The 72,089-nt window shown below is 46.7% G+C and overlaps 2 long non-coding RNA genes across 2 annotated transcripts; one reads left to right on the top strand and one right to left on the bottom strand.

The window, feature by feature from the left end:
• Positions 1 to 8,619: 8,619 nt before the first annotated feature.
• Positions 8,620 to 40,190, bottom strand: LOC116657244. Its single transcript, XR_004312314.1, has 4 exons — positions 36,299 to 40,190; positions 29,610 to 29,616; positions 26,926 to 26,929; positions 8,620 to 8,632 (listed from the first exon to the last, which is right to left on the bottom strand). It is a non-coding gene; the product is annotated as an uncharacterized LOC116657244 (long non-coding RNA).
• On the top strand, positions 31,979 to 42,647 carry LOC116657243. Its single transcript, XR_004312313.1, has 3 exons — positions 31,979 to 32,138; positions 40,240 to 40,245; positions 42,637 to 42,647. It is a non-coding gene; the product is annotated as an uncharacterized LOC116657243 (long non-coding RNA).
• The last annotated feature ends 29,442 nt before the right edge of the window (positions 42,648 to 72,089 follow it).

The raw sequence follows: 72,089 nt of genomic DNA on the forward strand, positions 1-72,089 counted from the left end.
AGGATATAGATGATTTGATGGATTACATATTTAAACTCAGTTCCCAACCAGAAAACATGTGTTTAAATTTCCATGGGGCACTTAAAAAATATCTAGTCACATATTTGGCCACAAATAAAATCTCAATAAAACCCTCAAAAGAGAAATACTACAGGCCTCTTGGAACTCTAACCCAAGAATTAATTTATAAAAGAAAATCGAAGGAAACTGGAGACCACTCAGCTCAGAATCTACAGGATGCATCAAAGAGGGGCTCCACCTTTAACATGTGTTGGGAACACAAGTAAGATGAAAAATGCACAGAACAATCATCTCAAAAATTGAGCTAATAAACAAAGTAGAAGAAAGGCAGTCCAACAGAGAAAAAAACAGGCACTGTTTGTTTCATCATTAAAACCAAAATAAGTTTAAACACCCATAAAAGAGACCAGTTGAGAAAAAAAAAATTAAACAAAACAGAATCAGGGCTAATAAAGGGGATATAATTATAGACTGGATTTCATTTCAAAATTATTAGAGAATATGTATGCAAATTCCAAAAGATTTGGGGAAAAATTTGAAAATGGAAATAAAATGGTTTTCAAGGAACATATACATGACTAAAATGACTCAGTGAGAGGCAGGAGACCTGAAAAGACCAGTAACTCTAGGAACAGAAAGTTGAAAAAGGAGTCAAAGGCGATCCCCGTCCCACCTCGAGCCCCCACCACCCAGGTCCCAGGACCAGATGGTTTTACCACTCACTCCTCCTCTTTTTTTTTTTTTCCTCACTTTAAACACCTTTCAAGTTTGAAGTACATATTAATTCCTGTGCTAGACTGCTGTGGGATGTAGAAAATATGTAAAGATTCTCAATTTATTCTACAAAGCAAGTAGTATAACCTAGATACCAAAAAATGGACAGGATGGCACTAACGGAGCCATGTCCAGACCAACAAATCAAAATGCCTACAAAAGCCAGGCCGGGCATTTAATAAACAGAAATTCAGTATTTAACAGGAAACTTAGTACAAATTTAATAGCATGACCCAAAGGGAGTGGTCCAAGACTGCATGGAGAACACACGTCCCCTCCGAAAGAGGTCACCTGTTTGGTGCACAGCAGGCATCAGAAGTACAGTCTTATTAATGCATATATAAGCAAAAATCTGAAATATAGTGACCAATCAAAACGAGTAGTGTCTTGAAAGAGTAACACACCATGACCTAGGAGGGTCTGTGCTATGAATGCAGGGAAGACTCAACATTAGAGAAGTCTACTGCTGTAATTCTATTATTAATAGATCAGAGGAGGAAAAAAAAAACCACACATGATCATCTTGGTATATTCAGTAATGGCATTTAATAAGACTGCACATCCATTCCTAATAAAAATTCTTAATAAGCTAAATTCGGAGAAAACATTGATAAAGGATATAAAGAGAAGCCTACAAAGCAACCTACTTAACATGGAAAGATTAGCGGCAGGAGAGGGATGCGTGCCCGCCAGAGTCGCCGCTGTCCCATGTGACCCCAGTGGTCTTGGGCAAGGCAGCGACGGAACAGGAAGTGAGGTAGAAATATTGGAAAGGAAGAGAATCAAAAACACAGTTCTTTTCCAAGTATGTGATTGTCATCCTCCAAAACCATTTTCATCTTGAAAATGGTGAGAACTACTAAACTCGTTCAGCCAGGTGCCTGGATATAGGATCTCTTTCTCTGTAGCTATAGCTCCGCGCCACGGGAATACAGCTATGCAAAGTGAAGAGAAGAAAGAAGACTGGCTAGGGACCTTGGGCACCAAAGAGTGCCATGGTGGTGCGTTTCCTGGGCTTTCCTTTTGCCTCATATATCCCAGACTTGGAGGTGAAGAAGCCAACGACCTGGAAATGCCAAAGGAACAGACAAAAAAAGACCCAACAAAAGGCTACTCTTTACAGCCAAAGGACCAGGAAAGGGGCATCCCAGCAAGAAAGGAAACTTTAGACTATAACCAATCTACTCCAGCCAAACACCGCAGAAAAAAAGGTGACCTCCACCCCCACCAGCAAAGACCAAGTGGAAAACCTAGATTTTCACCCTTGCCATACATATGCTGTCACAGGCACCCCCAATAGCCCCCACCCCACCTCTGCCAGACAGGTGTCAGAGGAGGCTGAGTAGGAAACCCGAACTTTCATCACCACCCGGTAACAAGGAAGTACATCTCCTCCTCCGTACTGGGGTGGTGTCGTAGGAGAACTCGTGGAGAGAAAGGACTTTCAGCAGTGGTCAGGAGGCAAGCCACTCTCCCCAGACTGTGAGGCCAATGCAGGCCGTATGGAGAGCAGTAACTAGGTACTCACATCCTTCCCGGCCAGCTGGTGCCAGGCTTAGTGGGGAGCTGAAACTTCCACCCCTGACCAGAGATAACAAGGAGCTCCTTCCTCCCTTGGGTATCAACCGAGGCTGAATGGGGAAGGGGACTGGTATGCTCGCCTGGCAGTCACGAGGCAATGCCATCCCTCCCTCTGCTAGAGCAGTGTTAACCGAAGCCACCTAAGAGAGAAAAAGCTTTAAATAAGATTCCGAGTCTCATTAAACCCAAAGTGTCCTGGTCTCAATCTAAACTTGCTCATCCCAAAAAGCAGGAAAATCTCAAACTTGAGTAAGCAAAGCCAACGCATAGATGTCAATGCTGAGATGACACAGATGTTAGGGTCATCTAACAAAGATTTTAAAGCAGCCACCATAAAAATACTTCAATGAGCAAGGAGGAGCTCTCTTGAAACAAACAAACAAAAAACCCAGAGTCTCAGAAAAGAAACAGACCTATAAAGAAGAACCAAATGGAAATTTCAGAGCTGCACAGTACGTCAAATGAAACAGGGAACTCAGTGGATGGGCTCAAACAGCAGAATGGAGTGGACAGAGGAAAGAATTTCTCATCAGAAATCAGGGAGGTCAAGCAGAAAGTGGCACAACATTTCTCAAGTGCTTTTCAAAGAACTGTCTACCCCAAATTCTATACCAGTGAAATTATTCTTCAGGAATGAAGGGCAGATCAGAGCATTCCCAGAGGAAGGAAAATTAAGAGAATCTGTTCTCAGAACACCAATCCCATGAGAATGGAAAAAGGAAGTTCTCTAAACACACAGGAAGTGAAAATGAAGGAACTCTGGAATATCAGGGTGAACAAAGATGGAAAGAGTAAAAATATGGGTAAACACAATATATTATGCCTCTTCTCTTGAATGTTCTGAATTATGTTTGATGGCTGAAACAAAATTAGAACACTGTCTGATGGGTTTGAAATGTAGGCAGAAGAAATACTTCAGACAATAATAAACAGGGGAAGGTAAAAGGGTATAAAGGAAAGTAAGGTTTTTATACTTCACACAAACTGGTAAAATGCTGACACCAACAGATAAATTATACGTAGATGCAAGTACACACATATACATACAGACGTGCTTGTAATACTCAAGACAATCCACTAAAAACCTGTACAGAGAGACACTCACAAACTCTAGATAAATCAAATGGAATTCTAAAATATGTTCAAGTAACCCCCAGGAAGACAAGAAAAAGAAAATAGAGAAATGAAAGAGAGAGAAAAAAGGAGAGAGAAAGAACAATCAGAAAGGAAAAAGAAAATGGCCAAATTAAGTCCTAACATATCAATAATTACATTAAATGTAAATGATCTAAATATACCAACTGAAAGTCAGATTGGCTGAGTGGGTTACAAAACAGGACCCAACTGTTTGCTGTCTACAAGAAACTCACTGCAAACATAATGTGAATGACAGATGAGAAGTAACAGGATGGAAAAAGATGTATCATGCAGTCATTAACCAAAAGCTAGCAGGACTGGCTATATTGATATCAGGTAAAGTAGCCTTCAGAGCAAAGAAAATTACCAGAGACAGAGACAAATATTACATAATGATAGAAGGACCAATCCATCAAGAAAACAGCAAATCCTAAATGTGTATGCACCAAATAACAGAGCTGCAAATATAAGAACCAAAACCTGATAGAACTGAAAGGAGCAGCAGAGAAATTGACAATCCTCGTTGGAGACTTTGACATCCCTATTTCAAAAGCTGATAGAAAAATTAGACAGAAACAAGCAAGGAGCTAGGACCTCAACAACATCGTCTACCAACAGGAGCGACAGAACACTCCACTTGACAACACCAGAAAACACATTCTTTTCAAATGTTCGTGGAATATATTCAAAGAGAAACAGTATTTAGAGCCAAATCTCCACAAACTTTAAAAGAACTGAAACCACACAGAGTATGTCTTTGGCCACAATGGAATCAAACTAGAAAAAAATCACAAAAAGATAACTGAAAATTCTCCAAACACTTAGGAACTAGAGACTTCTAAGCGATCTACAGTTGAAAGGGAAAGTCTCAAGGGAAAGAAAACACACAGAACTTGATTAAAACGGAAATACAACATATTCGAATCTGTGAGACATAGCTAAAGCAGTGCCAAAAGGGAAAATTTTAGCACTAAATGCTTATTTTAGAAAAGAGGGAAAAGTCTCAAATAATAATCTAAGCTTCTACCACAAGAACCTAGAAAAAGAGCAAAACAAACCCAAAGCAAATAGAAGAAAGGACATAATAAAGAATAGAAACCAGCGCAATGGGAAATAGAAAAAGAAATGAGAAACAAAATCTGTTTTGAAAAAGCTTAAAAAAACTGACAAATATCTAGTAAGGCTGATAAAACAAAAAATAGAGAAAACCCAAACTATCAACGTCATGAATTCATACAGAGGCTATTACTATATTCCGTGAAGATAATCAGAAGAACAAGGGATTCCTATGAGTAACTCAACACACCATACATTTGACAACTTAGATAACGTAATTTCTCAAAAAAAAAAAAAAAAATACAAACTACCCAAAACTCACCCAATATAGAATAGATAATTTGAATAGCCCCATAAATACTAAAGAAACTGAATTTGTAATTTAAAATCTCCCCCAAAAGAAATCTCTTGGCCCACACAACCAATTTTCTATGAGAAGTCTACCAAGGAAGAATTAACAATTGTATACATTCTCTTTCAGTAAATAGAAGAGGAGGAGATATTTCTCATCTTATGAAGCCAATATACTAATACTAAAACCAGGCAGGCATGGTTTGAAAAAGAAAACTGGAGATCAACAGCCTTCATAGAAATAGATGCAACACCCCTTAAAGTACCAGCAACTAGAATTCAGCAATATATACAGGAATTACACACCACGATCAAGTGGGGCTTATTCTAGGCATGCAAGCTAGCTCAATGTTCAAATATCAATCAATGCAATCCATTGTATCAACAGGAGAAAGAAGAAAATCACATGATCATATCAATTAACACATAACAAGTATTTGACAAAATTCAACAGCCATTCATGCATGACAGAAACACTTGGAAAACAGGAATAGAGGAGAACTTCCTTATCGTGATAAAAAGCATCCACAAACTGTTACATAGTTTGAAGACTGCTATTCCCATAAAATGGAACAAGGCAAGGATGTTTGCTTTTACCATTCCTGTTCAACACAGCACTCTAAGTTCTAGCCAGTGCAATTAGGCAAGAAAAAAGAAATTTATAAAGAACAAAAAATAAGAAATAAAACTCTCTTTCTAGATAACACAAGATTACATAGAAAATCCCAACAAACATAAAGACAAAAAAGAGAAAATACCTCTTAGAATTCATAAAGAAGTCCAGCAATGTCACAGAATACTAGATAAATATAATAAATATACAGCAATCAATTGCATTTTATATATTTTTATATGCTAGCAATGGATATGTGAATACCAAATTTTAAAATATAATACCACTTACAATTACTCAAAAGAAGAGAGAAATACATGTAAATCTAACGAAACTTGTACAGAACTTGGATGCTAAAAACCACAAAATGCTAATGAAAGAAATCAAAGATCTAAATAAATGGAGAGACATACTGTGTTTATGGATTTGAAAATTCAACATAGTAAAGATGTCAATTCTGCCCAAGTTGATACAGGTTTAACACAATCCTTAACAAAAGCCCTCTATTTTGTAGATACAGACAAGATTATTTTAAAATTTTCATGTAAAGGCAAAGGTACTAGAATAGCTAAAAACATTTTGAAGAAGAAAGTAAGATTTACTCTGACTGATTTCAAGACTTATTATAGAGCCATTGTGTGGTATTGGCAGAGGGAGAGACACATAGATCGATGGAAAGAACAGAGAACTCAGAAATAATTCTGCATTATTGCCCAACTGATTTTTGACAAAGATGCAAAAGCAGTTCAGTGAAGGAAGGATGGCTTTTTCAGATAATGATGCTGAACAACTGGACATCCAAAGACAAAACAACAACAACAACAAAAAAACTCAACTTCAGCCTTATGCTCTTGTATAAAAATCAACTCAAAAGGTAAGACAGACTTACACATAAAATGTAAAATTAGAAAACTTCGGAAAAAACACGGGGGAAAATCTTTGGAATCTAGGGCTAGGCAAAGAACCTTTAGAAGGGACATGATCCTATAAGAGAAAAAAAAAAAGTTGATAATTGGACTTAAACAAAATCAGAATCTTCTGCTACACAGGCTGGGAAGAGGTATTTGGAAGCCATATGTTCCACCAAGCATTATTATCTAGAATATGTATGGAACTCTAAACTTAAGATTAAAATATCAAACAATCCAATTAGAAAGTGGGTAAAAGACATGAACAGACAGACATCTCACTGAAGGAGATGCACAGATAGCAGCTGAGCACATGGAAAAGTATTCAACACAACTACCCGTTAGGGAAATGCAAATTGAGACCATGATGAGCAATCACTACACACACATTAGTACAGATGAAATGAAAAATTGTGGCAGCACAAAATGATGGGAGGAAGTGGAGACACCTCACACATTGCCTACGAGAATGTAAAATGCTACAGCCGCTCTGGAAAACAGTTTGGTGGTTGCAAAAAAAAAAAAAAAAAAAAAAAAAAAATCCCATTCTTGCTAGAGGACCTAGCAATTGTACTCCTGGGCATTTGTCCCAGAAAAATTAAATCTTATGCTCAGATAAAAACCTGTACATACAATTGTTCATAACAGTCTTATTTATAATAACCCCAAACTGGAAACAACCAAAATGTCCCTGCATAGGTAAACAGCTAGACAAACGGTGACACACCTGTACCATGGGACACTCCTCGACAATGAAAAGGAACAATCTACGACAACTTGGGTACATCTCAAGGGCATTACGCTGAGTTACAAAAAGAAAAAAAAAAGCCAATTTAAAAATGTCACATACTATACGATTCTGTTTATATAATGTCCTCAAAATGACAAAATTACAGGGGTAGAGGAGAGGATAGTGGTTGCTGGGGTTAGTGAGGGGGAGGGGGGCTGTGGGTGACAATATAGGGGTTGCATGATGATCTCTGTGACGATGAGTAATTCTGTGTCTTGACTCTAGTGGCAGTTACACAAATCTAGAAATGTGGTTCTGTATGGCTGGTGCAGTGATGACCTGGGGGAAACTGGATAAAGCGTGCCTAGGACCTTCTGAGGTACGATCTTTGCAACTTTCTGTGAATCCATAATTATTCTGGAAAAGAAAAGTTTCTAAAGTTACTTAAGTTTAAAATACAAGCTACTCGAGAGCAGGGACCTCAACAATTCTTGGGTGTTGTGTCCTTAACCTCCCCTCTAGTAGGTATTCGATTAATATTTGGGAACTGGGTGAGTGACTCACGTCTCATTTTGGGGTTTTGTTTTTAAAGGCACGTGATTATAAGTGGTGAATGGTGGTGATCTGCAGAGACGGGGAGAGATGAATTTGGGAGGAGTTGCGGAAAGGGAGATCTTAAAGCAGAAATACACACAGCAAGAGGCTAAGTTTTTCACCATTTCTACCTCCATCATTCTAAGGAGGATACTCCTCATCTTCATGGTTTTTACTAACTGTAACATATGCTCATCCTAAAAATGGCAAATACATACATCTGTAAGGAAACACCCCTGTGTCCTCCCTCTACTGTCCTGAAAGGCGGCAAGTGGAGGAGTCCTGCGGCATAAATAGGACAGTGAGTAAAGGGAGCAACCAAGCCATGGGGCACCTTCCAGCCGTCGTGTCCCCCTGCTGGCCGGGTTGTCTCTGAATACACTGCTCAACCTCTAGGTGGAAAATGTACATTACATATGAAATAGGTCCAGGTAACCGAAAAAATTCGTAAATTCTTCTAAGACAGAAAAATTACATTCTGTAAATCCTATCTACATATTTGAGAATCCCTTCTCTCTTCCCAACGCCCTGTGCCTTTCGAGTCTTGGAAGCCAACTGCCAGGCATTTTTAAAGCACTAACTTGAATGACGGTGGTCTTTCAACCAATTAATTGCCTCTGCAGGTGGTGATGTAAATTCTCCTCGCCATCGGGGAAGAAGCACTGAAAAGTTACCCGTTCTATTATTAATTCCCCTCTTAACTTCATCCTTCTGCTAGATCACAGCTTAAATGTGCCTATTTTAGGGCAGCCTTGTCCCCAAGTACAAAAAGGTCACAGCAAACAGTGAACCTTTAAGGAGCAACATTTCAATTTTACATTTTATCAGATAAGTGCGTCTGGCTTCTCAGGGTGTCTTTACCTACACCTCTTTGAAACTACCTAACAGCCCTGTGAGGGAGGCAGTATAAAACAATGCCAAGAAATGAAACATTATACCTAACGTTGCACGCTCAGACAGTGGATGAGTCAGAAACTGAACCAGAGATTTCTGCCTCCATTATCCCCTGCTTTTATGTGTTTGAGAAGGCGTACTGGTGGGGAAATAAACACGTTATTTGTTGCAGTCTTATGCAAAAGGAACGCCTAATTGCAAAGACGGCTGTTTCACTTCGTTCTTCCTGCCTCAAATAATATCGCAGCCTTACACCTGTTCTTCTCCTTAGATGCAAATTTAAAAAAACTGGTTGATGTTTATTAAAGCCCCGCTGTAATCACCTAGAGACCCAACATTCCAATTGTGGAAGGGCTTAACTCTCTAAAAAAACACTGGTGGGAGAATTCTAGAATCTTCTGGCCACCCCTGCCCCTGCCACCCCAAAGGCATCCTTAATTTAAAAAACGATAGTCTTTTAAAAAGCAATGCCAAAACATACCCTTGCTTCTAGAAAAAAAATCTAGTGAAGTACGACAAAATACCTACAATGGAACTGAAGTCTCTGACTACTGTGAAAAGCTAGCACTTTGACCAAGTTGGACAAAGAGTATAAGGTCACATACTGCTGAAAGCTTTAAACCATTTTCTTGGTGAGAAACATGACTGTTAAAGGCTGTGTCGGCTGTGGAGTGGAAACGGAGCTGCAAAATGAAATGGGTCAAAAAAAAATTAATGGGAAAAGTTTGGAAAACCTGGAGATTCTACTAAGTAAGTGGGACTAGGAGGCAGGCAGGCGTTATTCTGAATGAAACCGTCCCCAAAGCTGTCTCGGGAGGTGCCCTGAGGTCAGTGGCTCTCAAACTTGGCTGCACAGTGGATTCCAGCCGGCTATTTGAAAAAGCACAAATGCCCGTGTCCCTTCCCCAGAGATTCAGTTTAATGGATGTGGGGCCAGTCTGGGAGGAGGGTTTCTAAAAGCCCCCATCTCCCAAGTAATTCTAACGGGCAGCAAGGTTTGAGTCCCCTGAGCTCTAGATACTACAGATTGGGAGTCCTGTCCATACCCTCCACCCTGCACCTGGCCCTGAGGTCGCTGCACACCTGGGGCCCCCCAGAGGGTTGAGAACATGGGACGTGAGGGCCAGCCTTCCCAGGAAGGGTGAAAGATTATGGAGCATCTTGCAGAGCCCTGCTCGACTCTCTGGGGTTCAGAGTGCTTCTTGGGCCTCTGGGTTCTAACTCAGTGATGCTAAGGCAAAGCAGAAAACAGGAGGTGTCCACTGCATCTCCTGGGGGCCAGCTGCAGGGTGGGAGATGCGCTCAGAGTGGGCTCCTTCTGGTCTCTTTTTAATTTTCAGAACCTCCCTCCCCTTCCATTTTCTTTTTCAAGGTAAAAGAGAACATGACAGTTGACAAGGGCTAGCAATCCATCACTCCCCAATCTGGATTTGGGAAAATCAAGACTTAACAATGAATTAGCCAAGAATCACATCTTCCCATGTTGACCTGGAGAGAACATTTCCCACATCATGGCTTAGACACCTTTCTTAAACAAACAAACAAACAAACAAAAAACCCCCCCAAAACCAAGTGAATCAGGATTAAGGGAGGAAACCATCCCTTTCTCCTGCTACCACTGTGAGTGAATTCTGACACTATTGGTCAAAGAAGCAAAAAACTGCACACTCACCAACCTCCCTGCAACCTCCAAACTAAACGTGGTGCAGTTTGCTGAAGAGAAAGACCCCGGGAGAAAGGCAGTAAAACCGTCACAGCTAAATCCACAAGAGGACGCTGGAAAAGCTGCCTCAGGATGGGGAAACCTCAAACTTCCGAAGCCTGGCCCACGGGGAGCAGGAGATGATGGCTCCGGACACAGCTGAAGCCAGAGCACGGGGAGTCACCTGAGATCAGCATCATCTGGCTTAATTACAGAAGAGGGAGAAATTAAACTGCTGATTTGCACCTTCCAATACAAAGGCAGAAATCCCCAAAGCTTTCATCCCTCCCCTGCTTTTTTCCCTCCCCTCTTCTTGGACAGTCATTAAGAAATAGATAAGCAGAGAGGGGGTGGCGGCAGCCTGCGATCCTGATCAGCACTGTTCCAGGAGGGACTCAGACTCAGGAGCCACCTGTCTGATGGTTGGAGGCCCAGGGAGCCCTCTAGAACTTTCTCTGCACCTAGAAGGTGACGGAGCACTGCAGCACGGTTGATCTTACCTCTTCCAATTAAGTATTACTGTTGTTCTCTCCCCGATGCATTATTCATGGAGCATTAATCCCCTTAAAATTGGTCTTTGCAGGGGAACTTTGCTTTTTAAAAATCAGTATGCGTTTAATCAAGGGAGTGGGTCCCGGCTTTGCTGATGGGTCAGCATCTCCATAAAGACGAGCTGGGGAGCCCTGCCTCTCTCTGCTTGCACTGCCAGCAGCCCGCCACCTCCCATCTCCGCCACTCGGTGAAATACGCTTTCTGCCTCTCTCCCGGCTAATAGACTCTCTTCAGAAATGGAAGTTAATCCTCGGGCAAAGCAATGTTAAACCGCCCGAGGAAGAATTAAATATTTCAGAAGAGAACAGGGGAAAAAAATGGCAACTGCTATTTTAGATTCTTTGAAAATTTAAGAAGAGCCAAAAATAGAAAGCAGCCTGCCTGCAGTCCCATGGATCCGAGTTCAACTTTTGTGAGGTTCTTAATAGTGTGGAGGGAGCCCGTAAAAACAGCAACGTGCTGGGGCACAAGGAGGGGACCCGGCTGCGCCAGGCAGAGGGGCTGCCTCACATTCAGACTCTCACTAAAGTGAGCTGAGATCCACTGTGCCAGGCACAGGACTCTTCCAACCCTTGGGTGTGAAAAGAACATGCACTCTGAAAAATGGAAATTGACCTATTTCCCTTCCCCTCGCAGGGACGTGATGAAAAGCAAAATTACCACCCTTGGGAGGAGTGGGCTCTGCTGTTTGATGTCTTGGGCTGGGGTCCTGGGCCCACAGTTACCAGCCCCTCGACTTGGAACATTGCATGGCCTCTCAGTGCCTCAGCTGACTCGTCCTAAAAGCAGTTAATGCCGGGAGGGCCGGCTGGTGGGGTAGGTGTGAGGGTGACATGCGACACTGTGTCTTGGTGAGTGGTGAGCAATCAATTCAATACAGGCTGGATGGATTATGATGGTATAATAATGAAACAGACTTAACCTGGATACACTTTCTTTTTTTTTTTTTTAACTGCAAAAGTACAAAGAGAAAGCACTCTTGCCTCTGCAAACCGAGGAAAACCAGGTAATTGTAAAAATGCTGCAATCATTTCTCTATCCTGCACTCTTACAATCCAATTTATCGCTCTGCTCCTCACAGCTGCTTTCCGGAGCCCGCAGACTGCGGTTAAAACATATTAGCTGGAGTCACAAGAGAAGGCTCGAGTATTTATGTATTTATGGCTTGCTCAAAGAGGCACCAGCGATGTGACTGCAATTGTTTTAATTTGCGAGGCCTTGTCTCCCTCTGCCTCGGGGTGGGGGCTGTGCAGGGACAGGAGCTCCCTGGTACCCAGGGCTCTGCACACTCGTCCAAGCCGCTGGCGGGCACAGCGTGGGCCGCGGTGAGTGTGCCACTGGTCTACCCTGGAGGCTCGTGCCATCCAGGCAGGGGCCCGTGCAGGTCCTGAAACCCTCTCCACCGCTGACGCTGTGCAGGTGTGGGCTCTGTGCCTGATCTGGCCTGAAGACACCCCTGTTCACACACAGTGAGGGCAGCTCTTACTCTTCCAGGCCTCCACGGTTCTGTGACCCAGGACAGGGGTTAAGGGTGGTGCGGCAGAAAGCTCAGGGAGGGAGCAGGGCCTCTCGAGGGCACCTGCTGGTGTTTCACGCCTCTCCTGGCCTTGAGGAAGTCCCTCAGACTCGCTGGGCCTCAGTCTTTCCATCTGTGAAATGGAAACAATGAAACCTACCTCCGAGGCTGAGGAGAGAAACTGAACGGGGACACCTCCAAAGTGCTTGCTGGTTTAAGACTCTAGATGTTGGCTCTGATATTTGAGGACTGAGATGTCCAGTCTTCTCCAAGGCCATGTGGCCACACAGCTGCAGACCCTCAGATGCCCCCTGCAGGACTGACACTTTTCAGAGATCTGCAGGGGGATCTTCAATAACCCATGCTTTGGAGTCTCTGCTCGTCTGCCTCATTCCTCATCTCAAATGCCGCCTCCTCCCCGGGCCCCTCCAGCTCCCTGCTGGCCGGCTCTCCCCCCTTCTCTCCCTGGCCTCCCATCGCATGTTGTGAAGCCACACGGCGTGCGTCAGGGACTGACACATGTCATCACTGGGCCTAGACACAGGGGTTGTGTCCTATTTACCCCTCGGTCTGGCCTTCCTCCTTTACCCTACCTGTGGCTTGCACTTCACAGGTCGACCCCATGCTTTGGCTGAACTGTAAGTTTGCTCACCTGAACGCAGTACTGCAGCTTTCAGAGATCCCCGAGTCAGGGCCTGGCAGCTGATACATGAGGTGCCCAACTCAAGCAGACATAAACTGCGGCACCAGATCCAGCCCGTCCTAGAATCTGACAGAGGCCCTGCTGCCAAGGGCACCGGGAAGAGTGCCTGACCAAGAACCTGTCTCTGCAAAGGCACGCAACAGCCTGGGGCAGGAATGGGACTTTCCATCGTAGGAATGTGGCTACGGAACAGAGAAGAACAACCCTGACTCCATATTGGATCTATTCCTTTAGCTCTAACCTTTGTGCTGTTGCCAGTGCTTAGTGATGCTGGCCTGCTCTGCACCTTCTGTAAAAGAACGTTGCCTACAGCTGAAATATACATAAGAGCTCATTCTCAGGTCTCTGACCTTTAAAGGTATGATGCTTTTCCATTTGTATAGAGATAAAAAGTTGCAGAACACATAATAACACTCGTCTTGTTGGAGGTTTAGGAATGCTGTGACCAGTCCTACATGGACAGCTGCTTGAACAAAGGATTCCAGCACCAAGAAGTCTACAACAACCAGCCACACCCCCTCCCCCTTCAGTATAAAAGAGGCCTGAATTCTAACTCAGGGAAGATGGTTCTTTGGGATACCAGTTCACCATTTTGGTCTACTGGCTTTCCAAATAAAGTCGCTATTCCTTGCCCCAACACCTCATCTCTCAGTTTATTGACCTGTCGTGTGGTGAGCAGTACAACCTTGGACTTGGTAACAAAAGCCCTGGATGGAGACATCTGTGGAGCACATGGAGAGGGCGCACGGTACCTAGTTCTAACATCAGCAGGTTGCCAACACTGTCAGTGTGCAATGTCCTAATTAAGGGGCTGTTCTAATTTGGGTGCCCTGAACTTCCCAGAGCATTTCTGATGAGGGTGGAAGCCTCTCACGCAGCCTTGAACACTAGACATCAGCATTAGGGACCTGGGTTCTGGCGCTGGGCAGGCCTGATACCACTATTCCCAACTGAGTGCCCCAGATCAAAGGTATTGATCCATGTATGTCCTGATCGTCTTCTCTGTGAAGTGGACAAAGTGACCTCACAGAGGGTGTGGCACGGCAAGGAGCTACTGCATGGGCAGTCTTGATACAGTCCCGGCATACAGTAAATGCTCAGCATTGCTCACAATGCTCACTATTTTTAGAATCCTCCTGCAGTGAGGGGGTGGGTCCACTTGAAGTGGATTAAGTCTCTATCACCTAGTGTGAGCCAGAGATTATGGGTGAAGCTGTTTTGCTTGGGGAGTCTGAGCGAGTATGAAATCATGAAAGAGGAGAGAATGATGGCTGGACCCACGTGTATCTAGACCGCGATGGCCAGCAAACGCCACAACCTGCTTTTCAAACAGAACGTTTAAGAGGAGGCAGTGGAATGGGGTGGGGGTGGGGAGTGGGGTTTGAGGGAGGAATTTGAATGGGTTTTCCCATCTCATTGACCTTAATTTTCAAAATAAACAGTCTCATGACAGTAAGTACACTCTATGTCTCAGCTCATCACCCAAAGACGGCAGCTAAATAATAGCAGGTAACAAGTGAAAGGTGGTTCCCAGCTTATAACCGCTGGGAACTGAGAAGCCAGAAAGACACCTGGATGGGCTTTCCTCTTGGCCTAGGAGGGCCCTACGTGAGGGTCTGAGAAATCTCCATCCTCAAATGCCCTGTGCTTTTCACATCTAGGAGAACTGTAACAGCCCTCTTTAGTTAATGAGTGAAATGGATGCTGGGGACCTGCCTTTTCTGAAATTTACTGGTACAGTCAGAGGGGTAGGAGGCCAGCCTTGTGGACGGCAGCGTTGAGGAGGCATTTAAAGGAGCTCATGAGCTATCTGCCTCCATCCATGGACTCAAATCACTCCAAGAGGCTGGGGAAAAAAAAAACAAACAAAAAACCCACTTTGAGTGTAGGTAGGGGGCCAGGGAGAGAGAGGTGGTGATGAACAGCCATCCAGAGTATGAACTGGAGAACCATTTCAAGAAGGAAATCAGCAAACCACTCCAGACCATCTATTTAAGGTGCTGCTGCAATTAACAGGTAATTTACAATGTGCATGAGAGGCTGTGCCTCCAGAAGTATCCGCTTTTAAGCATCACACGGTGTGTACCAGTGGAGAACATCTCCTGGGGATGCAGGGCTTCATGATTGCAGAGAGGTGGCAGAGGGCGACGTGCTGGGGTGCAAGCGAGTGCATTGCTTTGAAGTACTTTTTTTTTTTTTTTGGTATAGATGTTTGCCATCTGGTTCTTATACCTGTGATGAGCTCACTGATGCTAATTTCCCCCTTCCCCCACTGTCTCATCAGTAGCAAAGTCCTCCCAGGACCTCGGTACTCACAGTGGCTCCGGGGGACCATCAGCACCTCACTGAGTTGCTGGGAGACACGCAGATCCTCAGGTCCACCCCTGACCTGCTGGATTGGAACCTGCACTTAGTAAGTTCCCTGGGTGAGCACAGGAAAGCGTGAGGAGCCCTTCTTGAGGGCAGAGTCTGATGGAGTGGAGAGGAGTGGGAAACGGGCTGCTTCCCACCAGTCTGTTAGTTCAAGAAGATTATTCTTAAGCGTCAGTTGCGTCAGATTTTTCAGGGCAAAGAAATTAAGGGCAGGTAGAGTTTGGAAATTCTTGTTTCTGCTCATTTCGTAAATGCAACTCGGAGGACAGAAAGGCTCATCAACTGCTGGGAGCTCACTTTGCATCCTTCATCACTGTTACTAGACTTTGTGGGTTACACACCTATTTCTTCTCTTCCCTTAAATGAGGCTTTTTTTCTGGAGGCAGGACTGACCGGGAATGTATCCCTGTGCCTGGTTATTGGCCTCCAACCATCCCTTTCCCAATCTGGTTGCTCTCCAGTCATTGTCCACTCCGCCCCTGCTCACGGGTGTGCACAGATCAGCTCCTAGCCAGCAACAATCACCTGCTCAGGCTGTCCTGGTCCCATCCTCTTTGGCTCCCACCCCGTCCACTCACCGGCCACTGTGTCTGCACTGTCCCCCAGCTCCCTCACCCTGCAGCTTGGCTGTGGGCCTGCCATGTCTTTTACTTGCTCCTCTCAATCCTCTCCCATCCCCTTGTCACTCAGCTCTGGGACCTGGGAGGCTGACACACGGTGGGGACTCCATTTATGGCTCCCTTCCCTCCTGGTGGGGAGGCGAGGGAGTGCAAGATACGGATGCTCTGAGCTCACCCCTCTGCTGCATCCCTCCCCACACCGCTCTCTGTCTCAGGTTATGGTGGCAGCTCCGTCACTGCTCCTTGTCCTGGGTCTGTGTCACCTCTGTGGCTCCCCTAACCCCTGCCCACACCTCTGTACACTCCCTTGATTAAACTCTTCTTAAATTATCCAACTTAAGTGGGCTATCTGTTTTCTGCTGGGCCCCTGAACACTGACACACTGCTCTGCTACCCTCCACATCCCTGCATTCTCAAAGGTCCCCATGGCTTTCTAAAGATAAAGCCAATGGTGGTTTCTTTCCCCTTCACCTCTTTAAGCTGCAACTGATCGACAGTTTCCCTTGGAGCCACCCCCCCTACACCCAAACATCACATTCAGAATGTCTGAAATAACTCATGCTACTCTCCAAATGTGCTTCCCAGGGGCATCACCACCCATCCCACCCAGGCTTCCACCCACCCCTCCCAACCTTTGTCAGAGAGTTTCAGAATCATCAAGCTGGAGGAGGCTGGAGGCTTCCTGGTCCAACTCAATGGGGCACAGAAGCTTGGTGAGCCATCTGTCCAAGGGTGCCTGGCTGTTTTAGCACGTGGGTCATCGTATGAAAAGTTCAGGCTCTTTCCATCTCCCTGCCTCCCCTCCCCGGACATGGGAGCTTCAGAGTGCTGGGCACACCTGCCCTGCCCATAACCTCTGCCACGCCCATCTCAAATTCTTATTCTCCAGAGACATCCTCTCCTAAGCTCCTTGACAGCGTCTCCATCCCAGTCTCTCCCACTCTAAGTCCTTTCACCTCAGGGAGGACCACTAACTCATCTGAAAAATACCATTTTGAAGGTATCAGCCACCAGCTCCAAACTGCTCCTGGCTTCCCGGCTTGCGCAAGCCCCTTATCCGTGCACACAATCTGGTGGCCCACCACCTGGGACAGCTCGCAGCCCCCTCTCACCTGTGGAAACAGGTTCCCCACCGCGGCTCCAGGGTGTGCCCTCAGCCCAGCCCACCACACCCATCCTACCCCGCCGTTGCCACATTGAGGATCCAGCCCAAGCCTGGCATCCTTCTATAGCTCAGAGCTGGCTCGGGAAGCCCTAGGGACTCCCCCTTTCTCTCATTTCCTACAGTCCCCCATTTTCTGTCCCATTTATCATTAAACAATTAGTCATGTCCTACTTCTGGCTGCCTTGATCGGCAACGAAAGACACACATTTAACGCTTTCCGCTGCCCTTGCCTAACCGTTCCCACCAGATCCGAGCTCTGCTCGGGAGACACGACCACTTCTCTGTCGCATCCAGCAGAGCAGGATACGAACGGAAGGTGCCAGAAGGACAGCACACCACCCTCCATTTCACACCAGGAGCACCTATGAATAAAAGATGGTAAAGGGGGACTCTGAGTGCCCTGGGAATCAGAGAAGGTGCAGCGACCGTCATTCAACCTCTGCTGTCCTCCAAACCGCCTAAAATGAGGTCTCCAAGGTCTGGTTTCGGTGTTTTATATAAACCTGGCCTCATTACAGCTGATTAAATATATGGCAGGTTCTATTTAAATAGAGATTATGGCATCCAGATGTTTTTCTCTCAAGATGCTGAAGTGCTTCTATATTCTGACCCTCACGAGAGACCCTCATGGGAGACGAGTACCCCCACCTCTGCTCAGGTGCACCCTCCCCCGCCCGCCCCCATCACATGCTGCTACTGGCTGCCTCTCCTTACTGTCCCCACTGCAGCAAGATTTTATAAAAGCAAAGTGGATCGTGTCATTCTCTATTACCTTGCCCTTTCAGGTCCTCCACCTCGCAGTCCCCCATCAGGATGGCTCACCCCTCCCCCAACTCCTGCTCAGACCCCTCCCCCTAACCTAGCAGCCTCATCGACCCAACGTCCAGGTTGTTGTCCAAGTGTCACTTAACACCTGTGTACAGGCTGTCCTGCCCACAAGCCATAAACTAAGGGCCAGAGATTTGGGTGTGATTCCCTCAGCATCTGGAAGTTCCTGCACGTTCGTTGTCAGTCCTCCACGTGGTGTCCCCTTTCACCTTCCTCAAGATAAAACTGTACCACAGTGGAATTCAGAGAGAGGCACGTCCTTTCCACCTGCCAGAAAGTTCTGTCTTGTCTCAAACTAATCTGAGCTATCATACCAGGAAAGCCTGCTCTGTCCCTGCGCTGGAATCCTGACGGGGAGGTGACAGGCTGAGTGAGGGCTCCTGGCACCTGCAGTGGCAGAAGACTCCTCTCCCTGGGCTCTTTATTGGCCTCACAGGAGACAGCTAACCCCTGAGTAGTCTTGGAGAAGATACCCAGATGTTGGGTCTTGGTCTTCCTTTTTTTTTTAGATTGCAGTGAAATATACATAAAGTTGACTATTTTAACCATTGGTTAAATCGCACTGTTGGGCAGCCAGCACCGTTGTCCACCTAAAGAACTTTTTCATCTTCCCAAACTGAAACTCTGAACCCATTAAACCCCGATTCCCTCTTCTCCCCACCCAGCTCCTGTCGAGCGAGCGCCACTCTACGTTCTGTGTCTATGATGTTGACTACTCTAGGGACCCCATATGAGAGGAATTGTACGGTATTGGTCCTTTTGTGATAGGCTTATTTCACTTAGCCTAACGATCTCAAGGCTCATCCATGTAGAAGCATGTTCCTTCCTTTTTAAGGCTGAATAATATTCCATTGTCTGGACAAACCCCATTTTGTTGAGCCATTCATCTGTCCAAGGATACTTGGGTTGTTTCAACCCTTCCCCCCGTAAAATGTAGCCAGCACTGTTGACATTCTGCCCATATACACTTGGCACCTGCTGAAGCCACCTGAGGCTTCTTGCCCTGGATTCTCTGCCTGAGGCTGCAGAGGGCAGGCTGGACATGCCAGGGCATTAACAGCCCCAGGAGTGGCCCTCAGCGACCTTGAGAGTTGGTGGTTGAAAGCTCCACCCAGCTCCCTACCCCTCATGGCTATAGTTACCAGCTCTCAAATGAAAGCCCACTGTCCTGGCCCCCTTTCCCTCTCGGTCTCCTTTCTCCTCTTCCCTGAGGAGCGCCATTTGGGCTCAGCTCCCAGATAAACCATTTGCTCTGGAATCCTCTCTCAGCATCAGCCTCTGGGGGAAATCACAAGAGCTGTCGGCTCCTGCTGAGACCAGCCAAGCTGCTCTCTGGTTCGCTGCCTCTCCACCCAACGAGCTGAGTAGTGTCTCTCCCGCACGGGGAGAGACCACGGGGCAGTCAGTCAGGTCCTAAGTGCATCTCACCCCTGTAGCCAGGAGCCTGTCTGCCCTTCGGGGCTTACCACGCCCTCTGTGCCGACACCAGGATGTCTCACCATGTCTGGGCAGCCGGCTGTGGGTCCAGACCAAACACCATGCCTCCCCCATCGCGGGGGTAGAGGACTGAGCTTTCCTTTGGGTCATCAAAGCCTCCCAGCTGCCTTCCTTTCTCTTTTCGGCAGCAAGGCTCCTTCCGCCGTGCTCACCCTTTCCTACAAACTGCAGAAGAGTCAGTGACACAGCCACCCGGATCTGATGATATCAGAAAAGCAAGAGCCGGAGCGCAAGGCTTTTAAAGCAGCCGCTGTCCCTGACACCCAGCTGCAGTCACTGTCATGACTGTAAGTGGACATCCAGTCGTTAATGAGGTCACAGACCATGTTACCCTCCGTCCTGATTCAGGGTCCGGTGTCATTAGCACAGTGACTTTTCATGGATCCAGCTGAGATGGACCCATGGGGTGGCAGGGCTCATTCCTGTTTCATTTAAGAAAACACCACTGAGATTTGCAAATATTAACTACCGTAACTAAAAATCGATAAAAAACCAAATTTCTTCTACAAAGCACAGAGAACTATATTCAACATCTACAAGCAACCTATAATGAAAAAGAATATGACAATGAATAGATGCATGTACACGTATGACTGAAACATTGTGCTGCACACTAGAAATCGACACTGTGTAACTGACTGTACTTCAATTAAAAGAAAAAACAAAACAAGAAAGAAATGACCACTGATTATAAAAATGGAGCTTACTAAATTCCGCAAAGTCAATGTGTTCCTCTACTGCTTCACTCCCGGACAACTTACTCCAACCTGCCCACCAAGGCCAGGAGTAAACCCCATTCATCAAACAGACGTTTGTGGAATACCCTCTCTGACGTCCGGAGCTGGGTCTGTGAGCGCACAGCGAAGCCTGAGATTGGGGGGAGGGGGCTGCCCTCCAAAGCCTCTCGTCTAGTGAGCGACAGACCAGCCACGGCCCACGGCCACGAGCACAGACAGTGCGTCGCAGCTATTCCAGATGCTCCCTTTGAGGAAGGACTTGTTCTCCACACATTGCGGAGAGAAGAAGTGACGGGACCCCGCTGCCTCAGTCACCAAGGTCACCTGGCTGTTAAGGTCAAGCCAGGGTCTCACCCAGATCGCAGGTCCCAGCACCACAGCCTTAACCCCTGTGCCATACGGCTCCCCAGAAGCCCGAGGGATGATCTCTGCATTTTCACGGTTCCTGTCTCTGTGTCTGTAGTCTCCTTTTCTGAGCCTTGGAACAGAGCTGTCTCACCGTCACGGGGAAATCCACACGGAAAAACAGATGTCTGCTCACCTTTCTGATTGTGCCAGACTCTTCTGACCCCTGTTCAGAGCAGCTTTGCATGAATGAAGGCTAAAGTCGGCGTTCTGATGGAGTGAAACAAACCACAGACATCCTAGGAGATGTTTGTTTATCAGGATGTCAGGGCTGGGAGATTTGACAGAGGCCCCCCCTGGCCACTGAGGGTAACCATTTGACAAGGCCCTGCCACCTTGCTTTCCTGAGTTACCGAAATAGCCTTAGCTTTATCTCCTTTGCCAAGTTACAAATGTTTTAAAGTGCAGTGATCACAATAGCATATGGCACAATACAATACGTGTAGTGAGATACCCATGCATTTGTGGCTGCCCACACACACACACACCTTCCACTGAACTGTTCCAACACAGAGAATCCACACATCCCTCATCAATGGCGGAAAAGACCATTCATGCCAGGCACTGTTCCGGGTACTCGGAAGGATGCAGTGGTCTCTGCCTTGAGGTTCTCAGTCTAATGAGAAAGAGGGACCACCAGGGAATTCGCTTTAAGATGCTGCGATAAGAACACTGGTTACGAAGGGAGAGGGGCCACCGATCTTGCAGAAGTGGGGTGGGGGCGACTGGCAGTCAGGGTGGGCCCCGCAGAAGAGGAGACTCATGGTGAGCTCTTGAGCATGAAACAGCAGTTAATTTATAGTTAATTTTAAAAAGTATGCAAGGTAATGGGTTAATGAGAAAAGGGCATTTCCTAGTCAGGGACGTGGAGACAGGAGCTCAGGGCGTCAGCTACCGTGCGAGGAGGCCTAGATTCGGACCCTTGCCCCCGCCTGCTGGGCCTGGGACCTTGAGCAGTTACTTTATGCGTCCTCTTACCTGTAGAACGGTGACTGCACACAGTAACTCATTTCATCCTCACTACAGACAGCTTAACCCACCAGGACCCATTCAATCACCTGCTCATTCAAACGGCTCATGGACAGAAACCCTATTTTCTATGACTATGTCGCTTTGGTCTAGCAAAGATCAGGAAGTCCCCCTCAACCAGTGTCTCAGAGTTCTGCCGCATTCTTGGCTCCTGAACTAGACCTTGAGACACAAATGAAAGATGACCCTTTGGTTTTTGGGTACCATGCATCCTGGCAGATTAATATATGAGAATACATAACAGCTAACACGTTACCATGGAGAGGCAGGGAGAATTCAGCGGGCTCCGACAGGGCACAGGACAAGTACTGCTTCCGTCAGCTTTAGGGGCCTGTTAAGTCAATGGTCACACCCTTTGCAGGAGGTACCGTGGGGTGGATTGGTCCAGAGAGCGTGGCTTGAGGGAAAAGGAAATTTCCGCCACACTGACAGTTAACTGCAGCGAACTGCAGAAAACCGAGAGGCTCCCGTTTTAGAAAACAATCCACAAATAAATTGCCAATCAACAAGGCTCCATGTCCGCAGCAAACTCCTCTTCACAACAGCGAAGGAAGGGAGTGAGGGAAATTTATCATCTCTTTTCCTGAGCATATATCAACCCCCATTTCTGACAAGCGGTAATGGAAAATAGGCTTCCTGCATGCTTCTTGTCTCCTGGCTGTTGGTTCTTGAACTCGCTTTCTGCCTCTCCCTGATCTGGTAACATTCAATCTGTTTTGTGATGTTGACATGTCTAGTGACCCCGACTTGGCATGAGGCTTGCTTAGAATTTTAACTCAGTTCTCTCCTTGACTTTTCATGGCTTCTCCGTTTCTCCAGTGTTCACAGCCTCTGGTCCTTGGCACGAAAGAACCCAGAAGGCGGCAACTATGAATGAATAGCGACCTTGACCTTGGCTGGACCAGGGACCGGAACCATCTCTGAGACAGGCTTTCGCACAAGGAACTGGGGGTGGCGGGGAGAGTGACCGGGAAGGTACAGGAGAACACCCAGGCTCTCTGTCCTCCGACAAGATCAACAGCTAGATTAGACAGCTGGCCATGAACAGAACGGCTCTGGGAGAGTCCAGAGGCCACTTAAGAAGTATTAGCAACACAGTGGAACAAAAACCCTGAGAATAATCGCACAAGAAAAGAAGGAAAGCAGCCTCACTCTGCCTGCGTCATCCCAGCCTCCAAGCCAGCATCATTCAGCGCCCAGAGGGAACAGTCCAGCCAGAAAGAGTTCCCTGGCCGGGAAAGGAAGAGCGGAACGAGCAGCTAGCGTCTCCAGCTTTTGGGAAGGGGACACCGTGCAGAGGTCTCACTTTGGTTTTACCCTAGTCAGTCCCCTACAGAACAGTGCTCCTCAAAATTTAATGTGCACGTGAATTGCCTGCAGGTTCTGACTCAGCAGGTCTGCAGTGGAGTCTCAGGTTCTGTGTTTCTAACAAGCTCCCCCGGACCACATTTTGCAGGTTCTAGATAACCTAATTCAACCCTCTTGTTTTCAGATGATGACACTGAGGTCTCCAGAGTGGGGCAACGACTCGGGGAAAGATGGTTAGTGTAAGAAATGAATCTAAAATCTGGGCCTGTGATTCCTGGCCTAGCATCCTTTCAAAGGAATCACTTAAAGAGCCATGGAGGGAGGGCTTGCCCGCCTCTCATGCTCAGTCTTTGGTAGCTTTTACTTGGATATGTCACTGAGTTTTGAATACTGGTTAGTGAAAGTCTAAAGCAGGAAACAGAAAGTTCAGAGTAACTGACTTCTCTGTGCTGAACCTGTTTCTTTGTCGGGGCTCTCGAAGAAGGGCTGATTTTATCAAGTACGAGGCTCTCAGGGCCACAGAAAGAGAGCCATCTTCTGTCCCCTGAGGTCACAAAGTGACAAGACGTTCTCAGGTTCTGCAGGAACGCACGCCTTTGACAACGCTCTGCACACTCTTTAGTGTCACCATGTCTTCCTGATCTGGGTCACAAATAATCAGAGAGTGATCACCTATCAGCACCTGGAATAGCCTGGCTGTCACTCCGAGTGGAGGCAGGATGGCAGGCAAAGTGACAGAGATCAGTGGTTCCCAAATGAGCCTCCAGCTCCACCCTGGTCATCCAGGAGTCTGAATGTGCAGACACCTGCCCAGCCAATTCTAATGTCCAACCAGTTTGAGGGACCAGCAGATTAGCTGACCCCTCAAACTGCCTTTCAGCCTGGGATGGTGCCCTGAGCCAAGGGCTGAGACCAGGTGGCTCGTGTGTCACCTGGTGACGAAGGGGATAAGGGCTCGTCGTGGGAGGGTGAAGCCAGCGCCCCTTCTCAGAGTTAACAAAGGGGTAACAGTTAACAAAGGGGTCCCTGCCCTCTGCCTCTGTTTGAAAAGGACCAAAGCTGCCCAAGATGAGGGAGGGCTACCCATGAGCTGCCATCGTGGCGAGGAAGGCCGTCTGGGTAGTTCAGAATTTTCCAGAAAAGGAAGGGAGCAAAACTGAGGGCCTGTGATCTCAAAGTGCGCAGGGAGGCATTTTTAGAAAAAACACTCCTTGGAAAAGCTTCTGACGATCGAATGAAAAACATCTGACATGGGACAGATTTTCTCTGAAAATGCAAGCAGCTTGCTGGGCGAATCCTGTGCCGCTCGAGGGCAAGGCTTGAGGACAGTGCATGGTGCGGGCGGGGCCGGGGTGCTCCAGGCTCCCCACTGCCTGCGAGGAGATGGCGGCGGAAGAAGGTTCCACCAGACGAGCCTCCAGGGAAGGGTAGGGGGCATCATAAACCTAGTGCTGATCCTCCATCTGCACCCTTTGCCCCATGAAGCTGCAATTCTTCCCACTAAAGAGGGGAGGAGAGCACGGCCAGGGAACTTGCCTTGGCCGGTAGAACGAGGCGGAGTGATGGTGTGCAGTCCAGAGGGGTCTGATGTATTTCCACCTGCCCTCACTCCTCTGCCCTCGCCATGAGCAGAGCTCACCCGGCTACCCACGGGTCCATGGAGAACCAGAGACGTGTGCAGCACAGCCTCCCAGCTGCACCATCTAGAAGCAGGGGGCCCTGCAGAGCCAACCCTGCACCAGCCGAACCCCAGCATCTCTGAAAATGTAGGATAACGTAAGTGTGTCACGGAAGCCACTGAGTTCTGGGGTGGCTCCTTGTGCGGCCTGAGATAACCAAGGAGACAGGCAACGAGCATCAGACACTCTTCCTGCGAAGTCAGCCCTCCGCAGGGCAACGCCTTACTCCAAAGGACAGACCTCTGAGCCGCTAATTGAGGGGATAGGACAACTCCAAGAATGGTCATGGCTGGCTCCAGTTTTGTGATTTCTGCTTAATGTCAGCCCTTTGCTCACAGCCCTACCCATAAAGAAGAGAGAAACCAGACTTTCAAGCATGGTGGATGGCTAGGAAGTGCGACACTTTGGCTAAAAATAAACATGCGATCGTTAACCGTGTCCCGTGCCTATGCCCAGGTCTCCTGATGGCCCATGAACACGTGTTCATGCATCATTTAGAGGCCTGAGGCTTCTGCTCACTCCTGGAGCAAGGCAGCAAGGAGAAGCAGCCAAGTCCTGGCCTGGGGGACCTTTCCCAGGCTCCTGAGTTAATAGGTTTCTCAGAGGGAAGAATTACCCACAGCCCTGTGGGAGAAGCCAGGCAATGACGGTAAATAATTTCCTGTCCATCCCTCTGCTCACCACGTCAGAGCCTGGCTTGGATCTTAATCTGGGTTACCTTCTTTCTGACTGTGTTAACTATGGAAAATCAAAATTTCTGAGCCTCAGTTTCCTCAGCATGAAACCTTAAGTGTTGCTGTCAGAGTCCTAGATAATAACTGTAAGAAAAGGTGCCTAGCCCTGTGATTACACAGGTAGCTACTCAAGGGTAGCTATTTTCTTTGGCAGAGTAAGCAGGGTCGCCATGTGCGATTGTGTAGGTTGTTAACTGCACAAAAACTCTTGGCCAAGGAAGGGGATGGGGGCTGAAATTCACCCTGGGCTCTGAGGCCAAGCCTTGTGGCCTGTAGCTATTAGGAAAAAGGGCCCCCGGTTTTAATTTGCACAAAGGGTTTATGGCAGCACTGAGGGCAAGCCCAGTCTACTGAAAGTTAAAGATACATTTGTGCTGAAACTCCTCTGAAAGAAAGTGAAAAAAATGATCACTTAACTGGGTAACTTGCTAATAATTATACCGCCTAAAAAAAAAAAAAAAAGCCAGTTGGTTTTGACTTCACCCCGGAGGTTCTGATTCAGAAGCTCTGGGGAGAGGCCATGGACATCTGTACTTTCAGTCAACGTCCCAGGTAATTGCACACATTGAAAGACACTGTGGTTTCTGGTCTCCTTGGCCCAGGCCTGGGCTCCCAGGATCCAAGAGCAGGTCAAACAAACAAACAAATAGGAAATAACCTCCAGCAGTTCAAGTTGAAATCCCAAGGTTAAAAAATCCAGAAATATCCCCTGCATCTTGTTAACAAGTGCTTCAGTCATCCAGGACCTTCCAGAGTTTGGGGCCAAGAGGCTGCGGCACGGAGGGGACCCACAGCAGACGAGGAAGCTTGGAAGGTGGCCGGGTCCCTGACAAGCAGCCTCTGATGCACACTGACAGGAAAGAGCTTGGCCATGGAAGGCAATTACAGAGGATGAGACATCGCGCAAGCCAGCGAGTCGGGGGAGTGCAGGGGGAAATCTTATTATCTCTCTGTCTTGCTTAATAGGAGTTAATAGTTGGAAGGGAATAAAAGAATGGTGTGTGAAGTTTAGTGCCAATACAGGCTAATACGCATGCTATGTTTTTATTTCAAAGAGGATAAAGGCCCAAATTTTATACTGAAAACAAATGTTAAAAATTAATTATAAAGAAGACACCAGAGGGCCTCGAGCGTGTTCCCTGGGTGACTGATTAAATGCCTGCCTCATTTAGACTGGTATAAACCCAATCTCTTGGAAGAAGGCCAGCACTATTTGCCAACGTCCACAGAGACTCTCCAAGAAAATGATCCTGGTGCCAGGAAAGGGAAAAACATACTCACCAGTGCTGCCCGGAGCCAGCCACTGCCACGGGGTGCAATGCAGTCACGGGCAGGAAAGCTGAATGATTCCGGAAGGTCAAGGTGGGTCAGGAGCATCCTTCATCACCTGAAACTGACCATCCATGAACCAAACCAACGACGCTGCCCAGGCCTGCAATAAAGCAGCCGGAAGAGCTCCTTCCCTCTGCAGGCTTGGAGACGATGGGGGCTTTTTTTTTTCCTCTTTAAAATCTCTGGATTTTGTTTTGTTTCAGAGACTATCTTCCCAACTCTTGGAATGCGCAGGCTCTAATTGAAAATTTCAGAACTAGGAAGTAAGCCAATGACTCCATTATCTTTTGAATTTTAAAATAACATCTTCCTTGTTAAAATAAAACTGAAAGATTACCAGAAATGCTGATGTTCCCCCTTAGATATTCCCCACCCCAAACCCTAGTTTTTTGGGGGTTTTCTTTTTGCCCCAAAGGTAACCACTGTTGGTGGTCCACTGTGGTCCTCAGACCCACGGACAATACCAATACACAAAGTTGTTTTGGGTAGTATTTTTCCACTGGCGATATCACAATGGCCATATTTTTCTGCAACTTGCACTTTCCATTAAACAACAGGTCTTGGAAATCGATTCATGTTGGTACATATGCTAACCCCAGTGTAATATTTCAAAATATGGATACAATTATTCCAGGGTTAAAGGAAAAAAAAATCCACGTTTCTTAGGCTGATATTTAAATCTATTCATAATAAGATCCCAACCTACATTTTTCTACTTTCTCACAGGTCCCCCCACCACTTCCATGGAAAAGATATTCAAACCAGAGAAACCATTCAGTTTCCTACAAGAGAGGGACCATCTGCATCATCAGCTCCCAGTGGGCAGCCATCGCACCTCCTCTAGGTGCCCCTTGCGTAGGGCTCTCACCACTTCCGCTGGGCATCCCAGTAATTAGCAGGCTATTTTCACTGTCCCTTTTTAGTAGGGAGCTCTGTGGGGGTAGGAATATGGGCCAGGGAGACAGCAGGTGCTCAATAAATTTTTGTTTTTTAAAAAAGGAAACAAAGTCTTACTGATTCTCTGTACTGCTATGGGAGGAGAAGAGCTCAAATAGAAGCTGGACCATGGCTACACAACGTTTTCCTTCCTTCCATCACACATCCCTCCATCCATTCATCCTTCCATCATCCATTCACCCATCATCCATCCATCCTTCTTTGCCTCCATCTTTTCTTTTATGCCTGCTTCCACCTCTCTCTCCATCCTTCCTCTTTGATGGCAGCTATGAAAATGTGTCTTTCAGATCTCTGATTATTGGGAGCATATAGACCAACCTGCATCGTGAAGTTGGGGTAGGTGAATTCATGAGAAGCATGAGACAGTGCCCGCCACGTAGGTGTGACTCCGGAGGTGAGATGGCCACGGTTAATGTCTGCTGGGGCTTCTCTCTGAGCCATGTCCCGAGGGTGCGCCTTTCCTGGAGTTCTCACACCATGGTAGAGGGCCTTCCACTTCTGTTCTGTCCTACTGTGATCTGGGATTTGGTAATTCCTATTTTAGAGTTAAAGGAAGTGACCACACGGAGACACCCATGGTTTGCCTGAGGGGCCACAGTTGGCGTCCACACGGCCTGGATGCTCAGACCTCCGTGAGCTCCTCCAGCCCAAGGCAGTGGAGGCCAAATGACAGTCACAGCCGAAGAGTCACTAGAACAAAGCTGGTTTCACGATTCCTCTCCACTCCGTCTGCTGCCTCTTGCTGAGGAACGTACGGTATGCCCAGTACAGACGGAAAAAAGTTGGAATTTTTTTTTTAAAACCAGGATACGCCGCCTGGCAAAGATGTGCTCCTACTGTCCTTAGAATTTTCTAGATTCTAAGATTTCCCCAGCCTCCTTGGCACACTCTTTTTCAGATCTAGACGAGCATTTACAGTCCTTTCACCCAGTCTAAGAACTCCGGCTATGGCTCCCGGTCCCCTTTTCAAGAAGCAGACCGAGCAGAGGTTCCCTGACCTCGAAGCCTAGGTGGGCAGCCTGATGCAGGTACCCATCACTTACACACTGATGCGAACTTCGCCCTCCTGTCTCTCTGGAGGAAACTGAACAGCCGGAGGGCCAGAAGCAGGCTATGGAATTGTCACACAAGGGACTCAAGACAATGGGCAGGGTGACCTCTCAGAGAGCAGGCTGTAGGCGCTCTGTTCAGTGAGCTAAAAAAAAAAAAAAAAAAGCAGATCCGTTGTGTGTGAATATATATACAATGCACTATTACTCAGCCATAAAATGAAGTAACGCCATCTGCAGCGATGTGGATGGACCTAGAGACCATCATACTAAGTGAAGTCAGTCAGTCAGAGAAAGACAAATACCATATGCTATCACTTATATGTGGAATCTAAAAAATGATACAAATGAACTTATTTACAAAACAGAAAGAGATTCACAGACAGAAAACAAACTTCTGGTTACCACAGGGGACAGGGGTGGGGAGGGATAAATTAGGAGTTTGGGATTAGCAGATACAAACTCCTATCTATAAAACAAACAGTAAGGCCCTACTGTAGAGCACAGGGAACTGTATCTAGTATCTTGTAATAACCTATAATGGAAAAGACTCTGAAAAAGAATATATATGTATAACTGAAACACTTTGCTGTACACAGAAACTAACACCACTGTAAATCAACTATACTTCAATAAAATTTTTTAACAAATTGAATCCAACAATATAATAAAAAGACAGTAAGTCATAAAAAAAAAAAAAGCAGGGCCATAGAAAGGAATGGCTGGCCTCTCTGGACTGTCACCCCCCAGTCTATTCTGCTCACCTCTTCCCTCCTGCTTCACCCCTTCCAGCACTGACCCCCTCTCTCAGACAACGGTGGCTGCCAACCCTCCCAAGCCTCTGCAAGTACATATTGTCTGGTGTCCCCATTTCTCAGTTTCCCCCACATTCACTTCTGGGAAATAAGCTTTTAAGAGCATTCCTGCTTGTTAGTATCCAATCAGCCACCTTCCTGGCTGGTGGCTTCTTGTTTTCTGCATTTCTGCTTGAGCTCCCTATGTCAGGGACTCTGTCCCACTGCTCACACACCCTCTTTGGTCCCCCACCTCTGCTCCTTCTAATGCTCTCCCTGCCTCCTCTGCACACTTGTCCTGTCTCAGACCTCCGTTCTCATCTTGACCAAGTGGCCAGGCCCCTGTGTCCCGCCTGTCGAAGCAGCAGCCCTGCCATGGTCCTGACTGTGACCTCCTGACCCTAGATCCAGTCAAGCCTTTAGGCAATGCTTAACACCATCAATTTTCAAGGATGCAGGCAGCATAATTTGGCAAACAAGCACTTGAGAGCCAGCCTGGGAGTTACTGGGTAGGAACGGGAAGCTTGAAAGGACTGAAACAAACACAAGCAAGACCTACCCAAAGTGTTTTAGCTGATGGAACTGGCGAATAAAGAGGGTTGATCTGGAAATGGGAGAGAGAAACTAACTTTGATTCATTTTGTTTTTCACACCCCGGTAAAGGAATGATGGGTGCTGGCAATGGTAATAATAATAATAATACGGAAAGAATGAAGGTTAAACCAGTAAATTGCATTTTTAAAAGTCAGATGAGTATTAACCATATTTTCGTTTTAACGGTTAGAAGATAAATTAGAATCTAAAAAGTAGTCATTTGTGGTGTTGTCTAAAGAAAGGGATAAACAGAAGTGTTTTTTTTTTTTAACAGAAGAATGAAAATTCCCCAGTAGGGTTAACTTATTAACTATTCTAAGTTTTATTTCAAGTGTACAAAACCATAAAAGAGTTATTCTGATCTTGATGTGGAGAAGATAAATTATTTTCAAATTTGTGTTGCCTTTCCGGTCATTGCAGAAGCCCCTAAACAATTTTTAGGGTCTAAGGAATGGCAGCCCTAATAGCCAGGAAAAGTCCTGCCCCTGCTTTTATTTTATTCATCTTTGAAGAGACTAAGACATCACAAACTCCCCAGAGCATGAGGTGACGGCACCGACTTGCCCTTGGCCCCGCCAATATAATCATTCCGAAATGATTGCCTTTTAAATGCGGCTTTCTCTGTCAGCGGAATGAGAACTCCAATTCTCCCCACTGAGAGATGAGGCTACCCAAAGCATCATCAAAATGTGCTCCAGAAGCCCGCGCTGGCATCATGAATTGGCAGCCATCGGCCCAGCACTGGGGTAGAGTCAGATCTGATACGAACCAGCCCCTTCACTTCCCTGGCAAAAAAACCAAACTGGCCGTTCTTTATAAATGTCAAGTAGCACAATCATTGACTCAGGCAAGTTTAAGCGCCCCTGTCTTCCCAAGGCACCAGTATTCTCTGTTCTTCGCTTTTCTTTCCATTAATTCTTTCACAGTGAATCTCCGCCAAAGGGCTGGCATTTCTACTAGTGTGTTTCTCGGGGAAAGTGTTCCCCTAGCCGCTGTCCCCTTTTCTAAAACAGCACCCAATGAAAATGCAGGCAAGGGGTTTGGAGAGCTGCTTGTTCGTGGCCAGGGAAGTGAGAGCTTCCAGTGAGCACAGACCTTCAGTGGTGGGGACTCAGATCCCTCAACCTGCACACGTTCTCACGGATGAAATGCACTGAGGGGCATCGATGTTATCCTTGCTGTCCCATTAATCACATTTAAGGCAAGCGTCTAATAGCGTTATTTTTGCTCCCAGTTTTCGGGGTCTATAATTTAAACCTGAGCACTTTTCCCCCATGTGTGAATCAGGTTCGTACACTATCTCTCTCAACTTCCTTTGTGCTTCTAAATGAGAAAACCAAAATGTTACTTTTCTCAGATATGAAATACTCTCAAGGTCACCGTGAAAGACTAAGGCAATTAACTCCCTGGGTAAATTGCAGCACGGTGGGGAAAACACCGCATGAAAAAGTGGTTAAAAAGGAAAACCCTTTCCTCAAACGACATTCCTTGTTTAAGACCAAAATGATGAATGCAAGTCCCGAGGCTCCTGTCAAATGAACAAGGTGGAGGGAGTTGGCGTCCCGCTCTGCTCCAGCTGGCTACAGAAATGGGCTGCTTTTACGCCGCTGGGCACGCTGCGTGGCTGTTTGACGAGGCAGATCTCTGGCTAGTTTCTTTGCTTTGCTTTCTTTTCCTCCCTTTTTGATCTCTTCTTTCACGTTTTCTAATAAAACAAGTTCCGTTTCCGAATTTCCAGTGGGGCCACTGTGGTCTAACAAATAATGGGAACTCTACACGCACTGACTAAATACACTGCGTTCTGCTAGTGAGTCCGGTAATTATCAAGAAACAGACCTACACGGAAATCCAAAGACAGAGGCAAGGTTCCAACAAGGTACTCAAATCTTGTGAGTTTTCTTCCAGGTTTGATTCCAAATGGGGTTGAAAATTTGCCGTCTCCTGCTTCCGCATACATAAGAATGAAAACACATTTTTATTTGCACATTTCTTCACAGTAGTCACATTATGACACTATGAGGCCAAAAGGACTTGCTCACCATATTTGACTGAATTTCCAAACTGCAGTCTGATGTGTGCTGGGCTGGCCTAGGGCCCTGGAATTTCCATAATCACAGAGGTCAATAGTCTGCCTGTGACAGAATTTCTTAAAACCAGGCTAAAGGCATCAGTGGTTCTCCAGAAGTTGACGTCAGAATACAAAAATTGCATCTGGAGTCCAGCTGCACCTGGGAGACCCAGGTGCATCCTCAAAACAGGAAGGAGGCACCTCAAAGCAGTTTCACATCAAGGCATGGGCTGGTCCTAGCACCTTCAACTCAACCATTAGGGAGCAGGGCACACTGAAGTGAAGGCCTAAGCCAGCACCATCTCTCCTGAGGCTCCTGGATGGGTGCAGGTGTGTCCGTGTGGCTGTGACCGTGGGTTCTCATTAGACTCTGGGGAGAGGCAAGCCTGTGGCTCAGAGTCCCAGTTCAGTGAAGGCCCTTGAAGAACTGGCCACAGGTTCTAAAGAGACGTGGATACACACCTCCTGGGGTTTCAAGAACTCTCCCAGCTGCTCCACCGCCCAGTTCCCCTTCAAGTCACTCGTTTTCATTACTCCCCACACACATCTCCCACCCAATGTCTAGGTATTCTCCCCTCCCATCTCCCCTCTCCCTCCCGTCTCCCTGGTGAATCCCACATTTCCTCAACCAGCTCTGAGCATGACTGAGAAGACCTCAAAAAGCAGCAGGCTCTGCAAAAGTCCCCAGCTTCTGCCGCAGGGATGCCCTGGTCCCCAGCTCCACAAAGGACTGTGCAGGAGTCTCCTCTCGCTCCTCCTGGGCGCAAATGCTGAAAGCAAGCAGGGTGTGGCTGGGGGAGGTGGCTGTAGTCCCAAGGACAGGAGGGGCTGCGTGTGTACAATAAACAGAACCAGGGCCTTGAGCCCACTTTTCCCTGTGATCCTCAGTTGCAAATCTTCTCTGACGTTTTGCAGGCACTTTTCAAAGAGCTCAGCCCGGCAGGGCCATGCCCTCCTGCTGCTTCCCAGTGCTGAGATGATGCTGCAGAGCTGCTAACAGCCACTCACTCCGCTCATGTCTAAGTCTCGGTGTCTGGGGCAAAAGCAGCCCACGGCGGGTTCCTGCAGCCCCAGCTGGCAAAAAAAAAAAAACAAAACCAAACCTTCAGGACTCGGAGGAGCCCAGCAGTGTGCAGTGGGCCAGGGCATCCTGTGTGCACTGGGAGGTGGTGGGGGTGCCGAGGGAGGGAGCCGATCACACCCACCCCTGGGCCCAAGGCTCGGCAGGCTCGCTTTCCTGTGACTCATCCCACTTCACTCTTAGGACTTCTTAATGCCTTTCATCTGCCACGAATGTTCTTGTCAGGGAGCCGGTAGGTGTCAGATGTTCAAGCAGACTTGGGGTGCGAGCACACATGCACGCACATACACCGTCTTTTCAAAAGCACATTTGTCCTACTTAAAAACAAACAAAAATGACACACCTTACAGTGCTTCTCTGGAAAGGAAGTGCCTGCCTCTGACTTCTGAGCTCCCGTTTCACTACCTCGAAATGGACGAGCAACCTTGTGGACAAAAGGAAAGACCTCAGACCCAGACCCACGTCCCACTGGAGCAGGTGTGCCGGTGGCAGGAGGGAGCAAGGTGGGAAGGACAGAAACGAGGATGGGATGGCGAACGGATGCTGCTGAAGCCGCCGCACCTGCAGCCTGGGCACCAGGGCCAGGGGGGCGGGCGGTGGGAAGGACAGTGAGGCGAGAGGGAGGGTGCGAGCAAAAGCCAAATGCAATGAATAAACAACAGTCCCTACACCCTCCCTCACCTCTGACAACTGGTAACCTAGGATGGTTTCCCCAAATTTCAAGTCATGTTTGAGATACTCTGAGAAATCGCTCTTATCTGAAAAGCCCATAGTCGTTCACTTTCTAGGCACAGAGGTGGGACTCCAACCTGATAGAGGAGATTCAACCCCCCTCCATAAACATTCCGAGAAGAAGAAACGCCCTTTGGAAGCCGCTGGCTTTGGGAGGGAGGGAGGCAGGCAGGCAAGTACACATCTTCCTCCACTTATGATGGGGTGACATCCCTACAAACCCATCGTAAGTTGAAAATATTGTAAGAGAAGGTCCATTTAAAACACCTAACCTACCGAACATCATAGCTTAGCCGAGTCTACCTTAAATATGCTCGGAACATTTACATTAGCTTCACACAAAGCCTGTTTCATAATAAAGCGTTGAACAGTTCACGTAATTAATCGAATACTGTACCACATGTGAAAAACAGAATGGTTGTCCGGGGACAGGATGGCTGTATATGTATCTGTTGTTCACCCTTGTGACGGCACAGGTGACTGGGAGCTGCGGCTTGATACCCCTGGCCAGCCTCACGGGAGAAGACTGTACCGTGTATCACTAGCTGGGAAAAGAACCGAACTTCAAAATCTGAAGTCCAGTTACTACTGAAGCATTGCTTTCGAACCATCGTAAAGTCAAAAAACCATTAAGTCTAACCAATATAAGGTGGGGACCGTCTGGATATGAAACTGCAGAGTAAGATAACCGATGTAAGCGTGGTGCCCAGAAAACATAATGAAACACACAGGAGGAACTATGTCTGACGGCAGAACCAGGGGAAGCCTGTGGGGGAGGCGGCATTTGGGCAGGGGAGGCAGAGGGGAGTGTTGGGAGGGCATCCAGCGATCTGGGACAGCCAGGCAGCCCACGACAGGCAGGCATGGGTGGTCACACGAGACTGGGAATGGAGCTGACGGCCATGGTGTGGAGTGGCTGGAGTTCCTCCCTGAGACCCTCATTGGAGGAGATGGCATCAGATGCTTTCTGGAGTGAGATGATGGCTCCAGGGTGGGAGGTGACTGTAGGGGGAAGGTGGGGGTGGAAGAGAATGATCAGAGCTGAGACACAGTATGAAGGCAGAATTCAGAAGATAGGGGTGTGAGCGAGGAGGAGACCAAAAGATGTGTCTGCCAGTGAGAGGCAGAGGGTAGGTGGCTGGGGTTCAGGGTATCATGGACTGTGAGGGAAGGGGAGGTACCAGGGTGGGAAATATGCAGGGAAAAAAGGAGCATCTTGGTGCAGAATGGTGACTTCCCATTTCTGGGCCCCCAGGTAACAGACAGTTGCCTTCTTTGCTGCACCCTGCACACCTCAGTGAGCTGAGGTCAAGTACAGTTTGAGGGGCCAATACCAGCCGTTCCGCACAACACAGCATCATCCGATGCTGTGGGCCTGGAAAATACGGCCAAAAACAAGCTTGGAACGGAGACCTACGTGGGGTGGAAAATTCAAAAGGGGCATAAGTGTAAAAGCCAAAGAAAATGAGAACACTGTCAACTTCCTGACTCACACCTGCAGACAGCAGGACAGCTCAGAGGTCCTGGGAAACGGGTTCTCTCCTCTGCTCGCAGAACTGCCGTGTCGCTCTGGTCCCGGAAAGACCAGGGAGGGCTAAGGAAATGGGGTCTGTCTCCAGGAAGTATCAAGCATTTTCCGAGCCTTTATTTTTAGATTCATGTGCTGATGCTATTACCAGCACTGATTCCCAGCAGGACGGGGCTGTGGAAGCAGGCGTGCTACCCGTCTGTTCCCTCTCTCACCCCTGCTACCTCCCACAGATGGTCCTCACTCCTCCATCTTAAAGCCGCAGCTCCATGAGGCATCCCGCAGGGCTCCCCAGGGGCAGCCCTGGGACTCCAGGCACGGTACCCCCACTCCCTACCCCTCACGAGTCCACAGACCCTCCACAGGGGACCCCGACGCACACAACCTTCTCAAAGGCACCCCACGGCCACAACACTAGGGGATTACACAAAATAAAAGGACCAACCTTTTTACCTCGAGTTACAAATTGTACTTAAAAGGGGGGAAAAGGCAAGACACACACCAAACATACTCTCCTTGGCACAGGCTGACCCACTCTGCCTGACTTCTTTTCCAGAGAGGGAAGGGAGGGAAAGTGAGAAAAGACCCCAATTCCACTTCACAAAGAGGTTCGGTTTTCTTACATAAACACGTACTTCTGAGTGGAACGTTGAAACCATCTCATCAGTTCCATGACTGCAGGGTATTCTGTCTTCGGTTACTGCAATTAGGTAAATCCCGCTTGTTTTAAGAAATGAAATGAATAGGTAAAAGAGGGCAGAGAGAGATTCTATTCCTGAGTTACAGGCACAAAATCCTGAAGTCTCCAAATAACCCTGTGGTTTCAGAAAAACAAAAAACAAAAAACAACCCACATATCCTACGGGGCTATTTAAAACCTTTGCCAAAGGTCTGTACATTTAGTTTCATCTGGTGACCCATCCAGGACTTCTCTCTACCCTCTTCCTTTACTTGAAACATTACTTTTTATGCTTTTTGAAGGGAAGGGTCTACCTGCTTACAAGACAAACACAAAAGAAAACAAACAATACTTAACAAAGCGCTCATCAAGTACTGAACAGTTACCCACAAGGCTGAGCGACTCAGTGCCACGCCTGTCTTATTTTCGGGGGTCTTGCAGTATAATCAGTGATTGCTTACACCGTCATCAATTCTATTTTGTGCTCTGTCTCTGGAATTAGATGGTAGGGGACCTGAAGCAGCAAGCGAGTCTTTACTTTCCAGCATTCTCGGACATACTGGCCTCGTGACTTCCGTTCCACGGAGTGAACTTCTGAATGAACAACGCACAACTGAATGAATGGCCGAGTCAGTTTACTGCAGCTGTGTTACGACCAGCTATGCCTTCCCTGTGTTACACTGATGAAAATCTTCTCAGGTTAGGTAGGTGGGAGAGGAGGGGGATGGATGGGGGGATCTGGAAAAGTCTAGTCAGGAAAGATGGCACATTCGTGACACTTGAGCCAATCCTCCTCCCCGTGCCCTTGGCAGACATGAGTAATCAATTACAGGACTCTGCTGAGTGTTGATTAGATCTCAGATTTCATCTCGGATGCCAAACCCAATCAATGGCAGTGGCTACCCTAAGTGCTACGAGGAGAAGGATCTATGTCCTTTCTCCAGATTTTTTAAAGCAACACTTTACGTTAAAAAAAAAAAAAGCAGGGTATTTTTCTGGTTTTAATCTCACCTCTTTTATTTTAAAACTCATCTTCCTTCCTAAGTGCTGATTTTTTCCGACATTCTACCTCGTTTGGTTTAAACAGAACTATGTATGATAATCCAGTAGATTTTCCTTGCAGTGTTTTTTGTCCTGTCCTCCTTGATCAAATGGCCAAATGACCTGGACTCGGGGGGACACACTGGCCACCTGAGAGCTAAGTCATCCTTTCAAGGGGAGGACTGCTGACAGGCGACGAGGTTGATGGGAGAGTCTTGGGCTAAAAGGTCCTTCCTACAGCAATATGCTACATGCTGGTGGCACTGTCCTGGTGAGGGAGAGAGGACAGATCCAGCCTGGTATAAGTAACTTCAGGGTTTCTTGGAGAGGAATGTGATTCCATGTCACCAGAGCAGGGTGCAGGTTGAGGACTCGAAGGGTGGGCCCTTGGACTGGGGGAGGCTTGTGTCTCCAGATGCTGGTCTCTGCAGGTGGGTGAGAAAGGAAGACTGACATCCTCCAGCTTTGGGGAGTGTGGGAGCTGGCAAGGTGCCCAGGGGTGGCGCCTGGTGCCCATCCTGTGTCCACATTCCCTTTTTTCTGTTACCCAGGCTCTGACCTGCTGACCTGGGCTTAGAGGTGGCAGGCTGACTGCAGACGTGCTCGGGGAATGGGGTCTGAATCAAAGGAGGAGCATGGCCACCCCAGGGGGTAGATCAGTGCCAGGGAGGCCGGTGGTCCTGGCCTTGCAGGAGATGAGCTGGGGGCTGGCAGGGACCCTGGGGAGGGTAGGGGTCACTGCGGAGAATTCGCACCAGGCTCAGGCAGAACAGGTCCAAGAAACACCTAAAAATACCCCAGTGTGGTGCAGGGTATCACCACTGGGCAAACTGGCCAAGTGGCCTGGGTGGGGGTGTGGTACCAGAAAGGATGTGGTCTTGGTTCTCCCCCAGGCTGGCGGGGTGGCAAAGCAGTTGCTCTGTTCACTGTGTGTCAGTCCCTAGAGTCCTCAGGCCAACAGAGCGCTTCCTTGCTGGGTAAACGCTGCTCTGGGTGTGGGAGTGGTGGTCTAAGGAGTGGGGGGAGGTGGGGACAATGCCTGGAGCCCATCCTAGACTGGGAGCTCTCCCTAGGCCCCAGGTACCCTGGACCGCAGATGTAAACGTTTTGGCCTGAGAGCATTTAATCGCAGACTAAACTCGTGTGCATAAACAGAGGACTCCAGTTTCTCCCTCTGTGGGTGTCCTGTGGTCACCATTTCCTCTGCTCTTTTTGGGGGGATAAATTAACCCCAAGGGTTCCCATCAGTGGAGCTCAGAGCTAACTCCAGGGGGAGGGGAGCCAGTACCAATTCCCCATGTGGGCTTCTCTCCAGCTCCTTCCCCTCCTCCTGTCTTCACCCCACCAGGCCTCTTCTGAGACCTGTGCTGGGGGCCCGAGACACTCAGCGTCCCCACCCTCCACGTGGCCTGACATCCCCTGAGACCTGCAGGCTCCCCCCATCCCTTTATTCCCCAAAGCAAGGCTGTAGAATGTGTCATCCAGGTGACCACACTGCATTCGCTTGCTTTCTCTGAAACTCAGAAAACAGAGTCTTTACCCTTTAAAGAAAAATCTAATTTCATTTTGGATCATGCTTCTGTTTGCTTCAATGTCCGAGTAAGATCCAGGCAAGTCTGTAAGATACCCGTCTAGTCCTCAGATTGAATTCATACCCCACACCCTACAGAAGCTTATGAAAAAATAATATTAAAACTGACCCAAAGCTGGAGACTAAACACGCTTCCGCAGACACAGATGCGCAGGCCTTCTTGTGTTACGAGCATCGCGCAGACAGTGGGGGGTTTGTTGGGGCAAGTTCTATCAGACTCCAACCAGGGCCCCCCTGCCCAGCTCTGTCCTTTGTGCCAGGGACAGGGCAGATGCTCTGACTGGCGAGGGTGGGGAGAGCAGCCGCGTCAACGCCGGAGACGTCTGAGGATGCGCTCAGGCTGATTCAGAGCCGTTAATGGCTCGATGGAAAGCCCTTTGTGATGGGCCCCTCCCCAGGGGCAGGGATATAAGGACAGGGCATGAAGGACCCATTTCAACTCAACAAGAATGTATTGAGGTCCCACCAGGTGCAAGGCACTGCGCTCAGCCTGGGGAGAGGCCGGCAGAGAGGCACAGAAGACAGACAGTGGTGTCAGGGCTGCAGTCAGCCGAGCCCCTGGCATCGCGCTGCACTGATTGAACGGCGGGGATCTTTGCTCCCATTGTCCCGGCACGTCGAACCCCTCACCCGAGTCGGGGGAGCTGTGGACTTGGAGAGGCGCAGGAATAAATGGGCACGCTTTTGTTTTCTGCTCAGGACCGTCCCTTCTGCAGCATCTTGAGGTGACCCACCACCCCTCCGTAGGTGGTACCCAGAGGATGCCAACCTCTCAGCAATGCCCTCTTCCCCACAGTCCTGTAACCTCACTCAGCACGGGCCACGGAGCGCCACGGGCCACTCTCACCACAAGCCCTTGTATTTTCACACGTATATCTTAGCGTCTTAACGATACGTTGATTTCTGGGTGGAACTAAAGTTGATTTTTGTAATTGGATTAAGCATTTCAACACTTGAGAGTTAAATCATCCTTGAAATGTGACGACTGAAAAATGGTATCTAATGGGTTTGTAGATAAAATTCCCTGCAAAGTAGGAAAAAAATCTCCCTGCCGTGAGCCAAAGGGGCCTTTGCACAATGATGGATCAAAATATCCATGGCAAAGAAGTCAATAAAAAGATCTACCTATTTACTCTAGGTTTTCAGAATTTTATGCAAAGGCACCAGTAGGCCAAAATCAGAAATGAAATTTTATCCCCAAATCAAATCCTCTTATAAAGACAGTCTTTGGGAGTTTGGCGCTGCGGTGTTTAATTTGTATTAAAATTTCTTATCTCCGATAAGAGAGATCTGTGGGGGAGGTCCTGATGCCACCAGACAGTTCTGCCTACAGAAAGCCATCAACTCAGATGCCAGTATCTGGAAGATGCGTCATAGAACCAGAGTCGCACCACTGAAACACTTTAAAAATGCAGGAGGAACAGACTCTATGGTAGAAAAGCTACCTTTCACTTGGGAGAGAGGGAATCCCTCGGTCAGACATTACTGAGTTCAGAGGCTTACTCCTGGTGTTCCAAGGTGAGTCCTTCATTAATAGAACCGCTCACCTAGGTGTGATGAAACCCCCAAGGGCTGGCTTCAGGTGTTGGTGGGCGAGCACCCTATGCTGCTGGCAGCTCTGGGGTGATAATCACTCCTCTTCTGCACCCGTGCAAGACTTTGCTAGTCAGTTACATGCAACTTCTCACCTCCGAACACTGACTCAGGCCGCAGTAAAGTCCCCTACGCTGACAAGGAGAATCTCCCAGTCCAAACCCAGAAAGCAAGTCCCTTATCTGTAGCTTTTGGACCACAAGCCCAGGATACAGCTGCCAAGGAGATGGATTACAGAAGATCTGTGCTTAAGGACAGCACTCGGACGGCTACCAGTAGCCCTATCAGAATTCCAAGAATGGACTGGTATGTAGAAGGCTGGCTCAACGAACTTGGTAAAAACACCAACAAAACCCAAGACACTGGGCCCTTTGTTTATCTGGGCTGTTCACAGAGAAATGTCCCAATTCAGAAGTATTTACAAAGAGCTGAAATGGCCATTCACCCAAGACTTCTTGGGTTGCTCTGAACTGATTAGCCATGGAGGGCGGGCCCTTGGAGAGGACGGATACGATGTGAATTATTTGGAAGCCAAAACCTTCCTGCTAAACTGCATTCCATTCCAGAGATAACGAAGGAAGTCACAGAGGCTGGAAAACTGCTTATGCGTTGGCCGCATCACCGGTTCAACCTGCATCAGCAAGCCTCTGTTGGTTCATTAACTGAACAGTGTATGAGAAATGCAGGTGCTAGGGCACGGATGGTGGATGGACCCTTGATCGGGAGACAAAAATCTAACGAGGTCCCTGCAGTTCCTAAGTCCTTCCCTGTGCAGGGAGAGGAGGTTTCACGGGTTAGAGATACTCAGCAGTGAAGACTGGTGATCCAAAGGGGATTATCCACAGCCAAACTTCCAGGGCAAGGGGCTGTATAAGGCGGGAGAAACTAGTAAGAGTTAATAAAGTGTTAAAATTTTAAGAGTAAGATTTGCTTTAAAAAAATATGAAAACGAATATATGTATGTATATGCATGACTGGGACACTGTGCTGTGCACCAGAAGTTGACACATTGCAATTGACTGCACTTCGATTTAAAAAAAAATAGCACTGCCGGTCTATCCACGTAATTGCATCCCTTGCATTCTGATGAGGAGATGGAGGTGAGGAGAGGGGGTGACTTTTGGTGACTGCCAGGGAACTCGTCAGAGCTGGCAGCCTCCTGTCTATGCCAGTGCCCTCAGGGAGGACCCATTCATCTTGTCCTGTTGACAGTGATGGCAACTACTCAGTACCTTTGTGGTTTACTCCCCTACCGGAGACTTCAGTTAGTTCTGTGGGAACCTAAGGATGCCCGTGGAAGGGTACATCCACATGTCAACATTACCTGCCTGTGATGGGGGTGGAGGTGGAGAGACAAGAATTTCCTCGGAAGCAGTCAAGAAATACTTTGCTGGAGAAACTGTAACTGGACAGAAGAGGCCGCTGCTTGGAGCAGCTGGTTATAGCTCAGCCCAGGGAGCCTAACGCCCAGCCTGGCTGGGAGGAATTCCAAGTTCAGGTCAAGTCTATGCATCTTTCAAAGGCTTCTCATCTCAATAAGGTTTTCTAAGGTAGTTTTAACACTAAAAAGAGGAGACATTCCCCGGTCTGTCATGGTGTGTGTGGAGGCTGTATTCCTCACTGCAAAGCACTCGATGAGTATTTGGATTTACAGAGAAATGTAAGCGACAGGGGCTTATTTTTCCAGGGTTTGATTCTCAGAACCAAGAAGCGAAACCATCACCAACGACCTTCATGATCATTACCCTGTCCCCATGATCTTATTCTCCCCTTTCTGACAAGGAAAAAAAAAATACAAATTAAGTAGAAACATATGGGTTATAAAACGTTGTTCAACAAACCCATAACTTGGTAAACAAAAAATGATGCTCACATACTTACAGAAAAAATACTGAAACACGCAGCAAAATACTAACGGTGTCCCCTTTACCCCTGATGTTTTATATCACATAAAAACGACAGCACTGACTGTGTTGTACTTCCTCTAGAAAATTCTCCATTCTATTCTGCATATACAGAGGCTAACAACAGAGTATGCAAAATATGACAGCTCACACTAAGATTTCTGCAGGAAATAACCCAAGCACTAGGAAGTGCACACAACATTCCACACGATGCCGTGAGGGAAATGGCCATACTTGAATTACCTTAGTCTGACGTCTCTTAGCATTTTCATCCGCACAAATGCAAACTGATCCTCTTCTGGATTAACGGCAGCCAGCTAACACGGTGTTCTCCAAACTTTTCTGAGCACACCACCCCATCAGCAAAAGATAAACTGCGATCACGCCGCTGACATATGCATATTTATCTAAAAAGCAGGAGCACGCACTGCTATCCCAACATACTGGGTCCATTATCAAGTGATTGAGAATAGAACATTTCTAGTCTACTGATCAGCACTTCTCCTGCTCCAAAGCGGGTTCTATCTTGCGTGTACCCGCTTCGGAGAGCTCGGGTTTAGACAACTGAGGAGGAAGAGGTCAGCATGAGAAGCTGATGTTGACTTGCCGCCTGGGAGGCGTCCAGGGCAGGGGCTCTCCAAGCCCCCAGCACCCAGCCCTCTCACGTGTAGCAGGGGCTGCACCAGCCACGTGCTGGCAACTTCCAAGCAGAGGAGGGGCGTGGCCTCTGCCACCCGCACCTGGTAGGTCACCAGCAGGAACTCATCCTTCCCTGGGCTGAAAGTCCCTGCCCACAGCGACGCTCACAGCAGCTCCGCCTGCGGACCTCAACGCAGCTGGCCGAGGTCTGAGGAACTTCTGAGAATGAAGCACTTCCCTATTTTTTTCAGATGGCTTGTCTAGAAGCTGATTAAACAGGGAAGCTTCGGTGATTCCTTCTCTGCTCAGAAATCTATAAACATAAATAGATGGCTGTTGGAATAGAAATAGCAGAGGTTTCTGAAGGTTTTTACCAAAGTCTGATGTCAATTAGGACATTAAGGAGAGTCAAAACACCTTGGTGCAATGCGGCATTCAGATCTGTCTCTAAAACAGGCAATAAGAAATGCTGGGAAGGTGCAGGGTTCTCGCTTCCCTCCAAACAAGTTCTGAGTGACCTGGGAGAGCTCCTTCAAATTCACATTGCTGGGGTAGGTGATGGAGATTAGAAATTTAAAAAAAAAAAAATCAACCTCGAACTATGTGAACCCAAAGCAAAGTCTCTTACAATGTTTGCTAACCTCTATTCCATCTTTGCTAAGTGGAGGCTCTTAAGAGTGTCCAGGACTTTGAGCACCTGGTCTAACATCCAAGAATCAGCAGGAAACAGGAATGCAATGCTTTAATTCCCCGACATGGTGAAGGACATCCCTGAGGTGTAGGTATCAGCCTGCATGCTCCAGCGATTTGTTTTACAGACATTTGTGACCTTCCAGGGGCTTTTTTTGTTTTGTTTTTTTGTTTTTTTACTACATACTGGGAACATAGGTGAAATCAAAGACTCTTGGCCCCTTAGAGCTCTTGGAGGAGTGAGAAAGAAAGACAATCAGCACGGGTCAGCTTAGAGTGCTCTCATGAGAGTCTGAACAAACTGCAGGAGGCATGGGTGAGCAGAAAGACCTGGGCAGGAAGCTGGCCTATGGGCCGGTGGTGATGGGTGAGGGAGGCTGGGCAGCCTGCAAGGTGGAGATGGGGGGGCACGTCTAATCCAGGAAGCAGTCTGTAGGGATGCACAGGGCAGAGGGTGTGTGACTGGGGAATAAGTGCCAAGTTCAAGATGCTCAGGCCTGGAGAAGGAGGTTGACTGCCTGGGAAGCACCTTGCCGGCGAAGGCATTTTCATTTTAGCCTGCAGGCAATGAGGAAACAAGTGCATTTTAAGTAGGACACAGACTTCTCCTTCAGTATTTTTTGAAAACATGACTGGATTTGAAGAAGTAAAAAAAAAAAAAAAAAAAAAAAAAGAGCTCTCACAATGTGAAAAGTAGGAAATATCCAAAAATAATTCATGAGCTCAGGTATTTAAATACCATTTTTGTTCTTCTATATTAAGATCCCCAATTCCAAATCATTACTAATGGGGCAGAGTCCTTTTGGATCGATCAGAAAGGGGCCTGCTTGATGGAGCAGAGTCATCGGTATGTGGTGCACACCCCACGGATGTCCGTTCCATTGAACAATATGAGCTTAAGATTTGGGTAGAACCAAGTTCAAGGGGCCCCACTTTTTATAGATGTTGTGACTGAGCCATCCCTCGAGAAACTGACTATGGCTGCCTAGAAATGTGGGCTGGGCAGTGCTTTAACGGAAACAACCGTATGCAAATGATGACTTAGATTTCTCCAGAAGGATACATGAAGACTTAAAAGTGACCAGTCCTGCTACGTTCGAAAGCAGGAAAATAAGAGAACATCCTGCATGTCCACAACACACCACAAAAACAACACCCTCTGGTTGCCTCTGTCCTTTTCAGTGACCCAGGAAGAGGCAGGAAGACCCTTGGGAAAGAGTGGGTACAGAAATGCTGATGCCTGTTGACTGGAATCAACTGCCATCTGCCACCCTGAGTGGCACAGGCTTATGACACTAAGAAAAGAGGCTGGTGGGCTGGCTTCAGGGAGCATGAGGCTCGCAGGGTGGAATTCAGGACACACTCCAGTCTGTTGTAGAAGGTAGGAAGGTAACAGGCAGTTACACTGCAGAGGGGTTCCCCAAGCTGCACGAGGGCTCAGCTCTGGGAAGTCACTACGCCAAGAGGGGCACTGCATCTAGGGCTGGAGGGGAAGACCAGAAAGTAGGGGCTGCCCTTGGCGGGGTCACCCCCATCATGTAATGTGCTGTGGGCGCATGGGCACAGGGCTGAGAAGAGGGTAGTGGGCTGGGCTCTCTGCTGCCCCTTCTGGGGACCCAGGAGCATCATCGAAAATTGGCTTCCAACTGGGCACCCTCGTCCCTGCCCTCTCAACACCGCTGCTGTACGTGCCAGCCAGCTGTACAGATAGTAATGAGGATGATGCCAACTGAATTTTCACGCTCCTCACACACGGACAGGCTTCTTCCAAAATTTGGAAGTCAACATTGGAAGTAAACTGATCAGAGGTTGTTGCTAAAAGAAAACCAGGCGGGGCAAATTAAGTGTTACGAACCCCTAACGAAACCAGCACCATTTGCGGGGGGAGGGCCTGCCTGATCCTTTTGGCCGTGAGAAAAAAAGTTTAAGATGATACCACCAAAAAAGAAATACATGGTGACCCGTACGGAGCTAACTGTGAGCATGGCACCTCTCTCCACAGCTCAGAAGCCAACAAAGCAAAGCCAGGTGATCGCTGCAACCCCTGCTCATGCGTAACAGCCTCTGCTCACCAGAGGAGCCACATCGGGGGTGGGCAGGGAGAACCCATCCCCAGCACCGCACAGCCCCTCTTTCCTGCATACATCTTGGGGCCTGCCCTCCTCCACACCAGAGGTCTAAGGCAGACCTGCAACTGCAGGAGACCCCACTTTTTCTGTGAGGCTCAGACCATCAACATCGTCACCGTTACTGCTAGACTGTGTTCATTAGTAAAAAGATGCCCTTTGGAGGAGTAATTTTGATCTGAATGAGCAGAGATGCATGTGACTGGGAACAACCTGCTTAATTCCCTTCTTGGCTGACCTCTCTGGGCTTCCTCAACCTCTCCCGCTTGTGGGCTTGTGATCCATGTAACCAATGCCTTGGTGCTCGGCCATCAAACGCTGGCCCTGAGGTCAGGCTTGGCTTTCATAGCGTTGCTTTGTAAAGAAATAAAGGTCTGATCCACCTCGAGAGCCGAAGCTCCCACCTGTGCCCTATAAGAAGCCACTCAGAACAGGAAGGGAGGGTTGAAATGGACAAGGGCTTGCCTCACAGCTGGAGAAATACAAAATGGGACAAAGACCCAACCGAGTGCTGTAGACTGAATTGAGGATTCTGATCTGCCCAGGAACGGGGAGGGGGCACTAGTCCCAGAGATCACCTTACCCTGGGGGGGATCACCACAAGGAAGGAGGGGTAGGTAAAGAGGGGAGACAAAGTTCTGGTGAGTCAAAGGCAGACAAAGGTTCCCCAACCTGTCCAACGGCAGCCCGAAGTAACACAACTAGTAAGCAAATAAACATGCAGTCCTGACAGTTTGTATGTAGGTAAGTTGCCTCCTTCTCTGGGCCTCTTGTTCTAATGTGACACGACCAACAAGCTACTAGGGCACAGGAGTGGAGACAAGAGTCTCGGGTGTCCTGCTTACTGAGTGATTCCTGTTACCAACCTACCAAATTGCTTCCAGAAATGGATCATCACTTTTCACCTTCCAGTTTCGAGAATGCCTTAAAACATATTCAAATCGTATGCAGTCTAAAAGCTTGATGACAAGAACTCTGATTTTTGGCAAGCGGTAAGAATAGACAGTTCACAGAAGAGCTCATTCAAATAGCTAATAAACACAGGGCAAGATGCTCAACCTTCGGAGTTGTCAGGGAAATGCAGCTCACAGTGGCCAGCAGCTTCCACTTACCACTCTTTAATTTTTACCAGTCTGATAGGTGACAAATCCCAGTGCTAGTGGGCCAGGCAGGGTGTGGCTCAAAAAACACTGGTGGAAATATAAAGTAATTCCATCTTCTTAGAAAGTAATCTGATAACGCAGATTCCAACTTAAAGAACACACGCCCTTACACTTCCACTCAAATCTCCCTCCTGGCAATCTTTTCTTTGGTAGGCACTGTTGGGTTGCTTTCCTACTCAGCATGCACCCTTCCCTTCCTCTTTTAAACAGAATGCCAGGTTTCCTCTGCCCCCCACGCAACTCACTCAATCTTCACCTACAGCTCCTTTCAAGGACCTATCAGGTTCAAGAGTAATTCCATCTCCCTTGCCGATGATTGGCTCAGGAACACAGGCCTAAGCCAATCAACTCCTGGCTCCGAGGCTTGGTGCAGGATTGGACATGTGACCTCTTCTGGACCAATGGGACTGAGGCTGAAGTTTTCCAGGGGCTTCTGGGAAAGTGACTCCTCATTCTTAGGAGACACACCTAAGCTTCTTTCTTCCTTTGGCTGTTGTCACCTGCAGTGGTCAGGCTGAAAATAATTGCATTCGGCTCGCTTTCAGTCCAAGAATAAATCACAATATAGGGGGGAGCACAGGGGCCTGCCTGAACCACACTCACCCACAGATCTTTCTTGCCAATGAATCCCTTTTGTGGGTTTCCTTTGTAATGTATGAAATATTTTATTTTTAAAAATATTTATTTATTTTTGGGGGTGGGGGTACTTTTTTTTTTTTAACTTATTTATTTTTAATGGAGATGCTGGGATTTGAACCTAGGACCTTGTGCACACTAGGCACACACTCTATCACTGAGCTATACCCTCCCCACTGTAATGTATGAAGTATTTTAAACACAGAGAAAGGTACAGAGAGTAAGGGAGAATATATCCAAGTGCCCACAACTCATTTCTCACAAACGTTCACATTTTGCCATGTGCTCCAGTTCTGCATGTTAAATCAAACTTTAGACACATCTGAAGCTCCTTGTGTATGTTTTCCTAACTCAGTTCCTCCCCCTCCTTCTCCAAAAGCAACCGCTACCCTTGCCTTCACCTTTTAATATTTATATTAGGTATGTATGAGATTCAACTATATGAATTGGTCAGTATCAACCATTTTTACCTATATATTTTATCTACACATGCCTATTTTATATAGTTCAACCCAATAATTTTTTTTAAATAAATGGCATCACCATATACATAATTGAGCAACTCTAGTCATCAGTACACCTCTGATGTTTACACTGTTCCTTGTCATTTTCACTGCCATTCAGAACTGCACTGATTGGATGTGTCATAAAATATTTTCATCTTTTGCAGATGGGTGTTTAACCTGTTCTCCATTTTTTCTATCACAGGTGCTGCATCTCCGGGTGCTCACGGGAAGCCTGTCTAGGGCACAAGGCTGTCGTGGAGCTGCTGGCGAGATGCTGGATCTCAAGAAGTACTCAGTGCTGTCTGCGTTAACAATCCTGCCCTCCAGTAAGACAGGTCCTACACTTCAAGGCTCCCCCTCCGAAACTTACTCCTTTGGGCCAGCCTTCAATATTTGAGCTCACCTGCTGACTGTGGAATGGTTGCCTTTGGAGGTTTTAATGTGCATTTCTCTCATCACTAATTTTTTTTTTGTATTTTATTTTACTTATTTTTTTAATTGAAGTATAGTCAGTTACTTCATTATTAATTGAGCATCTTTTGATATGTTTATGGACTACCAGTTTTCCCCTCCTGCAAAGAGTTCTCCCTCCACTTTGACCATCTCTCTGTTGGCTTGTCAGTGGTTTTCCTACTGAATGCTGGGAGTTATTGGGGTAGTCTGAATTAGTTCTTGGTTATACATGGCAAATATCTCCCAGTGAGGTGCTTGTTTTTCCACCTTCTAAAAACTGAATTTTTGTGCTGTGTGAGTTATCAATTATTTCCTTTTATCATCTGTGCTTTTTTATGTCTTGTTTAAGAAACCCTTCCCTTCCCACAACATAATAAAGGCCATATATGATAAGCCCACAGCTAACATCATATTCAGTGGTGAAAAGCTGAAAACTTTCTTCTAAGGTCAGGAACAAGACAAGGATGCCCACTCTCACCACTTTTTTTTCAATATAGTATTAAAGTCCTAGCCAAAGCAATTAGGCAAGAAAAAGAAATAAGAGGCATCCAACTTGGAACGGAAGAAGCAAAACTGTCACCATCTGCAGGTGACATGATTTTACATACAGAAAAATCTGAAACACTCCACCAAAAAAACTATTAGAACTAATAAATAAATTCAGTAAAGCCACAGGATACAAAATCAATATACAAAAATCTGTTGCATTTCTATATGCTAATAGTTAACTATCAGCAAGAGAAATTAAGAAAACAATCCCATTTACAACTGCATGAAAAGAATAAATACCTAGGAACAAACTTAACAAAGGAGATGAAGGACCTGTATAGTGGAAACTATAAGATATTGATGAAAAAATTAAAGAAGACATAAACAAACAGGTATTCTATGCTCATAGATTTGAAGAATATTGTTAAAATGTCCAAACTATCCAAAGCAATCTACAGATGCAAAGCAATCCTTATCACATTCAAATGGCATTTTCACAAAAGTAGAATAATTGTAACATTTGTATGGAATGACAAAAGACCCCAAATAGTCAGAGCAATCTTGAGATCAAGAACAAAGATGGAGGCATCATGCTGCCTGATTTCAAACTGTATCACAAAACTATAGTAATCCAAACAATATGGTACTGGCATAAAAGCAGACACTGGACCAATGGAAAAGAATAGAGAGCCCAGAAATAAGGCCACTCATACATGCCCAACTAATTTATGGCAAAGGAGCCAAAAATACACAACTGGGAAAGGACAATGTTTTTGATAAACGGTGCTGGGGAAAATGAACAACCATATGCAAAACAATCTTATATCATATGCAAAAATTAACTCAAAATAGATTAAAGACTTGAATTTAAGACCTGAAACCATAAAATTCCTAGAAGAAAATGTAGGTGGTAAACTCTTTGACATCTGTCTTAGCAATGATCTTTTGAATCTGACACCAAAAACAAAGGCAACAAAAACAAAACTAATCAAGTGGAACTAATTCAAACTAAAAAGCTTCTGCACAGCAAAGGAAACCATCAACAAAAAGAAAAGGCAACCAACTGAATGGGAGAATATTTGCAAATCATTTTTCTGATAAGGGGCAAATATCTAAAATGTATAAAGAACTCATACAATTCAACAGCAAAAAAACCAAACAATCCAATTAAAACACGAGCAGAGGACATGAATAGACATTTTTCCAAAGCAGCACAAAGACAGCCAACAGGTGCATGAAAAGGTACTCAACATCACTGATCACTAATGTGTCTGCTTTCAAATGCAAATCAAAATCACAGTGAAATATCACCTCACCCCTCTTAGAATGGCTATTATTTTTTTTAAAAAAGACAACAAATAACAAATGTCGGTGAGAATGTGGAGAAAAGGGAACCCTGTGCATTACTGGTGGGAATGCAAATTGGTGCAGCCACTATGGAAAACAGTATGGAGGTTTCTCATAAAGTTAAAAAGAGAACTACCATATGATCCAGCAATCCCACTTCTGGGTATTAATCTGAAGAAACGAGAACACTAACTTGAAAAGATATGTGCACCCCCACATTCACTGCAGCATTATTTACAACAGGCCAGACACGAAAACAACCTAAATGTTCACCGATGGATGAATGGGTAAATACGGTACACACACAGTGCCTCCCTTATATCTCAGTAATAACAGAAAAGAATGCGAGATGAGGTTGTCTCCAAAGCTCTCAAAGTCCAAGGGTTCAGGCCTTTAAGGATAAATACCTTGTCACATGGTTATGAGGGCTGGTTCTCAGTTGTTTTAGTTACTGGGGAAATTAAAAAAAAAAAAAACAAAACACACACAACAAAACAGAAAAAGAAATCCTTCCCTCCCTGAGGTCAGGCAGATAATTTGCCAGTTTTTCTTCCAAACGTTGAAAAACACCGTCTTTCATATTTAGGTCTTGGATCCATCTGGAATTTATTTTTGTGTGAGATGTGAGAAACCCATCTCAGTTTACGTTTCCCTGGATGAGAAGTCAGTCATCCGAGCGCAGAATACTGACTTGGCTCCCGTTCCCACTGGTTAATAACGCTACCTCTGAAGTGTAAATCTGATACACACTTAGACCAGAGATCGCAAATGTAACGTCTCTGCAAATACCACATCATTTGAATAACTGTATCTTTATGGAAAAACCTCTCTCATCACTCAAAGCTACCTTTCTATTCTTTGTCTTGGGTTTTCTTGGACCTTTACTCTTGCACATGAATTTTTGGAAAATTTCATCGAAGCTTTTAATGAAATGGAATTTCAATTAACTAGAATTAACAAACTAACTAACATATCAGTCTCCCCAATTAGTATATGTCTCTATTTAGCTATTCTTTCTTGTCCTTCAATAAATTTTAAAAATTATTTCCATTCACACCTCATACATTTGTTACTAGATTTATTTCTGAATTTCTTAGTTTTTTGTAGTTAATGGCATCTTCTAAATTTCACTTCCTGCTCAGAAGCTTGCAAGTGCTTAGCGCTACTGAATTTGTATTCATTCAGAAAACTTTCTGAATTGATGGAATAGTTCTAATCACATTGATTATCTTGGATTCTCTATACCGACTATCACAAGGGTTTCCAAAAAATTGTAAATTTCTTCTCGTTTCCATCCTTCATAGCCCTTATGTCTCTTCTGTGGCATGTTAGTGGCCAGGACTGCCGGTACGGATGTTAAAGAGAAGTGATGAAATTGGGTCCTTTTGCTGCACTTCTGCACGTAACATCTTACCACGCTGTCGCTTTTTGGTAGATGCCCTCTTTTTTAGGTTCTCTGTTCCCATCGGTGCAAATTTTTTCAAAAACTGAGAATGAGAGTAGAATGTTTGCTTTTTATGCACGTACTAAGATAACTGAACTTTTTTCCTCCCTGTATCTGTGATTGTGGTCCATTCTGACAGATTTTCTAATGAAAAGCCATCCCTGCACTTCCTTGCATTGATGTATTCTTTACTAATAAGTTGCTGGATTCATTTTACTTATATATTATCTGGGATTTGTGTATCACTCTTACTGTGTTGATTAAACTCCTACTTTTTAAGCCGGTTTGAGTCAGGTCTCCTCTTGGAGCAGAAAGGGTTCTCGCTGGCACAGTCCCGCGGAAACAAAAGCAGGTGGGCACTGCTGTAGGCGCGTGCACGTCCACCACCGCAGGGTCGGCTCGGGGAAACGCGCTCACTGTGGTCCATCCATGGCGTGGAATCCGCTGCCACCAACAAGGACCGGCTAGGGTCAGCTACCGTAATTCACTGTTGGGAGCAGCCCAATTTGCGAAGCAACAAAAGCAAAATGCAGACAAGCAAAGAGTATGATTTCATTTGCATCAAGCAATGACCAAATCATATTTTATCTATGTTCTACATGGGTGACTATATGTCCATGGAGAACAGGATGGAAGGAAGCTACCAGGCTCTTAATAGAGGCTGTCTTGGAGTGGCAGTGATGAGGGAGGGGAGAAAGGTTGCTTACCAAAAAATATGTCCCCAGTGAACAATGACACAGCATATGTGATATGATCCCCATTGTGTAACATTTTTTCAGTACTTTTCTGTAAAGCCAGGAATTTTTACAGCACATTTTATTTATATCATTTTATTATATCGTGAGAAAGAGTTTCAGGATGATGTTCATAGTCAATTGTTACAAAAGATGCCCTGGAAAGACCCATTTATTTGATTTTGTCTGAAAATGTTATTTGCGGGTCAGAATTTACCCTCACTGGGCGCTGATGCCAAACAGCTCAGCGACGCTAACAGGACCGACCAGCTGGGTGGCTCACATCTGCAGGGCGAGGGGCAGGGCAAGGGTCTGAGCTGGAAGGGAGTTAGGTGGGCACCTGCTACACTGGCCCCTCCGGCGCCCTGGGTCTGTATTCCAGCAACCAGCTCAACAAGTAAGAAATGTGACATTCTATCCACTTCTCGGAGATGCCACAAACCAAGAGGGAAAAACCCCAAGCGGGTTTCTCACCACCTCCAAGCCTCAGGCAGGAAACAGAGAACAGATGTCCTCCGAGGACCCATTTGTTCCCAGCATCCTCTCCCCTCTTTGCTTTTACAGGAGAGGAACAGAGGAGATGGAAGAACATTAGTTTTTTCATCTGCTCCAGAAGAAAGTCACTGATCCCAAGAAAAGGACTTCAAGAAGGTAAGGCAGGGGTGGCTGCTGGGAGTGAGACTGACGCTGCCAACAAGCGTCTCTGTGGATTACCATCGGCCACCAGGGACTTGCTCTCTCTACAGCTCCTTTGCAACGAAAATTATTGACTCAGAAAACATTTGCTAGCATTTACTCTGGGCCAGAATCTTGGGTAAGCACTGGGGGTCGGCAGTCCTGGCCTGCCAGGAGTATCTAGTCTACCGAGAGACCCCACCATTTAAACCAAGGTTTTAAGTCCTATAACAGAAAAATGCAGAGTAGTATGAAAAACCACACATACAAAAAAAAAAAAAAAAAAGGGACAAGGCTGATCTCTAAATAAAATGAATCTGTGTGAATTTCACAGAGCAGCATGGTTGAAGTCTTCTGTCAAGAGTGTTGGCAATGAAGTTGAATACCATGGAAGGTGTCAGGGAGAGAGAAGGAAGAAAATGGAATGAAACAGAAACAGAAGAGGAGAGTAAAACCCAACGGTTATCACCCATTGGGTTGGGTACCAGTGTAAGTGCTTTGCATCATCCATGCACCCGTCCACTTCTCACAGCCTCCCGGAGGCGGTACTGTTAGTATCCCCACTAGCCCCACCGAGAAGATGGGAACTGGCTGAGAGGCACGAGGGATTCAGCAATCCCCTTTCAGCATGACCTCCGAGCCACCAGCTCTCCTACTCCAGAAAGGACACTGAGAAAGTGGCACCCGCCCGGTGCTGTGTGGGCCCCTGGGCTGCAATGAGGTGGCTGGTCTAGAAGGAGTGTCCGTTACGTCCAGCTACAGACTGAGGCATGTCGCTGCCCCGGGCAAGCTGACGACTTGCTACCTGTTTAAACCAAGGTTTTAAATGCTGTTCAGCATTTCTTAGAGGCAAAGTTCCCTGCAGCCCCAAAGGAGTTGTGCAGGGGGTGGTCGGGGCAGAGGTCAGTGTCTCCTCAAAGGTCCCGGGAGCAGCAAATCATTGTCGTCGTCGCTGTCATCATCAGATCAGATCAGCAGCAGCGATCTTCATACAGACCGAGAGCTTTCCCAGTGCCAAGCGCTGCTCTAAGCATCTCACGGTCACACTCATCAGCCTTGGAAGTGAGCTCATGCAGTTATCAGGCCCACTTTGCCGATGAGACCCTGGGAGGTGAAGCAACTCGCCCAGATGTACACAACCAGGACTCCAGCCCAGCTGCCCTGCCTGCACTTCTAGGTGTAGGAGGCCTCATGGCCATGCAGCTCCAGCCCCAAACCTGCACGCCCCACACAGCAAACCGGGGCCCTGGCATTAACTGGCTTCGCACCCTCTGGACAGCAGTTCATTGGTTATCTGTTGTTAACCTAGCCTGCTCTTCGAGGGATCTGGGGGTCCTCACCCCAGCCTACCCCTAATGGCATATCCCAGAATTCCTTCTCACCACGTACACTGAGGAGTTCGGGGAAAGACCGTTTTTTCTATCTTGTTCATTTAGGGAATGCACTTGGGAGGCCATCCAACCTGACTGCCCTTATTATCTGGCTGTGTCCTCAGGAAGAGGCATTAATTCTGGCCTCACCACCGGCCTAATAAGCCATCCACCCCACACGTGTCTCCACTGACCTGACAAGATGCAGCCCTGGTCTTGAGCCAGATGTCCCTGGTTCCAGTCTCAGGCTTACCCTTAACAGGCCATCTCCCCAGGCAGACGGTGCAGGGCTTAGTGTCAGCTTCACAAACTGGGCAGGTTGGACGAGACAGCCAGAAGCGTCTCTCATGTCCCAAATCTAAACTGTGTACCTTAACTGAGGACTTCTCTCTCCACGCTTTGGCCATCAAGCCTGAAACCCCTCATGAACTGGCTTTCGTAAGCCGCTGTCTCCAGAATTGTTCCTCTTTTTGGTAACAGAACTGGGGAAAGCTGAAGTTCGGGGCTAGGGGTGGGAGGCTCGAGTGGGTGGGTTATGGCTCATAATTAAATGACAGCCCATAGCGCTTTCTAGCCCAGAGCAAAACAAACAAGCAAAACACACGCCAAACCCAAAGCAGCAATGACAGCCCTCTGCCGACTTGAAACGTAAGACAGAACCAGGAGAGCCCGCGCCATCAGTCACTGCTCCTCAACCTTAGTTTAAAAAGAAAGAGCCGACAAAACGGAGCCCAATGGTTTTGTCTCCTACCAAAGGATGTTGGCAGCTTTTACTTCTAATTATCGAGGAGGACATATCAAAGCTCTGGGTGCAGGTAAGTCCGGGGGGATCCAATCCTGACTCCGCCCTTAATCACTGCAGGCAACCAACTCAGGTGCCTGGAGTCTCAGATTTTCTCAGCTGAGAGATGTGAACGGCAACCTCTCCGTCAAGGACGCCCACGAGCACTGAACGAAATCACATACAGGAAGCCCCTGGTAAATGCTTTCTTGTGTTTGGATACTTGCAAACGAACAACCTAGAGCCGAGCTAATTTTGAGAATTCTACAGAAGGAACCTTTAAATGTTGACAGAAGGCCCAGGCATATCCACATATAAAAATGCACATTAAAGATCTCCATGTTTTAATATATGTATAATACACCTCAATCTTCAAAGTCACAGTACAGGGACAGAGACACGCAGGAAGGCTGATTAATGATGACATTTACGGAACCAGTCTGCACTGAAGTGAAAAACAGACACAAACATCCAGCAGCAGGTGAACAATGAAAGAAATTCAGGTACTTCCACACGGTAGAATACTGTTTGTCTATTAAAAATCATGTTTTCAGAGAATGTTTAATGTCATGAGAACATGCTCAAAATAAAATAGAGAAGTGGGAAGAAAACAGGGTACGAAAACGATGTGTAGAACAGAATTCCAATTTATAGCTCACATCTGCAGAGACCAAGGCTAGACGAATCGGCTGAAGGTGTTATCAGCTGTCATCCCTGGGGGCTCGACTGTGGGTGGTGGTTATTTTTCCTTTACACTTTCCTGTATTTCCCAAATTGTCTAAAATGAACATATATTACTTTTAGAATCAGAGAAAAAACATAGTAAGAGAGAAACACGTGCCACAAGCACTGATAAGAAATGGTGTGTTATGGAAATAAGGCTTCCAATGAGGTCCTGCACTCCCAAACGGGCGTGGGGGTGCTGCAGAACAGAAAACTCTGCAGACCTCATCACTCCAACCCCAGGCAGCAAAGCTGGAACCTGGGTTTTAAGACGATAAAATGATTGACTAAAAAGTCCAAGGCATCGCTTAAGCACTCAGTTCGGGAAATGAGGGACCACCGGGAAAGAGAGAAAAACCTTCAGGATTACTTCAGAATTTCAGTCTTTAGGACACAAGCCGAGTTTCTCAACAAGAAAAACCTTATGTCTAAACAATTATTTTTAGGTGACAGAGCGACTCATTCAGGGATTGCCTTACTGTTTTATTATCATAATTACTACTATCACATTAATTTTTTAAAAACAGTCAATTGTCTGAAATGTGAGGATGGCCTTACATTTCTGAATTTAAAAGATGAGAAACGGGAGTTTATCTCCAAAGAAAAGGAATATAAAAACTCCGCAGCGATGCGTACTTTTACTGCGTGGGATTTTACACTCACATCCTTCCTCTTTAAAAAAAAAAAAAAAAGATCTAAAATAGAATATCATCTTTGATTTTTGGTCTTTATCTCAAAATGTCTAATGTTCCTAAAGGGGTAACATGAAAGGAGGACAGAAAGTGAATTTCCTCTTATCCCAGCAAGTGCACCATATGACATTGGGGGGGGCTATTTAATTACAGAGGCGGAGTGGTTCTGGGGAGAGCGTGGATTGAGTGGAACCATAGCCTCTGGCAGGGAAGGGGCATCCTGGTCCCTAAAACCTCAGCCACCCCCACCCACCAGCTCTCCTCAAGGGCGCTGCCGGGGCTGAGCCCGTCCTGCCTTCACCCACACGGCAGGTAAGGCTGGGATCTGGCCAGGAGCCGCTGTGGGCTTCGGAATAGACTGCATACCCCCCTGGAAAAAGGGCAGGGATCTCAAGGTGAGGGTGGGAGAGCGAGAACAGCTGGGTAAAAGGCAAGAGTGATCCCTGGAAACTAAAAGGACAGGGCAGGAAAGGGACCCCAGTAAAAAGGGTCAACGGTACCAGCTGATTTTCCAGACGGTACCTCTGCAGGTAACAGAGTGTGGGTTTTAGCCAAAGGCTTTTGATCTTTTCACAGTTAAGCTGGATTGGGGTATTTATGTCCTTCAATAATATCTGAATAAAGCCAGAAGAACAAGACAAGAAAAAGAAGTATTGGGGGGAAGGTATAGCTCAAGTGGCAGAGCACACGCTTAGCATGCATGAGGTCCTGGGTTCAATCCCCAGTACCTCCCCCAAGCATAAAAAAACAAACTTAATTACCTCCCCTCACCAAAAAAAAAGAAGAAGAAAAAGAAGTACCTTTCAAGTTGAGATTTGAAGAATGAGAATAGAGGAGGGGGGAGGGGATGTCAAGGCAAGATCTCCATGTTGTGGGAAGCACTGCTCACCACGGAAGTGAAAAAGGGTGGGCAGGGGCCCAAAGACACAAGGCCCTGAGAGCAGGGTGGAGGGTTCTGGTCTTCCTTTTAAAGGTAATGGAAGGCTTCGAAGAGATTATTGGCGAAATAATAACTCATAACATCATCCTAGATGCATCGGAGCACAGTTCATCATTACATGGTAGATGCCTCAGGGGCTGATACTTTCAAGGAACTGATTGAGAGAGGCTGGGTCAGACTGCATTTCAGTTAACTCCTTTAGTTATTTTAGTAACTATATCCCTCATTCAGGGGGTATAAGGCTGAACGTGCTATGCAAAGCTCTACCCTTCATGCTGGGGGAGACAGAAGAGCCTAGTGGTCGCATACACTTGGGCTGAAATTCCAACTCTATCACTCACAAGATGTATGACCTTGGGCAAGCCACTTAACCTTCATGTCTCAGCTACTGAAACACATCACTACTTCTTCCAACAAACCCCAAGAGATCATTGAGATAAGAAGTCTGGCACATGTTTTATTTTGTTGACTGAGCACATACTACTATATAATTATTATCAAATAGTGTTTGAGGAAGGACTTCCCATGTCATGTGAATTGGAACTACACTCCTGCCTTCTAGAATGGTTGAGAAACTACTTCATTAAAACAGATCTTTTCCAGCAATCCCACTCCTGGGCATGTAACTGGAGAAAACTCTAATTTGAAAAAAACACATGCACCCAATGTTCACAGAAGCACTATTTACAATAGCCGAGACATGGAAACAACTTAAATGTCCATCAACAGATGACTGGATAAATATAAGCTATGGTATGTTTATACAGTGGAATACTACTCAGCCATAAAAAAGAATAAAATAATGCCATTTACAGCAACACAGATGGACCTGGAAATTGTCATACTAAGTGAAGTCACAAAGAGAAAGAAAAACACCATATGATGTCACTTATATGTGGAATCTAAACAAAATGACAGAAATGAACTTATTTATAAAACAGAGACAGACTCACAGATATCGAAAACAAACATGGTTACGGGGTGGGGCGGAGGGATAAATGGGGAGTTTGTGATTTGCAGATACAAACTACTATATATAAAATAGATAAAACAAGGTCCTGCTGTAGAGCACAGGGAACTGTATCAAATACCTTGTAATAGCCTATAATGAAAAAGAATATGAAAAGGAATATATATACATATATATATATTAACTGAATCACTATGCTGTACACCAGAAATTAACACAATATTGTAGACCAACTATACGTCAATAAAAATAAATAAATAAACAAACAGGTCTTTAGTTCTCAGACTATGCTACAGTCTCTAGGAAGTGAAAATACTTTGAGATTTTTTTTCCCAGGGACTACTGTTGGTTAAAGTTTTCTGGGTGCTCTAGATGAGGGAGGCATGATGCAATCTCCAGTTCAGGGCTCAGCCATGGACAGCACATGGCAGGAGCCTCTGGTGGGGCTTTTTGGGAGCTGGCGATACAGGCAGGGATTCTACAGTGTGACCAGGGAAAGCCCATCCTTGCTCCTTGCTGGGTTAGACGGGCTCTGAGCCACCAGTTATCTCTTGGGGGGTGTTTTCAGGACCACCTGTAGACATCTGTGACCAAGACTGTTTTAAGGATTATCTGCAACGTGGCAGAAATCCGACAGACATTCTCTCCGTGGACTAAACCACAATGCATCTATCTCTACCCACTCTGCTGAAGAAAAACAGGAAGACCGGTATGGAATGTGTCCAAGCACCTAGGACAAGGGGTGCCCCATATATAATTATTAAAAGAAGGCAGGAGTCAGGGGGTTAGAAACCCTTTCCTGGCATCTTGATGTGGGAAGATGAAGACTGCAAATGGGATTCTAGCAGGAACAGGGTAATTTTTTTTTTTTTTTTTTTTTTTTTTTAGCATCCTGGGATGTCAGAAGGAGGCTAGGTATTAAACCCACCAATTCAGCATCCTGGACGGTCTCACTTCGTGGTTCCCAGGGCCCTTTCCCACATGCTCTTTCAGTTCCTGCCAACAACTCTGTGAAACAGATATTATGACCCTCTTTTTAGGGATGTGGAAACTGAAGCCTGGAGAAGTACTCACACCAGGCTGCCGGTTCCAGCCACTAGAGCAGTTGTTAAAGTGGAGAACCCCAAGCCCCAGCCTCAGACCCACCGAATCAGAACCTCAGGCTTGGGGAGGAGGTGGCCTGGGGAACTGAACTGATAAGAATCACCAGCTGGTGTTCTCAGTGCACCTCTGTTCGGGAACCACTAGGCCCCCGGGTCATCACAGAGCTGGGAGCCCCACCTGACACTCTCCTCACGCATCTTCCCATTTGTCTCCCAGGGCCCTGCCCCTTGACTGACCAGCAACTATTCTCAACTGGTAACTCTGTCTGGGTCAGAGTTCGACCCACCATCCCGGGAACCAAGCCAGCAGACGGATTCATGGAGACTGCACGGGGGCAACCTAAGCCAGCCTCCGCTGTTTCTCCCCACGTGATGCAAATCTGTAAGACATTTCATTCAGTTATACTGATACCAGTGTGAATTTTAAAATGATAACCCAGAGGAAGTGGTGGGTTTTAGAATGGTACTGTGCCCGGCCAAAGAGTCAAACAGGAGAGGGGCAAGGAAGTCAACCATTTCACACGCACAGAGCCAACCCACCTCCTCCTGCTGAAACTGAACAGAAATAATAAAGAATGCATTTGAATCAATTACTTAATGTGGTGGTGGTTCTATGTACTATACACTCATGTTATCAGCAATTTTGCTCTCCTGGTTTCATGACCAGTTCACATTTCACCTTTCCACATTCTTGCTTCTCTTTCTCACTTCTAGGTTTTTAGGAACACGAAAATATGGTTAAGAAAACAAACAAAGCCAACGATGAAAACACCTGACGTAGAAAACACAGGGACATTTCCTCCAATAACACGGAGGATGGAGTCACAAATAAAGCCAAGAAAAAATGAGGCGTCGGCCCTATCGATAAACCACCTTTAGCCTACCTGCAGACTTTTCCTCAAAAGATGTCAACTGCTAGTTGTCGACAGAAATACATACGGCACCTTACGTGATGTACATGCTTTGGCAGAAGGAAGAGGGAGATGAAACATCTGCTTTGGAAAAACCTGACTTGCTATGTTAATATGCAAGAGACTAACAGAATTATGAGCAAGCTCTTAAAGAAAATATTAAAGAAAAAAAACCTCAGAATGTAGTCAATAAAGTCAGATTCCTCTGCAATACAGGGTAATGGGCTATGTAGATCTGTAGGACTGAAAGAGACCCAAATGGAAGAGACAGACTTAACTTTAGAGCCCTCTTTTCTGGGCATGATGGTGTACCTAGAAGAAAAATGGCTGTCCCGGTCACTCATGCTCCATCAAGACCCTGGGACTGTCCATCAGAGTTGAAGACAAAGATTGGGAGATGAGTTTCTCAAGGGGTGACTTTGTTTTGCATTAGAAATCCCGGGTACAAAGTGAGACCAAGACGATTTATCCCCTGCCGCGGCAAAGGTTCTAATATCTTTTCCAAAGGAAGGGCCTGGAAAGAAGAGATACTTTATTTTCAGTATCAGTTATTCTGCCTGATGTTTCATTCCTTGGTTTTGTAAATACCATCAGCAGCATGTAATTTAAAGCTGCCTCTGGAGCGTTCTTTACTTGGATGCATCTGGGCCCTCGGTGCGGACAGGGGAAACATCGCCTATCAGGTTAGGAGCCCTGTGCATTAAAGGGCACTGGCAGTCCCCACAGGGATGGCTGAAAAGGGAACTCTGAGGTGTGCTGATCTGTCATAACCACAGTCCCTTCGGTCGCTCTCCAGCTATCTGGAGCAACCAGGCCAGAAGAAGATACTTCAGCATTTCTTGAAGTTAACATCACCCTCCACTTCCAACTGTTCTGCAGCCATGCAATGGGCTTTAAGAAGCAATGGGCTGAGGCCTAGGGCTCTGGATGCCCAGAACAAAAGGAAAGCCATGGCTGGCAGGCCCAGGCAGGGAGGGAAGGAAAGGAAAGGCAATGCGGCCCCTGGCCTCACTCCTGCCTGGGCCTCCGTCTTCTCTGACTTAACAGAGGCAGGGAGAAAACCACATGGCAATTTCCCCTGTTCAAGGAGGCAAGAGAGAAGACGGGCCCTCCCCTGGGTCCGCTCCACCCCAAGTCCTGCCCTCGCCTCCTAACAACTCCTATAAAAAGAATAATCACACTTGATATGCGCCCGGCGCTGACTGGGAGCTGGGTGTTTGCAGCACTTAACAAACGCTCTCTTGTTTGATCGTTAAAATGACTCTGAGAGGTGGGCACAGTGATGACAGAAGGGAAACGGAGCCGACAGGGGCTGCACGTCTTGTTCAGCTCTCAGGCCTCCATCCACCAAGCCCTTAACTGTCGCCCTGGACCAGAGGTGGAATCTTAAAGATAGAAGCGAGTCCACAAAGCTGGGCTAAATGCTCGGGCCAGGTCTGGCTGGACTCCTGCCCACCCCTTCACAGGTAACGCTCAAAGGCAAAATGAATTATTACTACCTTACCATGGCCTCTTGGTACCCCTGGGTGCCCATGTCACTTTGGGAGATGTAAGAATTCCGGGGCGAAAAAAAAAAAGGCAGGGACAGAGGGACACAGAAGGAGGGACTGAGCTTTTGGTAAAGGCCTGAGTTCAGACTTAGGAGACTGTGGTCCCAAGGGGAGGTTAAGAGAGCCAGTCCCGGGTGTGGTTCGCCTGCCCTTAGCTCTGCTGCTGACTGCTGTGACCTGGACCTGGTTCCTCCACGTCACCGTGCCTCAGTCTCCTCATCTGTCCAATGGGGATGGTACCTCACAGAGTGGCTGTGCGGATGAAAGGTTTAGACTTAAAACTGGAAACCCTTATTTACTGTTAGGCGTTACCAAATTGACTGGGTTAGTACGGCAACTTCCTGAACAAGATTTTCTTATAGAAAAAGATCACAAGACCCATTGCACTATCATTAGCCTGAGTTTCCCTCACAAATTCACAGGAAGGTAGGTTAGCAGGCGCAGGGACCAGAGGGTGGGGTGCGGGAGGAGGTCTACGTAGTACAGGATGCATCACCGGCTTGGCTGGGCCTTACAAGGACACTTCAGGGAAACTTAAGAAATGTTGGCAGAGGATGGAGGAGGAAACAGATCTCTGCCAGCCCTCACCCCCAACCCCACGACCCCGGAAGACGTGCTACCAGGAGCATGGCCAGCACAGGGTGGAAGCCGAGGCAGAGACTCCTCCGGGCCTTGCATGCCTGGTGTTCCTGAAGGAAGCTGCCCACAGCTGCCTGCGACCAGGCTCCGCAGGGGCTGTAGCTGAGGATTCACAGCAGGGCCCAAAGCTTCCAGTGTGTTCCATCAACAAATCCGCACTAAGCTCCAGGCAGTGTGGACACAGCAGAGAACAAGATGGCAAGGTATCTGTTCCCTCCTCCGCGGTCGTGAAGGAGTTGACAATTAAGAAGTAAGCAAGCAGAGACGGTAATTTCAGACAGGGAGAAAGTACTTGGAAGAAAATAAAATGGGCTAATGGGGTTAGAAAGGATGGGCCTCTCTGAGGAGGTGGAATGTGAGCCAGGGCTTGAATTACGAGGAGCCAGACAGAGCACGCAAGGAGCAAGTGCAAAGGTCCTGAGGTGAGTTCCAGGAACATCCTTGAGGCCAGCTCAGAGGAAGAGAGTGAGCTGTGGGACAGTGGGGAGATGGGGGAGGACAGGCAGATGCCAGGTCCTGAAGGACCTTGGAGTGGGCCAAGGTAAAGAGCCTGGATTTTATTCTAAGCCCACTGAGAAGCCAGGGGAACATTTTTGAGGCAGGGGAATTAGGTGATCTGGTTGCTGTGTGAAGAAGTGGAGCAAGAGGAGAAGCTGGAAAACTTTGTAGGTCAGAAATGGTTGAATGCTGGCAATTTCGTACAGTTCAACCTGATTCTCTCCTGTTAGATGGTCACTGAGAACAAGAGCGACATCTTAACCAGGCTGTGGTGCCTGCAACCACTATGGTGTCTTCCACAAGAGGACTGTGCACCACAGCTGCTGAAGCAGGAGGAGGAACCAAGCCTCTCAGGTGGCTGGACGTGGAAGCACCTCAGACGGGACTCACTGTGTCCGTGCAACCCACACAGCCCACAGGAAATGATCCCTCCATTAGCATTTCCCTTCTACCATCTACCCGGGCATAGGGTTACTCGTGCTCTGCCAACACACAGCACACTGGCCACCGAGGCCCCTGACCACCCGCGCTTATCTGCTCCATCACAGACACAGACAGGGAAGGGGGGCCCTCAGCCACGGCTGTCCTCCCTAGCTCCCACTCCTCCTACTGCCTCTAGCTTCCTTGGAAAAAGGGACATTCTTTCGAGCAGGAGAGAGGGGTCTGTGTAAGAGGTGACGACACCTTTGATCAGGGGTTCTGTCCCGCATGGTGACCAGCCTCCATCTGCATCTTGACAGGTCCCCGTCTTAAGGATTTCATAGTTACGCAAAACACAGACTGGTGAAGTGCCAAGCCTAATTTAGCACGTGGACCAGATTAGCACACATCCCTATATTCTACCCATCCGTATTTGACTTAAGTGCACATGACGCGCGGTTTCACAGTCACTGTATTACCTGTGGGCTGCGTAACCGATATCCAGTATCTGACATTTGCCATGCATGAGGCCGCTAGTACCACTCTCTTGATTTCAAAAACCGTAAGCTGTCTAGTCATTAAACAACACCTTGATGCTGTTGTACACTTTGGCTTTTCTGTTGTTATCCTTAAAGCACAGAGGGAAAGGGCTTATTTAACCCCTTGGCCACTCGGAGACTGTCAGGGAGAAATCCTATGGGGCAGAGACAATGAAACTTCACTGTAAATCAAATCCCACATGAATCATTATTGATTATCAGCCAGGAGGGCACTGTGTTTGGGAGAAAGTTTGAAGAAAGGGCAAGAGAGCTTTCTCTTTGAATCTATTAGAAACTGGTTACTGAGGGCCTCTGGGGCTGCCCAGAGCCATTCTTCATTTATTCTGTCTGAGATACATCGGGTTTGTTAACATTGGTCAATCATCTCGAGCAGCAAAATAGGCCACTGACCTGAAATAAAGAGCTTAAAATATGTAAATTACATAAAGATGAAACCACTAAGGTATTTTCCCGTCTCCCTGGAAATGAGTTCTGCAGAACTACATCCAAATCAAGTCCTTTCCAAAGTACATAGAAGATGTAGTGTTTTTTAATTTTTTTTGGAGGGGTGGGGAGGAGAGAATCATCCTGGCCCCAAAATGACCATTTCAAAGTGAGCCTAGAGACAGCTTTGACTCAAAGGTGGCTAGAAGTCAAACACTGGCTACAAGGGAGGCCAACTCCACAGTACAAGCGGACTTTTCATTCTACCTAATTTCTCAGGGGAATTCAACACATCCTAGTTGGGTAACTGGGATGCCCCAGGCCCCAGTGCACGGGAGACCAACACCGATAGCCACTCAAAGACTTCTATCCTCCATTGAGCTACATTGAAAACAACAAAACCTAGATTTGTGCGTCGGTAAATATTTACACACACCATCGCTAATACTGCCCAGGAATTTCATCCCTAACATCACCCTTGATAAACAAGAGGTGACCAATGGTACCTCCAAGGTAGAAGTGGCTTCCCCTCTGCTTGATTCAACCACAACAGATATAATGTCATTTCATCCAGGTACAGGCTTTTATATTAAACAGTCTTCTTTTAATGATTTACCAAAATGAGGCAGAAAAAAAAAAAATATATATATATGTGTGTGTGTGTGTGTGTGTGTGTGAATCCTTAAATCAATCCAATAGGATATTTGCCTCAAGTGTTTCTGATACTGAGAAATATTCCACTCGCTGGTTTTTCTTAGGACAGAAGCCTAACCAACCAACCAACCCAATGAACAGAAACCTCTTTTTTTAATTTTCAAGAGTTTCTGGTAGGGAAAAGGTCAGTTTCTAAAAAAAAAAAATCACAACTAGTGATCTGACAGTAATGGCTTTGAACGGAGTTTTTAAAAATTCCCTACAGTCTTTCCAATAAACTTAAAGAAGACCGCACAAACACATGTTCGCATCAGATCAAACGGGCGTTTGTATGTGTGTATCTTCAGGAACACTAGAGGATTCAGACCATCAGTAATGATTATATACACCATAATCCTCCCCAGGGATTTAGTGCCAAGTCCACGTACAATAAACTAAAGGCCACGCAGACAGTGACACTAAAGGGGTGGGCGGTTTGGTTGATTGCTGCCTGTTCCCTCAAAAACCCACATTTCAAGGCAGAATATCTCTTTGCCCACGGGGAGTCAACCCAGCTCACTTTAATTCTTTCCTTCCTTAGATTCTCTGTGTTAAGTTTCTGCTGCCCCCAAGACCTGTGTCCACTTACCATGCTAACTGTTTTATTGCTGTGTTAAGTCATTGCATATTCATTCTGTGTTCGATACATCACTGCAGTAGCTCAGATACCAGTAACATGCCTCCTATAAAACAGGCACAAAGACACACCAAACACACTCCCCGCCTGCATGCCAGTCTCTCCCCTAAGCTTAACCATCACAACCCAACTCATTCCTGCTATTCCTCTTAAAAATCTAGCCTCATACCTCTTCAGAATATATCTACGATTACTTATCAGCAATCAAGGCATCTCAAAATTTTTGTACTAAACATAATAACATAAAAACAACACATTGCCTAGTAAACGTTCTTGCCTTCTCATTTTTACTTAACCCCTCCAACATGACTATGAGGCCAGCAGGGAAAGCTTGTTTAAGGACTGAAGCAGAAGAAAAGGGTCTGGAGCCCCCTTTAGTGCTGGTTACTTATAAGTTATTGATCTGGGGTGGTTTCTCTCTTGGTCTCTCACAGAGGCAGACGTTTCGTTAGTCTCGTCCTAATGGCTGTCGTTTCTACCCGTGGATTTAATCACATATGTATTAATGCACGGTATGTTCATCTATTTTATATCTAATATGAACTGGCAGTAGGCTGAAAATCTAGTAGATCATTTTTAAAAAGTAAAAGAGGCATATCAAACAGAATATACAATAAGTTTGCAGAAAATAAAAACCCCAAACAAATGCTCTTGTACTGTATTCACTCCCACACAGCTCCTTCCCCCTAAAATACAAGAAATGCATACTTTTTCCCCCCCTAGAATTTAAAATCTGAGTAATACTTCATGTGGTGGAATTTTTAATTGTTGTTATGGAAATAACCATAAAGGCCATTTATAAAGATTTAATCATCAACAACAAGAATACCTTTTGTTAGAAGCACATTTTACATTGATTAGGTTGGGTTGAACAGGCTTTTAAAGTCCCAAATCTAAAAATAGGTCTATCAGGATGTGTAGAGACATTTTTGGCAAAGTGTTCACTGGCCTAAAAAGATCTTCTAGAAACAATTTAGCGAATTTGACTGAGGGGTGCCTACATACAAACTGACCCATCGGCTGTGACCTCCTGTGTGACAGAATAACCTACCAAATTCGTCACACAATCCAGGTCAAGTTTATAGGCACAGTAGAGCTCCTGAAAAATATAAGCAGGTCTGTGGAGGTAATTTTTTTAATGATGGGGTTGTGAATGGATGAGTACAGGGGTGGGGGCCTGGAAAGATGAAACCAAAGTTGAAGAATAAAATAAGAATATAGAAAATATAGTTGAAGTGATGTCTCCCTTTTCAAGGCAATACCCTTTGTAATGAAAGGCAACATTTATATGTATCCTGATGGGAACATGCCAGGGACAGTTTCACAGAAGTGACAACAATCCTAGGATCATCCCCAAACTGAAACACACCACACTGTTCAGTCTTTACTACACACCCCAAAAGTAGTCACTTCTCAAACGCTGGGCTTTTAAAAATAATTGCTTTATCTATAAACACTAACATTTAATGCAGTGATTCCTCTGGGGGGGGGCGGGGGATATACCATTCCTAATGAGCTTCCCATAAAACAATAAAAGTCAGTGGTCACTAGGTAGAAACTGAAGGGGGAGAGGGAGGTGGCCGGACCACCTTTGTCTTTCATCTCCAGCAATGAACGTATCTGGGATGTGCAGATGCCTCCACGAATTCAGGACTGCCTCATTACTAAAATAAAACACACTTTACACATAAATCAATAAATCAACCTGCAATGGCAAGACGGCCAGGCGAGTAGTAGAGAGAATGAATATGCATAAGAACCACCTCCTAGGAGAGGGCTTCTGTACCGGGGCGGATCACCAAATCTAAGAGGACGGTTCCAGGAAGGCGGCCGGCAATGCCCCGTGAGAAATGACACGCGATTTACCCGCCAGAGAAAATGCCCTGCAAAGAAGTCGGGGGAGGGGGCGAGCTCGGCCCGCAGGAGCCCCGGTGAGTGCGAGGACGACCCCTCACCTAGGGCAGGGGAGGAGCGGGCGGGCGCCGGTGCGCACCCAGACCGAGCGCAGGGGCGGCCGATGCCCGAGCCGGCCGAGGACCGCGCGCCCGGCTGCCCCCAGCGCCGCTCCGCTACTTACCCCCTCGGCTTTATTAATAGATGTTAATGGCTCCGTTAGATCCAGGAGAAACCTCTTTCTTTTTGTCCTCTGGAAATTCCAAGTTAAAAAAAAAAAATTCCCCGAGGCAGCAGTGGGCTCCCGGGAGCCGTGGATGCCAGTCCGCACTCCGCCCCCAGCCGCCTCCACCCTCCGAGCCAGCCCCCAACTTGCTGCCGCGGGGGCCAAAAATCAATCCGAAGCCGGAGCGATCGGGCGGCGCGCAGGCAGACAAAGACTCCACCTCGGGCAGGGCCGGAGTCTGGCTTTGCTTTAAAAGCGGTAACCTGCAAGTGGCAATACAGAGAGGGGTCCTACACGTTGTTTCTCTCTGGAGGATTCTTTTATGGCCTCCGAAAATACTGAAGTCCTGACACTGTCCCGGAGGCCGTCTCCTGGCTGTGGGACAGCCATGTCCCGTGACTTTCCAAAAAACATTCCTCTTCCCCTTTGTGTGAGACCAGAAAGCACTTGGTGGTCTCCTTCACTGCCCCCTCCCCAATACTTCTGACACCCTGAGTTCTCTCCAGACACACCCACCCTACTGGCATCCAGTCCCCAAAGACCTTCCTCAGTCCTGCCACAGAACAGCCTAGAAGAGCCCCTTGAGTTTGGGGAGGAAGGGAGGGAGCAAAGGAGGAAGGAAAAAAAGGAAGGGAGGGAGGGAGGGAGGGAGGAAGGAAGGAATTTGGTTTAATCCATTCAGAGGTGCCATGGTTAATATCAATCAACTATGGCTGCTTTTACATCCAAAACACACAGTTTTACTGAATAGGTGCAAAATTAAAGAAACCCAGTCTCTGGGTGAGGCGATCCGGTCTGAATGCACTTTAGCAGGAGAAATACAGAGCCGCAGTGCCTGCCTCTGGGGGCGTTAAGTACTTCACCCCTAAGTGGGCCTGACCAGCCAGGTGTGTCACACACTAAACACCCAGCAAGGCCTGCTGTCCTGGTGACGGAAGCCATCCACGTTACCAGTTCAGCTCGTACTTGCCAGACAAGTCTGCAGTTCAACTCAGCTAGAACTCACTGATTCTGAAATCTATAATAAATCGATCTGTGGAGGTGGTCCCTGGGTGGGGGAGTAGCTGACTTCCAACCTTCCTGACACCCAGGCTCCCCCATGCCTGGAGCGGGAGGCCACCTAAACGGACAGCCTTTGTTTCTTCATTGTGTCTCCAGTTCTTGGTCTAGAAATTACTAAAAGACCTTTGTAGTTAACATACAACTAGGTTAAACATGCCTGTTGCGAATTTTAATTCTTTTAATGAAGTTGCCTTGTTTCTGTTTCTGAGTATTCATTCATAGCTATAGAACTTTCTCAAAAGTAATAAAACTTCATTAGTCCAGTCACTATTTTTCAGCAAAGCAGAGTGCCCTTCTCACCACGATTCTCAGTCAGTGAGAGCTAATGGCATAGTAACTCGAGATGTTGCAACTGAAGACACAAATGAGAGAAAAACTGGGTATTACACTAGCACCTTAGGAGAGTTTAATCAGTTCCTTACTCTCTGGCCCTTCTCCATCCATGAGCCCTACAAGAAGGAGAGGATCGAATGTGATAAAGTTTCAGAATAAAGGATATTTTTACTGAGACACACATACTTTACAACAGGCAATCCCCCCCTCCTTTTTAAATTGGGTTTTAATGAGCAGTTGCAAAAGTTCAACAACCACCTATTAACCACTTCAGGGATCTGCCTGCATGACCCCCAGGGCCCCGCAAATTCCAGTAAACGAGGGGCAATACAGTTTTAAAAATAAATCAATACGCCGAAGCAACTGCACTGGGCATGCAGGGTCTGGGAGGTGAGGGCAGTGGGGAGAGGGAGGTATATTGAGATTCACCTTCTTATATGCAGATAAAAAGCTGCAGCTGTTTTCTTGGTTTTCACCAAAAGAGTGAAAAAAAAATGTCATTAATTCTTTCAAGACAAATGCAAGCAACTGGCTTTGTTGCTGTTTCTCCCTCCCTCCTCTCTCTCTTTCTCTCTGCAGCTTTAGAGAAAGGCAGCGGTTAAGACTGGAGCAGCAGCGATGGAATCACAGGGTCTGGCTATATTAGCAGAATCCCAGACAGCACTAGGGCGATGTCTTCGCTCTCCCCCTCTAATTATTTACCCAGATCAAGCCTGACTGCTGGAAAATCAGCTCTCTCCAGGAGGTAACCGAGCTGAAAGGTTCTTTTCACTGAGAAATGATGGGCTGGTGGCTGGCATCCAGCCCACAGGCCAGTGCGCCCTTGTGGGCAGTGTCACGAAATAAATACCCAGGACCACACCATTTTCCCCCTTCGTCCCCAGGAAAGTACCGGTCAGTTTCAGAAAATTAGGTAAGAGGAGCCCGTGTGTGGTACACAAAACGCACAGATACCGAGTCCCGGGAAGGCACTGATCTTCGGCATTCATCTGGTGAAACGGGGAACGGAGGCGTGCTGAGGTTGTTGGTATTTTATAGCTGGAGCGTCCGCTCAAAGTCCCTATATTCAGACAAAGCAGATTGCTCCATTGTTCCTACTTACGAGAGCGCTGTTTCCTCGTGCAGGTCTCCAGAAAACGGAGAACGTTCGGGCAACATTTACGTTCTCATTTGCTCCGGCTCTTATAAAACAGAAAGCCACTGGCTTTCTGTCAGCTCCCATGCTCCCCCAAAGCTTTGGGTCCCTCTCTTGACTCCACAGAATAAAAGATTAAAAAAAAATCAATTTAAATCAATCAATCTCATTCCTATTTGTCTATTTCTAAGAGCTTTGCTCGAAGCAACACTCAATTTAAATGCTCTGCACTTTCTCGTTTGCTTTCCAAGGACTGCAAAACTATGGTCACTCACATGCAAATTTTTAATTTATCAGACCCACGATGAGACGGGATGGATCACCTTCAGGGTCCTTTATTTTTTTCAGCACTCACAGACGAACATGGCTGCCAGCAACGATCTGTCTGACCGTGAACGTGGGGGCCTGGCACACACAGGCCTGCGCGTTTACCTACGTGCTCAGGAAGGTGCACCGGCAGGGTTCATCCACCGAACATAGAACAGGTTTGGGGAGACAATATCCATACTGTTGACTGGCATCCCTAATTTATGCTGGGTTTATTCTAACATTATAATCAATTCGTATTCTCCGCATACACAGCCACCTCTTAATGGTACATTTGAGAATTCTTTTTTCCTGCTTCCCAGTCAGGACTGGAATTCAAACTCTGCTGTGGCGGGCTGGCCTGCAGGTTTCTAAAAGCTGATTTCCCTTTTTAAAAATCCCTCTTTGGGGCAACTGACCTTCTAACTTCAGCTTGAGAAGTGGTGGAATTTCACTCCTGCATTCAACATCTCACCCAAGTACTTCCCTGGAGTTCAGCTGGGATTTGTAATACATCCATCAAATTCCTATCAGGAAACATTTGCATCCATGTGACAGCTTTTAATGTTCAAGAGAAGGGGCTCAATAAACTCATTATTTTGAAAGTGACTAGTACAGGTTTGCTAAAAGTCTGTTATCAAGCTTCTTATTAGACATCACAGAAGCACATCAAGCCGTCCACAGAACCAAGTATGAAGACAAGAATTAACAGAATTTTGAAGAGGGCATAAATCTGACTAGGTGGGATGATGGAATTATCCCTATTTCCAATATAGAAATCATTGCCCAACTGTCTTGTGATGCCATGTAAAACAAGAAAAAATTCATCTTGGTAGGAGGAAGAAAAAACAAACAAACAAACCCAAACCCTC

Source organism: Camelus ferus, chromosome 17 (genome assembly GCF_009834535.1).
Source record: "Camelus ferus isolate YT-003-E chromosome 17, BCGSAC_Cfer_1.0, whole genome shotgun sequence".
NCBI lineage: Eukaryota > Metazoa > Chordata > Mammalia > Artiodactyla > Camelidae > Camelus > Camelus ferus.